Source organism: Triticum urartu, chromosome 4A (genome assembly GCF_056163025.1).
Source record: "Triticum urartu cultivar PI428250 chromosome 4A, HENAU_Tu73, whole genome shotgun sequence".
Classification (NCBI taxonomy): Eukaryota; Viridiplantae; Streptophyta; class Magnoliopsida; order Poales; family Poaceae; genus Triticum; species Triticum urartu.
The window spans coordinates 608109628-608160318 of NC_141876.1; the positions used below are offsets into that span (position 1 = coordinate 608109628).

Sequence of the window (50691 nt, forward strand, 5' to 3'; positions counted from 1 at the left end):
AAGATATACTACTTCCTTACAACTTTGAGTGAGTCACACTGTCTTGTACTATAAATTCTGTTTTTGCCTACTAGCTAGCTACATGTTTTTGCTTATATATGCCCGCTTAATTAAGACATGCAAACGTGTGTGCATGCAGATTTCACTGAATCTTGTTGATCATTAAAATTGATGAAGGAACGGTTGAAATACTGGACTCACTACTTAAAAAAGCAAGTGACTACACCATCTTGTTTGGGATAGTCAACAGGTAATTTCAATAATTATTAACTATATCTCGGCCTATTTAGTTCGTCATTTCCTGATATGAACTATTTAATAACCCTTTTATTCATTTTCTTTGTCGGCGGGTAAGGCTTGGGCAAAGTTCATCAGCGTCACTCCAGGCCAATGGAAAAAAAGCTGAAATGGGATCGACCCAAGGTAAGTAATTAAGTAGTACTAGCTAGCTAGCTGCCATCTCTTTAATTATCATGCTTGATTAATTATTATCTGATCAAATTCCATTCTCGTAAAGGCCCTGAAGCAGGTGCCGAGGAATAATCCGTGTGCATACTACGTTTGCGAGGACATTTGCATGATGGCATCCGAAAGGAGAAGATCTCAAAGACAGGAGTGGGTACGTTTGTCAGAACACTATTCACAATTTTTACACCATTATCGATATCTAGTCACACAACTAATACACATGCATATTGATCTCCTTCTTAACAGTTTAAAGAGGTGCGGGAGCAGCTCCTAGCAGAGGACCGCATAGAAGCAATTCAAAAGGAAATAGCGGGATTCTTGCTCGACCAGGTCATAGATCCCAAAGAAGAATACTATTACCCGCTACCGCCCCATGAACCACTTCCAATTGTCATCGTGCTCCGAAGGCACCAATTAGGCTAATGCCACTGGCTCCGAAGGTACCAATTAGGAGAAATTGTATATAGCTAGCTAATTGTATATATATACATGTGTGTATATATGTGTGAATTAATTAATGATGGTTGTGAGACATTCGATAATATATATATATATATATATATAACCGGTTCTACTAGAAATTCTATTTATATATATGCATAACGTGTACAATATATAGTATCGTAAAATTGGAGGGGAGGGAGGCTTTAATGCCCACACTTTAGTGCCGGTGCTATTGCCCGGTTCTGCACTAGTGTTCGCCTTCCCTTCCGCCACCGGGTACCTCGCACGCGACACCTTCCACTTGCGTCATAGCAGGCGAAGTGCTGTGAAGTGTTACTTCCGGTGTGGCGTTTGGTTGCGCGCACACCACCACTGGGTTCTACAATGAGGACATCCGCGGCGGGGTGCTCTCCCTCAGCACCTCGCCACTCTCGTTCCTGACGCAGTTTGGTTCGCGCGCCGGCGGGAGGTTCTCCTATTGCCTCCTCGGACGGTGATCGGCGCCGCGCAGCAGGTGAACGCACGGTTCATCTTCAACGTCGCTGCGGGGAGGCTGACCTTCGCGGAGGAGCTGTGCAGTAGGGATGCAGCGTAGGTCTGTTCATGTTGTATTCTGGAAAATAATTGCCAATTCACATTCATAGAGTCAATGAAAACAGCATCTATCGAAAAAAAATCAGAACTTCCAAAATTGGATGAGAAGGGATGGATCTTCCAAAATGCTCCCCACACCCTGTCTGCAGTAATTTTCAAGGTAGTTGAGGTGACAGGGCCAGCTTCTTGCATCCTGCCATACAAACAAAAGTGTTGCACTGGACCTGAGACCTGGCTAAGTTGCGTTCAATGACGAATGCTACCTGTTGTCTTTCAGCGTATAGATCTTAACTTGCATATTATTTGCTCTTGCACTCCTCACACTACGAAGGCATTAACCTCCATGGAAATCTGTTTTCATCTCTTCCACTGGAGATCTGTATGTAGTACAGTAGCTTTTACTGGAACAATTGTCTTCTGAAACCTGAAATGAAATCCATGATAATGTTTGCTGTCATTGAACCTCGATTGGGATACAGTAACCACTTCTTGCATTAGTTTTCCTATTATCAAATATGTACTATTGATTTCGTCTGGTGTGTGGCCGTCTGATACCGGCGTGCTGTCCTATTTAGGCATGCTTATGTTTTCTTACTTTTGGTTCGTCTTAGTTGATCTGGTCTTTCCTTATTTGTCTGTTGAGATGGTGTGTGAGAAATCGCATGAAGTGTCTTCTTGTTTGGTGATCTTACTGGTCTTTGTAGTTCTTTTGGCATCGGTTTTTACCTGCTTTACTTTGCTGTTTATCGTGCTCAGATTATTTTTCATGTTAGATCTGAGGGTGCCGAGGGTTTAGTGTTGTAGAGATTCCTGATATGTCTAGAGGCTATCCATATTGATAATCTGTATATGTAATTTGCAAGTGATGTATAATGTATGCTGCATATAAAATTTTCACAAGTAACTGCAATTTCAGGGCAATGCCAAAATTTGTTTTCTCAGAAGAGCATATATTTCTATGATGCATGCACGCTTGTATATGATGTGCTATATGCCGAATTTTCTCCTGTTGCTTGCATACAAACGAAATATGATCCTGTTACTTGCATACAAACGAAATATGATCCTGTTGCTTGCATACAAATGAAATATGATCCTGTTGCCTGGATATATATGATCTCTTTTGACAACATGATCTGCAACTTTGACCACCACGCATTGCAGATTTTGAAACAGTACACCATTGGCCTGATACCATTGCTGGTTACTCCCTCTGTTCATTTTTATAAGACGTTTCAGACAGCAGACATTGTACTGTTTTGACTGCTGTCTGAAATGGCTACAGCGTCTTATAAAAGTGAACAAGAGGGAGTAGATGACAACTAGTATGTGAGATATGCAAAGTATAGAAAATAAAGCCCCAAGTTGTCAGTTTTTTATGTGTTATTTTACATGCAAATGAATTGATTATTGCTGGTTTCACTGGCACATATCTGAGCTGACCTACCGCTGTCGCAACCAGCACAGCCGATTGATTGATTGCTGATGCCTTTTGTTGTTGAATTGCTCATGTTTCCTGGTCTGCTTATGTGTGTTAGAATCCTTTCTTTCACCGTCTCACACTAGGATAGCCCTTCCTGTCATAATTGATAGGGCTTGTGTGCTACGCAATACATGGCAATTAGGTGCTTCACCTCTTAATTATAGTGAATGCTCTGTTTCCTGTGAGGCTGAGATGTGCACATGAAACTGCACATAGACCACCCTATACTCTATTGCTGGACAATCACTCTTTATACGGCCATTTCGCCTGCTGTTGATATTCTCCTTCTAAATGCTGTTTTTTCTTTTGCGAGGGCCTTTGAAATGTTCTTTACATGCGTTTGAAATGCTCTGTTGTCTACTAGCAGAGATGAAGACTTTATAAGATCGACATGATAGCTATCATATTGCCATTTAGTATTAAATTACAACCTGACTGGGGAATTGTTATTGCAGTTCAGTAATGTGGTTAGAAAGATCATGCATCAGTATTAAGCAAGTGTGAAGGAGAACTTGTGAGGGAGATGTTTATGCAAATCGTAAGTTCAAGTATCATAAATCTATTAAGCAACATGTTTATCTCCAGAGCATGTGGAGGAGATCACAGTTTTACAACGGAAATGCATGATGTGTGACCAGCAAGCTATTATGCATGTATTGTATGCTGCCTGTAGAATTTGTGCTCTCACCTGAGCATCTTGGTTGCACTTGCATCTAATATAACGATCTGCATCAAGGGTGCCACTTGTTAGCACAATAGATCTGAACCTGCATATTGTTTGGTCCTGCACTCCTCAAATTGCAAAGTTAGTTTCCTCCACACAGATCTTTCTTCATCTCTTCTGGAATTATTATTGTCTGCTGAAACCTGGAGTGAAATCCATGAGTACACTCTGCTGTCAGTACTGAACCTTGCATTACTTTTCTTATCTGTATGTACTATGATCTTGTCTGGTGCGCGGACGTCTGCTACCGGCGTCCCCCACCGGGCATATCTGCTATCATGTCCTATTTATTTAGGCATGTTCGAGTTTGGCGGAAGACATACTTGTTTGGTGATCTTACTGCTGTTCATATTTGCTTGGTATTGGTTTTCCCCCTTGCCTTGCTTTGCTGTCTATCGTGTTCAGATTGTTTTTCTGTTCTTTTTTCCCCTTTTGTGCTAGGTCTTAGGTGCCGAGGGTTTAATGTCGGAGAGGTTCCTGATGTGTCTAGAGGCTATCCGTATCGATAATCTGTATATGCAATTTGCAAGTGATATAAGATGTATGCTGCATATAAGTTTTGCTTAAGTAACTATGCGAATCGTCCCGGGCTTAACAAACAAAGCGAAGGTGTCGGTGAAGTCGATGCCAGCATGTTACTGGAAACCACAGACAACCCAGTGCGCTTTATAGCGGTCAAGGGAACCATCAGGACGGAGCTTGTGTTTGAAGACCCACTCCTCGGTAATCACGTTAGCGTGGCGGGGACTGACCGCTCTCTGACTATAGCGCCAGAAACGCTCCTGTCTGCTAGGACTACGTCGGTATTTCTCCAAAAAAGAAGGGATGATGTAGCACAGAGACGATAGATATTTTCCCCAGTGAAGAAACCAAGGTTATCGAACCAGTAGCAGAACCAAGCAACACAATGTAAACAACACTTGCACACAAATAACAACACCTCACAACCCGACGTGTTATAGAGGTTGTCAATCCCCTTCGGGCAATGATGCAAGAAAATTGTAGTAAATTGAAATAATAGATCGCAAATAAAATAAATTGCAGCAAAGTATTTTTGTATTTTTGGTTTAATAGATCTGAATAAAAATGCAAAGGAAAAGTAGATCGCAAGCAAATATATGAGGAAGAAGACCTGCGGGCCGTAGGTTTCACTAGTGGCTTCTCTCGAGAAAATAGCAAACGGCGGGTAAACAAATTACTGTTGGGGAATTGATAGAACCTCAAATAATTATGACGATATCCAGACAATGATCATTACATAGGCATCACGTTCAAGATTAGTAGACCGACTCCTGCCTGCATCTACTACTATTACTCCACACATCGATCGCTATCCAGCATGCATCTAGTGTAAAACGGAGTAATGCAATAAGAACGATGACATGATGTAAACAAGATCCGTTTATCTATTGCGTAGATATAGATCCCGTCTTTTTATCCTTAGTAGCAACGATATATACGTGTCGGTTACCTTTTCTGTCGCTGGGATCAAGCACCGTATAATCGAACCCATTACCGGGCACCTCTTCTCATTGCAAGATAAATAGATCAAGTTGGCCAAACAAAACCCAAATATCGGAGAAAAAATACGAGGCTATAAGAGATCATGCATATAAGAGATCAAAAAAACTTAAAATAACTTTAATGGATATAAAAAGATATGACTGATCATAAACTCAAAGTTCATTAGATCCCAACACCGCAAAAAGAGTTACATCATATGGATCTTCAAGAGACCATTGTATTGAGAATCAAGAGAGAGAGAGATGAAGTCATCTAGCTACTAACTACGGACCCGAAGGTCTACAAAGAACTACTCACGCATCATCAGAGAGGCACCAATGGAGGTGGTGAACCCCATCCGAGATGGTGTCTAGATTGAATCTGGTGGTTCTGAATTCTGTGGCGGCTGGATGAATATTTCGTCGACTCCCCTAGGGTTTCTGAAACATTTGGGTATTTATAGAGCAAAGAGGCGGTCCGGGGGGGACCCGAGGTGGGCACCAGGGCGCGCCTGGCCTCCTGGCGCGCCCTGGTGGGTTGTGCCCCCCTCGGGGCACCCCCCAGGCGCAGCCAGGGCCCGTTGTGTTCCTTCTGGCCCATAAAAAATCTTTGTAAAATTTCGTGGCATTAGGACTCCGTCTGATATTGATTTTCTGCGATGTAAAAAACACGAAAAAAACAGGAACCGACACTTGGCGCTATGTCAATAGGTTAGTACCAAAAAATAATATAAAATGACTATAAAATAATTATAAAACATTCAAGATTGATAATATAACAACATGGAACAATAAAAAATTACAGATACGTTGGAGACGTATCAGGGACAGGGAACAAGCTGCCACGTCCGGTTGCGCAGCAAGGTATCAAACTCCTCTTGCATCTCAGCCATCTAGAACGGGTCACAAAGAGCGGCTCAAATGGAGGACGACAACGACGGCGGCGTAGAGGTGGATGCCGCATGGACGTACTCGTCTGAAGCATAGCGTGAGCTCGGGCGAAAAACGCTCGTACGAGCGCGAATGACCGAACCGACCGCGGGTGGTGAGTCCGCATCCACCTATGAAGAGGCACCAGGGGGCGTCGAGGCCGCGGCCGAAGACGAGGCCGCAGAAGCCTAGTGCGCGGGCGGGGCCGACCCGCCGGCCGTCGAAGCCGCGATCGAGGAGGGCGCCGCAGGCCAGGAGCCGGCGGCAATGGAGCGGCGGAGGGCGGCTCAGACATCGCGCCGGCAGAAGAGGCCGCGGGGGCCGCCGCGGCGGAGGGCGGCGGCGAGGTGAACATCGAGGCAGCCGCCGAGCCGAAAGACGGCGCCAAGGCAGGGCTGGCGCTGGACCCGGAGGCAGCGAGAGACGCGTGACGCGCCTCGAAGCTAGGGGGCATGCCAAGGGCGGCGCGCGAGCACCCCGGGTGAGACGTCAATGGTCCCACATCTGCAGCGGTGGGAGGGACAACCGGAGGAACCTGCTGAAACGGAAACATATGCTCATCAAAGTAAACGTGTCGGGAGGTGAACACTTGGTGGGAGATGGGATCGTAGCACCTATAGCCCTTGGAGTTGGAAGGATAGCCGATGAAGATGCACACAACGGAACTTGGTGCAAGTTTGTGAGGAGAAGTGTCGGCAGTGTTAGGATAACAAAGACACTCAAAAATACGCAAACCATCATAAGAAGGTGGCGTACTAAAGAGAAGGTGGTGAGGTGCGTAGTTCCACCGCGGGTGACAGGGACGAAGGTTAAGAAGCAGTGATGGAGTAGCAAGTGCGTCCGGCCAGAAGCGAGGCGGCACATTAGCATGAAACAGGAGTGTGCGAACACAGTCATTCAGAGTGCGAAGGACGCGTTTGGCTCGACCGTTCTGCTGTGAAGTATACGGACAAGTGAGACGAAAAATAGTGCCATGGTGCGACAGAAAAGTGCCGAAAGGAAGGTTGTCAAACTCTTTTCCATTGTCAATCTGAAAAGCAAGAATGAGACGTCCAAATTGTGTGCTGACATAGGAGTAAAAAGTCGTCAAAGTGGAAAGTGCATCCGACTTGTGTCGCAAAGGAAAAGTCCACACATAATGAGAATGATCATCAAGAATAACCAGATAATGTAAATAGCCTGAATTACTAGGAACTGGAGAGGTCCACACATCGCTATGAATTAACTGAAAGGGAAAAGAAGCAATGCTAGTGGAGTTATTAAATGGAAAACGAACGTGTTTGCCGACATGACATGCATGAAAAGTGTGATCCTCGATCTTATTACAACTGAAACTGAAACTCCTAAGAATATGACGAAGAGTGACGGGGTTGGGATGACCCAAACGAGCGTGCCAGAGATCAACGCCAGCGGAGAGAGCGACCAGTGCAGTGGTGGTGGAGGAAGGCAGATGCACCAGATAGAGCTCGTCGGGGCTGTAACATCGGTGAAGTATCATCCGGGTTCGAGCGTCCTTAACACAAAAACCAAGCTCGTCAAATTCAATCGTAACAGAATTTTCACGAGTGAAACAACAAACATAAATAAGATTCTTAAGAAGATAAGGTGACACAAGTATGTTAGACAAAGATAAAGGCATGGAATTAGAAGAAAAAGAAGTGTGCCCGACATGTGTAATGGGAAGGTTGGAACTGTCGCCGACAATGATGCGGCGGTCGATGGTGACGGGAGTGAAGGAGGCAAGATTACCAGGATGAGCAAACATGCAGGCCGTGACCCCGGTGTCCATGTACCAATCACCGCCTCCAGTATAGTTGTTCGGCGTAGGGGCGGTGTGCAGCGCGGTGAGAAGCACCGGATCCCAAGATGCCGGTGGCAGCGCTGGCGAAGGTGACGAGGACGCCATCGGGAAGCTGTAACCACCACTTAGCTGCGGCGGTGGGTACCCTCCACAGGGCTGCAGAGCCACGTAGTATGCCTGATGTGCCAGCGGACGCGACACGGGAAGAGTCGGCGCAGGGGGCCCATGGGACCGGCATGGTGTACGCATGAATGACACCGGTCCACGGGTTGTACCCGGTGGCCCACGGAGATGGCACCTGGAGCTGCTCCTGCTGACGAGGCGCGTCCGCGGCTTGCGGCTGCTGCTGGCCGCCGCGCCCTCGGCGGCGCCTTTCGGGAGCAGCTGGTGTTGTTCCCGAGCTTGAACTCCGTCGGCACCGCGACGAAGTGCTTGGTGAAGTCTAGGGGCATGGGGATGCACTCAAGCTTCGGTGCAAGGATGACCTTGTAGAAGTGAGTTGGGCCATCCTCTTGATGCTAGTGGCCGTAGTTGCGGCGCTTGTTGCTTGGGGGCTCCTCCATGCCCTCGTCGTCTCCACCCTCGGGCGTCTTAGGGTCTTCCTCGGCGGTGGGCGGCAGCACAACCTTGTCGGGCATTGGGTGAAGGGGCTGCTTGCCCTTGTTGTCAACGGCCGGGAGCACCTCCGTGCCCATCTCATTGCTGTCCTCGATCTGCACACAATTCATGGAGTCACGCACAACACATAGTTCATGGCTAATTGAAGAGCTTGTCGTTAAAATGGCATGACTGTCACTCTTCTCCTCCTCTCCATCCTCCCCTATATTTACTCACCCTGCCCACCACTACTTACCCACCCCCTCTCTTCTCTCACTGTCAACCTTCCTCCTCCCCATCGCCATGAGCTCTAGCTCCAGCTCCAACGCCAATCTCTTCCCTTGGGGTATTGGCTGGAGGGCCTTCTTCCTCGGGTGGACGGCTGGTGACCGGACCAAGTTCGAGAACACTATGGAGGTGTGCTCGAACTTCGGCTCCATGCTGGACATGCAGAAGGAATCTAATGCAGTGCTCATGAAGGCCAGTAAAGAAGAGTTGAAGACGCTGATTCCTGACCCAGCAAAGGGCGCGATGGCAGTTGACATCATTCGCTGGGCCATGAATCAGGCCGTCTTCGTCGACGGTAAACAAAGGAAGAAGTGGTGCAAGTACAAGACCTACTGGGCTCCTAATGGCCGTCGTGCCGCAGTGTACTGGGAGACGACTATCGCGCCGCCGGCGGTCCTCATCGGCGGGGAGCCTAAGGAGGAGGAAGAAGAAGCGCTGCAGATGCCAGCGAGGGCGCCGAAGCCAGGCCGTCGTTCCTGGCAGATCGACCTCGACTCCGTCGAGGATGATGACGACGACCCGCCGGCCCGCACGACGATGAAGAAGAAGATGAAGGCCAGCGGCTCGACCAGCCGCTCCGCACGCCGGCGACGGCTGCCGCGGTCAGCCGGTGTCCGTTGTCCACCCCCTATCCCCCAATCCCCCAATCCCCCTTCTGCATTCCGATCTTGCATGTATGAACTCGTATGAACTGCTATGAACTAGTATGAACTACCCCTATGCTTATCTACATATTCCCCATTCCCCTCCGCCGTGGATCGAATATATCGCCGTGGATCGAATCTAGCGTGCATGTCCAAGAGAGAGAAGTCCTTACCGCCATTGATGGAGTCCGGTGGTCTTCTTCCTCTGCTCCGATCCGTCGCCGGCGGTGAGAGTTGGGAGAGTGGGGAAGAGTGGGGAGATGGAGCGATGAGGGGCGGTGAGGCTAATAACTGTCGGCGCTTCGGGAAGCAACGCGACTTCTCGAGCGTGGCCGCGCACGTGCAGCCGCCGCCGCCCACATGCACCGCTCGGGCTTGGCCCTGAAAAAACTGCCGATTCGTGCGTTTCCAGTGAGCCAGGCACAAAGGTGCTTTAAGAAACGTGCGATACAGGTCCAATAGTGTATGCGGGCTACCAAACAGACTGATCACTTTCCGCGTGGGCTTGATCGAGGCCTATGCAGGCAACCAAACACGTCCAAGCTGCCTCGCCGCACTGCCGCTCGCAGGTGCCTGCAAACTATTTGATAAAATATCACATCAGAGGGTGGAGATGAGTGAAGTGAATGGAGCAGGAAAAGACTACAGACATGTGCGGCCCTCCTGTCATAACGGTCAGGTCTGACAGTAGGGCCACCCTCTCATAATCATACTTATCTCGTCTAAAACAACAATTAACCAAAAGTAATAGTTTTCAGCACAAAAATTAGCTTAAAGTGGTAGTTTTTTTTGTTGATGTTTTGAAAGTGGTTGTTCAGTGGGACCGAAACCCCAATGTGACAGCATCGACTCTGCCTAAACAGATATTTTTGTCATCAAGTTTTCTAAAAATGTTTCTTTCATTTCTGTCCAAACTTAAACAAACGCAACATCACGCACCAACATGTTTCTAGTTCACTTTAAGAGCAAGAGCATGATTAATAGTGTAGCCAAGGGATGGCTATATGCAGCTGCCATGTTATTTAGAGTCATCGTATATAGTCACTCGTGGTAACTGGACTATAACATTGACTCACAAAGTAATACTTTTATCAACCTTTTTTTTTGCATTCATTACATTTGCATCGGGCATGTATAGAGCTAGGCTCTCGCACGAAAGTCCACTTTCCTTATTTTTTACATGTCTCTTATCTCCATATAGACAAAAATATCATATAAAACAGGCTATAAACTCTTTTTATACTTGCTCTAAACGAGCAACACCAGTTGTCTCCTCATGCATGCATGTGCCAACCATCGATCATTAGGTGAGGCAAAGAAAAGCTTGCAAGTACCACTCAGCACGCACCACCCTGCAGTTTCCTGGCTCTTTCCGCCCGGCCGGCTGCAAAGTCTGTTCCTTAATTTACTCGCTTAAGACCGTGTCTTACTTTGCTTAGTGGACATGCAACTAACAACCACTACCACTCGTAAAATATCATTATAGACTCACAACTAACGAGAATAAAGACAATGATACAGACGCTCCCTGCAGGCTGCAGTTAACATCTCCCTGTCTCCATCTGACACGAGCTAGCTGTTCTTAGTTCGTCTAGACCCAACACTGTCTAGCTATTCGTTAGCTGAGCCAAAGAAAATCTCTTGCCTGCTTCGGTCCTCTTCCATTTTCCTGCACTTGTCCGAGCTATTCTCTCCACTACCACAAAACACACAAACAACACCCACGAGCTATTCTCTCCACTACACACCATCAATGGCACCTGCGGTGAGCGCTGCACTTGGCGTCTTGGGTCCCCTGCTGGTGAAGCTTGCCGACTTGCTTGCCGGCAAGTTCGGCCGGGTGCGAGGTGTCCGCCGCGAGATCCTCTCCCTCCAGTCCGAGCTCACCAGCATGCACGCCGCGCTCCAAGAATACACGATGCTGGAAGACCCAGGCGTCCAGGTGAAGGCCTGGATATCACTTCTCAGGGAGGTGACCTATGATACCGAGGATTGCGTCGATAATTTCATCCGCCGTGTCGGCAACCACGGGCGTCGCGGCGGCTTCAAGAAACTCTTCCGTGACACCACTCGCTTCCTTAGGACGCTCAATTCTCGATGTGGGATTGCCGACCAGATCCATGAGCTCAATGCCCGCATCAACCATGTGAAAGAGCTCAAGGATAGTTACAAGCTGAGTGAGACTCCCTGTAGCAAGACTGGGCATGTGTCCGTGGATCCTCGGCTGCACGCTCTTTTTGCTGAGGATGCACACCTTGTGGGTGTGAACGGTCCAAGAGATGATCTTGTCAAGTGGATGGTGAATGAAGAAATCTCCTCGAGTAAGCATCGCAGGGTGCTGTCTATTGTTGGTTTTGGCGGATTAGGAAAGACAACGCTGGCAAACGAGGTGTATCGCAAGATTCAAGGGCATTTTCAATGTCGGGCTTTCATCTCGGTCTCACAGAAGCCTGATATAAAGAAGATTGTCAGAGATGTGATCTACAAAGTGTCTTATCCTCATGGATTCATAAAAGATATCGATACCTGGGACGAAATGACATCTATTGCAAAGCTGAGAGAGCTGCTACAATATAAGAGGTAATTTCAGCTCATCTTCCATTGTCACAAAACATATCTCACGGTTGTTGTTGTTGTTATTTTCGGAAATTAATTGTATATGGATTTATCACGTACATAAAATAGTACTGCAGTACTATTGGTTAAATAATTTCAAGCAACCTTATAACATGTACAATAAATACTACTGTTAGAGTAATTCGTACTTATTAATTTGCATCAATACGTGTGTTAGTAGAAATAGGGAAGTACAGCACGAGTCAGTTTGATTTTCATATACTATACTAGTAGTTTAAGTTAGGATGTCAACCGGGTCCCGTTTAAACCCACTAATTATCTAACAGTTCGAAAATTTCTTTTTCTTTCTTTTCGGGAAAATCAACTATGGAGCTAGCTAAAGCTAACTAAACAGGACTTGCGGACGCCCCTTATTTGCCATTTACGTCCCTAGTTTAAGTAGAAGTACTATAGCATGAGTATATTTAAGTTTTTGGTTGAATATTTGATGTATGATGTTTGCTACTACTATTAGGTATCTTATTGTCATTGATGATATATGGTCTACGCCAGCATGGGAAGCTCTCAAATGTGCTTTTCCAGAGAACAATTATTCAAGCAGAATTATAGTTACCACACGCATTGTTGATGTAGCAAGGTCGTGTTGTCCCGGTGGTGACGACCGCATGTATGGAATGGAAACCCTCAATGGTATTCACTCTAAAATATTGTTTTTTAAAAGAATATTTGGCTTCGGGGATCGGTGCCCTGATATGTTGAAAGAAGTTTCAAATGAAATCCTGAAAAAATGTGGAGGCTTGCCACTGGCAATTATTAGTATATCTAGTTTGTTAGCAAACATACCTATTGTCAAGGCAGAGTGGGAGAAGATTAAAAGGTCAATCAGTTCGGCACTGGAGAAAAATCAAAGTCTAGAGGGAATGAGTAGCATACTATCCCTTAGCTACAATTACCTTCCACCTAATCTCAAGACATGTTTGTTGTATTTAAGTGCCTTCCCCGAGGATCATGTGATTAACAGAAACATGTTGGTGAGGAGATGGATAGCAGAAGGCTTTATATCTGAAGAACGTGGACAGAGCCAACAAGATTTTTGCCAACCACTACTTCTATGAGCTTATCAACCAAAGCATGGTCCAACCAGTGGGCATTGAGCATGATGGTAAAGTAAATGCTTGTCGGGTCCATGACATGATGCTTGAAATTCTTATTTCAAAATCGGTGGAAGATAATTTCATCACCGTGGTTGGCAGTGGCCAAGCAAGTTTGGCTAATCGTCATGGTGTCATTCGACGATTGTCAATCCAACACATTGACCAAGAGCTTGCATCTAGATTGGCAAATGAAGACCTAACTCATGTTCGATCTCTGACAATAACAACATCATCAGGTTGTCTCCAACACTTGCCTAGTCTTGTTAAATTTGAAGCTTTACGTGTACTGGATATTGCATCTGGTCACGATTTGGGGGACTATATTATGAAAGGTTTGGACAAGCTGCTCAAGCTAAGATACCTCAAACTTAGGGACAAGGGTATATTGAAGCTACCACCAGGGATTGTGAAGCTACGTGATCTAGAGACTCTAGACTTACAAGGTACGGCTGTGAAAGAGCTGCCAGCAGGATTTGTTCAGCTGACTAAATTACAACACCTAATCACTGAAAATGATATAAAGGTACCAAATGGGATAGAAGTTATGATGAACCTACGGGTGATCTCAAGATTTGATATCAGCCAGAGTCCAACAAATGTAGTGCAGTATCTGGGCAACCTGACCAATTTAAATAGACTCGATGTACGATTGGAAGGAGGAGAATCTGAAGAGCACAAGAGGCATGAAAAGATGTTCCTTTCCTCGTTGTGCAAGCTTGGCAACAACAAACTCCAGTATTTAACGATAACTAGAGAGGGTGGTTCCTTGGAGTTCTTAGATTCTTGGTCCCCTCTGCCGACATCTCTTCATACATTTAATATATCCAGCAACTCTTGTTTCACAAACTTTCCAAAGTGGATTTCACCTGCTCTCACCAACCTTTCTTTTCTGCGCATCAATTTAACTGAATTGACAGTGGAAGGTCTGCACACTCTTGGGGAGCTCCCGGCATTACTTTATCTGCATTTGAAGTTGGACACAGGACCAAAAGATGGCCTTACAGTCCAAGGTTTTGGCTTCCCAAGCCTGAATGTGTTTATCACCTCTGCACCGAATGGGGCAAACATTATGTTCGTGAAAGGGGCCATGCCCAAGCTTCAGGTCCTTCATGTGGTAATCAGTGCGCCACTGGCAAATACTTATGGTTTCTATTCAGGCATTGAGAATCTTCAGTGTCTCAAACGGGTACAGGTGTGTATACCAAGCGAGGGTGCGACACCTTCCGACGACACACCTGCAGCTGCTGCGATCAGGAAGCATGTAATGGCTGCATTCCTTCGTGAAGCAGATGCTAATCCAAACCATCCCCCAGTTATGTTTTTGGACGAGATGGACTCGATGAAGTTTTTTGCGTTGATGGAGAAATCAAGGAAAAGGAGAATGGCGATACCTGCAACAGGTATTAAAAGTAGCAAGTTGTATCATTCTTCTTTGGTAGTAGATCACATCCCTTTGACTGTTCTGGCTTCTGAAACTCACTCGTGCTTTTTGTTTTGTACGGTTAGGAGATGATGACAGCGGCTGACTGGCTTAGCTTGCTGGGAGTATGGCGTACGGGAGGACCGAAGCTACTGTTGCTTTTAAAAGCAGATGAGAATACAAATTAGTAGAAGCTCAAACACTGCAGGACTACCTCCAAAAGGAGTGATCTCAGTTGCTACTTGCTAGTTGCTACATACATCATGTTTTGTTTTTCAGTAGATTGATTGCTTTCGGTAATACAAAGACTTAAGTATGTTTGCATTCTGGATAGTTGATGATGATCTCTGTTGAACACTTGTATTGTACAAGATGTTGCCCCAAGTAGCTTATTAAGTACCGAATTCAAATATTTGATCCTCAGAGATGAAGATTTCATAAAACATACTCTCTACATGGTAGAGCTATCATATTACCATTGAAAATTACAAACTACGAGTGCTCTATCTATTGTTCTATTCCTGGTCTCTGCACTCTATATCTCGTTTGTTGTAACACTTCTGCTTTGTTACGATCCCCAACATATCAACGGAGAGTATCTACATACCACTTCGTCATAAAAGGTAGGATGGTCTGTTTGACACGAAAAATAATAACAAACGACAATGGTTGTCGTGTTACTATCTCTCTACGCGCCAGGGGAAATGAAAAATTGCGAGCGCGCCAGTGTACTGAGTACACAATGAAAAGGATGCGGGAAACAAGGATTTCATTAATCTCATTGGAGAAACAAAAGTACAAGATCCCGTAAAGAAAAAGTGCGCTCTGTGGCCTACTAGCGCGGCCAGCCTGACTATGGCGATTGCGGTCTCCTGGTTCCCGGTGCCTCGGAAGGCTCCCGGTTAATTACTCCTGCGGGTTGCTCCGCGAGATACCTCCGATTAAGCTGTGTGGTCGTCTTCGTCGTCTTCGCTTCTCGTCCTCCATGCATGATGATGGTGATGTGTGTGTGGGTAGCGGCAGAGCCCGTGTCCTTGTCGGTACACGCGCCGCAAGTGGCGTGGCCTTAGCGGTGGCCGCGCCCGCCCTCGCCGTCGTGCCTCGTCGGTCTTGGCGGCGTTGGAGTAGTTGGTGTTGGGGTAGCATGGGTCGCGGTCAGCTCAGACTTCTTGATGAACTGTTGCTTCATCGGGGTGTTCAAGGGGCTACGCCTTGCGGGAGTAACGGTTTGGGGAGACCGGCGTCAGTGTAAAAATAAACTGACACGCGCTCACATTGGCGTGGCCGGGGTGGTTGGCGCCTCATCTTGGCTAGACGCCAAGTATTTGGCGGTCTGCCAAGGCAAAGGCGCCGCCTCACAGGGCCGTGGAAAGTGGTGTCGCAAAGGCCGCATCGCCTTGGGCTGGTACTGCGCGAAAGAGTGACCTGTGCGCCGGCGATGCCATGGACCTGTACACTAAGGACCTGTCCGCCATGGTGGGTGCGCCTCTCGAAGGAGGGACCGGTCTTGGACAGCGTCGTTGCAATCTTTGGTTCAGTGATGGATCTGTACGCCATTGACCTGTTCGTCGGGGACGCGGGCCCCCTAAAGGAAGAACCGGTCTTAGACCCGTCGTTGCGGATATTGGTTCCACCAAGGATCTATACGTCGTGATGGGAAAGGCGGGGGCTGCGTTGTCGGCGAGCTCCGGTTCCGCCGCACAGTCCCCTCCAAGAGTGTGACACAAAACCTGTCCACCGTGGCCTTGTTCATCGCAATCTATGCGTCATGAAGGGAAAAGCGAGACTCGGGCTGCGTCGTCAGCGAGCTCCGGTTCCGCCATGCTGTCTCCTCCAAGAACGTGATGCAAAACCTGTACGCCTGTGTATCCTTTGTCGTGAACCTGTTCACAGTGGCCCTGTTCGTCGCAATCTGTGCGTCGCGACCTGTACACCGTGGGCTATTCGCCGAGCGCCATGAAGGCCGCCATGGTAGAGCGCCGGGGCTAGCGGTTGAGCCGCGTAGTTGGCGAGCTCCGGCAGCTCCTGAGTCATCTCCAGCTAAGAACATGACACCTGAAAATAAAAGGCTTGGCGTAGACAATCTCCGGCGGTGTCGGTGCAGTTTGCTGTTTCGGAGCCGTCATCTCCGGCGGCGGCGATGGGATCACACGAGGGTCATCTCCGGTGACCGGCACATATTTTCCTCGTAGCGCATGCATGCTAGAGAGGAGACAGAAGGAAATAGATGTATTAGATCAAAATCTCACCCTTCGGGAACGTGAGCTTGGTGTTCATGTCGCCGAAGTCCTTGCCGCCCTTGTACGGATGGCCGGTGGTCTCCGTTGCGGCTGTGGTTCCTGCAAGATGCGTTTTGCGTTTGGTGTTTTGTGAAGGGTTTGCCGTGTGTTAGATGGATGGGCGTGATGGCTGGCTGATGAGTTGGATGGATGCGTGCTTGGTGGCTGGTGAGTGCGCCGGCGACGGATGGATGTAGCACCGGCGACGAATGGATGAATCTCCTGATGGATGGGTGTGTGCGTTGTGAAGGGCGGCGGCCTTGTGCCGTCTCTCCGTCTCTCCCTGCGTGAAGGATCTGTGCCTTTATATAGGCAGGCGGCTAGGGTTGCTTGCGATCCCTGCGGCAAGGTAGCACGCCGCCGATTTTCAGTTGGGCGAGCGCCTCGTTAGCGAGAAGCGTGGAGCGGTGCTTATCTCTTCCCACGGTGGCAGCTCGTGCATGCTTATCCCAACCATTGACCAGTCCACTAATCTGTGCCTAATCAGCCTATGACTATACGGTGGACCAGCTGAGACACGTACAAATTATATCTATGCGGTGAGCTAGAGCGTGGCTTTTGAACTAGTATCGTGTCAGGTTGAAACATTGGCCGTAATATTTAATTATATATCCATGATTAAGCCTGCTAGTTAACATGCAATGTATGCATGCATCCGTTTCTGATTCTTTAGTCCACACTAGAAAAAAAAAGTTAGTGAAACAGTAATGGCCATCTTGTGAGCTTTAGCTAGATACACGTAGGCACGGAGAAGCTTTCCCATTTACGTGCACATGCAAAACACCATCAAATTTGTTCCTCCTGTGATTCTAAGAGAATAGTTAGAAAAAACATTATAAAAACTTTCCGCGCTCATAGATACTTCGCGCGACAAAATCTCGTCGAACATGGTCTTTTTTCAAAATATGCCGCCCGTTCCGACAGGCGGCCTGTGTACGTACCATATATACATGGCCCGGTGTACATGGCATACCAGAACCCTATTTGGCGTCCTCAGCTTTTTTCCCCTTTGCTTTTAATCTTCAAAATCAACTTTTTTTCCTTTTCCTTTTAACCTTCAGAAAATATGCACCTTGGGAGGAGATTCGAACTCCAACCCTGAAGGTTCACTTCAGATTCTAGTAACCAACCGGGTAAAAGGTTACTTGCTATGGCAACTAGCTTTATTTTTCTTTTGTTATCTGGCAAATGTAACTTCGTGAACTTTTAGGCCAATTTTTTTTCATCTTTTTTTAAACTGGGTGTTGTTCTGTTTTATTCTGGATTTTTTACTTTATTTTTTTTTCTGTTTTTTCACATGCCTGAACTTTTTTTAAAAAATTCATGACCTTTTTCTCAATTTTGTGAATCCTTTTCAATTTCTCAAACTTTTTTTTGCAATTTTTTTAGTGAACCTTTTCTGGAAATCTGCGAATTTTTTAAATCCGTGAACAGTTTATCAAAATCGATGAACTTTTTCCAAATCCATAAACGCGTGGGCTGGCCCAAAAGGCGCCCAACAGGAGCAATGCCGTTTCCTAGTTGGGCCAAGGCCTAAGATTGGTTTCCATTTTTTGTCTCTCTTTCCATTAATTCATCTTTCTATTTTGAACTTTATTAGTCTTTTGTTTGCTGATGCCTCTTGTTGTTGAATTGCTCATGTTCCTGGGCTGCTTATACGTGTTAGAATCCTTCCTTTACCATCTCACACTTGGATAGCCCTTCTCATAATTGATAGGGTTTGTGTGCTAAGCAATACATGGCAATTAGGTGCTTCACCTCTTAGTTATAATGGATGCTCTGTTTCCTGTGAGGCTGAGATGTGCACATGAAACTGCACATAGACCACCCGATACTCTACTGCTGGACAATCACTCTTTATACGTCCATTTTGCCTGTTGTTGATATACGCATGTATTATATGCTGCCTGAAGAATTTGTGCTCTAACCCGAGCATCTTGGTTGCACTTGCATGTAATCTGACAATCTGCATCAGAAGAGTAGTACAGCACTAGTGTGCACTTGACTTGATCCCTGGCTAAGTTGCATTTTTAGCACATAGATCTGAACCTGCATATTGTTTGCTCCTGCACTCCTCAAATTGCAAAGCTACTTTCCTCCACACAGATCTTTTTTCATCTCTTCCGCTAGATGGACTGTATGTAGCAACTCTTACTGGAATTGTTATTGTCTGCTGAAACCTGGAGTGAAATCCATGGGAACACTCTGCTGTCACCTGTCAGTACTGAACCTCAATTGGGATACTGTAACATCTGGTGCGCGGCCGTTTGCTACTGGCACCCCCCACCGGGCATATCTGCTATGATGTCCTATTTATTTAGGCATTCTCGAGTTTGGCGGAAGACATACTTGTTTGGTCATCTTGCTGCTGTTCATATTTGCTTGGTATTGGTTTTCCCCACTTGCTTTGCTTTGCTGTCTATTGTGTTCAGATTATTTTTCTGTTCTTTTTTCCTTTTGTGGTAGGTCTTAGGTGCCGAGGGTTTAATGCCCGAGAGGTTGCTGATGTGTCTAGAGGCTATCCATATTGATAATCTGTACTTGTATATGATCTGCAATATGCTGAATTTGCTCCCTTTTGACGACATGATCTGCTAGATGTGAACCACCACCAGTCCACCATTCGATGCGGATATTGAAACAGCACACCGTTAACCTGATACCGCTGCTGGTTAGATGACAAGTAGATAGAAATTAAAGCTCCAAGTTGTCAGTTTCTTATGTAGTGTTATTCTACAGGGAAATAACTTGGTCATTGCTGGTTTCACTAGCTCATATCTGAGCTGACAATCACAACCAGTACAGGCGGTTAATTAACCGATGTTGCCTTTTGTTGTTGAATTGCTCATGTTCCTGATCTGCTTATGTGTGTTAGAAATTAGAATCCTTCCCTTCACCGTCTCACTCTTTCATATCCCTTCCTGTCATAATTTATGGGTTTGTGTGCTAAGCAGTGCATGGCAATTATTTGCTTCACTTATTGGTTATAGTGGAAGTGGATGCTTTGTTTCCTGTGAGGCTGATATGTGCACATGAATCTACACATAGACCACTATATACTCTACTGCTGGACAACCTCTCTTTATAGGGTCATTTCGCCTATTGTTGATATTGTCCTTTCAAATGCATTTATTGCGAGTGCCTTTGAGGTGCTGTATACATGCATCACTCCCCCCCACACCAGTGTCTACTACCTTGTAGGCATAAATAATTTAAGACACACGATAGCCATCACATTGTCATTCAGGCCTCATTTGGTTTGGAGGATTTTCATAGGAAAAACATAGGAACAAGGATTCCGAAGGAAATTTCCTATATATGGATTCGGTTTGTAGGAAATGCGTACAGGAATTTCTAGGAATACTACTCATTTCCTATGTTTTTGAAGGAAACTACACATCCACTCAAAACTCATTTTGCGCGTAGGAACGAGGCAAGTCAATTCCTCTCCTAATTCATACGTTTTAATTTCCTCCAAACCGAATGAGCCCTCAGTATGAAATTACAACCTTATAAGACAGACACGAGGTGCTGTATAAATTATTTATAAGAGAGACACTTGGTTATCTAAGTTGATTACAGACTGTACGAGAAACTTTTTTGACCGCATGAGAAACTTGGTAACTACTCCCTCCGTTCCATATTACCCGTCGCTGATTTAGTACAACTTGTATTAAATCAGCGACGGGTAATATGGAACGGAGGGAGTATAAACATCGCGATCGTCACCACAAGGATCATTATATCTTCCAGGCGTGAATAGCTCTGCCCTAAATAGCTAAAGGTAAAAATACAACCATGATCAGTGTCTCAGTGATGAGATGAAGTGCATTGACAACCGTAGCACAAGGCCATATTTCAGGAGAATTACAACTTACATATTTTGCAAACCAAAATTAAGTTTCTAAAAATTATGTGGTCTAATAATCTGAACTTGTCATCTCATCATGAATTTTCATTTCTCACGAAATGCACACCAACAATCCCAATAATATAGGTACTAGACCTACTTATTTCCAGCCTGTTTTAACATCTAGTATTAAATAATTTGCCACAAAACACGTCTATTAAATAGCATGTTTGGTGTTTATCTCTAGAGCATGTTTTCTTTTTTTGTGAACTATCTCTAGAGCATGTGAAATAAATGTTTGTGTAAGATCATGGGCTATCTCGGCCCAATTTGTCAACCCTGTTTTCCATTGTTCATGGGAGGTAACCCAAAAATAATCTTAGTTTCACGCTGAAAAACATAATCTCAGTTCAACGGTGGAACCCTAATCTCAAATCAATCACTAAAAAAATCAGAATAAGAGTCGCTCTGTACATTTTAAGACTGCAACAACCATATACAGAGAACTGGATATCCTTGACCAATGCCTTTATTTGTTTTTGGAGATGATAGATGTATTTTTTGAATTGAAGTCACTAGTTCCTTCTTCGATATCACTCCATTAATGCGAAGATCACTTTAAATTTATAGACAACAAAAGGCATTCTAGCCTCTAAATGAAATGAATCCATATTCAAGAATGTGAAGATCACATTAAATTTGTATATAGATCAACGAAAGGCATTCTAGCCTATAAATGAAATGAATCCATGTTCCGAGATGCGAAGATCACATTAAATTTATAGACCAACAAAAGGCATTCTAGCCCCATAAATGAAACGCATCCATGTTGAGGATACTAGCAAAATCCTTGAGAACAACTTCGTCCCATTTAATGGAGTGGCATCCAAGAAGAAAATCTATACAAGAACATCCAATATAAAAGGGTGCCAGTCCATCGAGGAATAAGAAGCACAAAAATAAGCAGCCATGTTCAAATTACTTTCAAGACTTCTTCTCCGAGTTTTCTTCCTGAGCTTTGCGCTCGCATGGGCGAACCCGAGCAACACGACCGGCCTAAGCTTCCAGCTAGTCGCCCTTGGTCGGGCAGTCCCTGACGAGCATGCCAGCAATGGCTCGGCCTACACCACCGAGGACCTGCGTCTGCCGATTTCAACATCGGCCCGGTATGCTTACGGCGTGTTTGTGTCGCTCGGCACCGGGGAAGGCACTAGGCTGAAGGTCCTCGGCCTCGACACCGAAATCAGCACATCGTGGGTGATGTGCGAGCCGTGCCACCCGTCGCCGCCGCAGGTCGGCAACCTCTTCTCACCAAGCGCGTCGCCCACATTCCACGGCGTCCACAACAACGATCCTGTTTGCACCACACCCTACAGGAAGACGGCTCACGGCTGCTCCTTCCACTTCTCTTCGGTCACCGGGTACCTCTCGCGCGACACCTTCCACCTCCGCACCGGCCGATCGGGCGCGATCAGGGAGTCTGTTCCTCGTGTTGTGTTTGGTTGCGCACACTCGTCCACCGGGTTCCACAACGACAACACCCTTGGCGGGGTGAGCCACCTGCCGCTCTCGCTCCTGACACAACTTGGTGGGCACGCCAGCGGGAGGTTCTCCTACTGCCTCCCCATGCCCACCGTGCACAATCCCCATGGCTCCCTCTTGCTTGGCGCGGACGTCCCAAGCCCTCCACCGCATGCCCATACGACCAACCTCGTCATACATCCCGGCGTCTCAGGCTACCACCTCAACCTTGTCGGCATCACCCTAGGGTACAAGCGTCTCAAGATCGACAAGCGTGTCTTCGTCGGCCACAGCTGCAGCATCAACCCAGCAGAGACCATCACACATTTCGCAGAGCCGATATACCTTGTCGTGGAAAAAGCATTGGTGGCGCGTATGAAGGAGCTAGGGTCGGACCCGGTGAAGGGGCCACCGGGCGGCCCGCTTTGGTTTGACTGGATGTACAAATCGGTGAAAGAGCAACTCCCCAACATGGCGTTTCACTTTGAGGGCGGCGCCGAGCTGTGGTTCACATCCAATCGGCTGTTTGAGGTGCACGGCATGAATGCTCGGTTCATGGTCGCGGGCCGTGGGTACCGCCGGACGGTGATTGGCGCCGCACAGCAGGTCAATACGCGGTTCACGTTCGATGTCTCCCGCGGGAAGCTGTCCTTCGTGTCGGAGGTGTGCGACTGAGATGCATGTGGCAGCGCAGCCTAGCTTTGTTCTTGTTGTATTTCAGAAAATAATTGCGAATTTGCATTCCTATATCATATTGCCGAATGAGTAGTGTTATTTCCAACTTGAAGTACGTTCGTATGGACGTTTTGTTAAATTTAAAAGATATGCAAGAATATGCAGCTATGTAGCGGAAATCCAACTCGGTGTCCAGGCTCATCTGCTCCCACTCAGAAAAAATATCAAAATAAATACTAGAAAAATTCAAAAAATCCAATATTTTGTGGGTGGTAGATAATTTGATGCGTGAGGTTCGCTCTAAATTTCAACTCATTCGGACATCTGAGCAACTCTCGGCAAAAAACACAAATCAGGTCAGAACAGTGCGTGAACAGTAAACATTTTTACCGACCCCGATTTTGTCTTTTTTGCCGAGAGCTGCTCAGATGTTCAAATGCGTTGAAATTTGGAGCGGACCTCACGCATCAAATTATCTACCACCCAAAAAATTAGAATATTTTAAATTTTTCTAGTATTTTTTTTGATTTTTTTTTTGAGAGGAGGTGCAGATGAGACCGGGAGCAGAAACTCTGCGTCCGCTATGTAGGCACTATTGTGGAATGTCTCCCCGAGGTCACTGTTCGCTACCTGCGCAGTACTGCCATATAATGCTCTCGATGCCTTGATCATTAATTATTAGTTGATCCACGCAAAAACAAAAGAAGCTATTTCTTGATCTTTTTTTTTTGCGGGAGCTATTATTGATCATGATCGACAAGTTTAACTATATACTAAATTTTGTGTGAGGGTTGGCCTAGTCGAGTCGCTGGGTTGTGCAAATCTTTACCTGCTTGCCCCGAGCACTATACTTGTCGTGCAGGAAAAGTACTGGCTGCACTCTGCACCCAACTTGGGTGCACCCACACAACAAACAGTAAATTTGAAAAAAAAATTGAAACAGTGGTGATTATGAGCAAATGTTTTAGAAGCTGGCAAAGTTTGGTCACCAAAAACGTCAAAGTTTGCTCTGCACCGAAGTCACTGTTCACATGTTTTCAGCATAATTTTTTTTACAAAGCTCCCCTGATCTCATTTCCCCACCAAATTTTGCAAGCACCGAAAACATTTGGTCATAGTCACATACAGAAAGTTTCAGATTTTTTGTAAATGTTTTGCTAAGTTTTGATCATGGGTGCACCGGGGGTGCAATGTCCCTAGGTGCACAAAAAACAAACTCTGTCGTCCTTAAATACACCGCTGATCTCGCTGTTCACAGCACACAAGTAATCAGTCCAGCTTCAATCAATGGCCGCTCTAAAACAGCAATAGCTACAAATACAATTCTCAATAAAAAGGGCAAAGTTTAATATGTGCTTATGTAGGTATTGTCAAAAGATTATGCGTCGCGTGTGAAAAAGACAAAATCCGGCGCTAAAATATGCTTTTCACAAGACATTCTTTTGTCTTTTTTACACAAGCCACAAAAGATGCAGGTCTTCTCTGAAACTTGACTAGCACACATATAATGTCGAGATGTATACGCCAATTTTTTGTTAGGAATTTTTTCATACTTTAAAATATATCGCGTGCAGGAGTGCGTGCTCCCGGGAGCATCAACGGATTTCCGGTGGGTTCAGCTACTACATTACAATATCACTCCTTATACAGGAGTAGCCCTGGTTGAGTAATTTATGTACCACGAACCATGTACTTTAATAATTTATGATGATCTCTCCAAAGAGGCACAACCTTATCGGCAAATGTCCCTTTTAAGAAGACCTTCCGGTCGTGAGGCTTATCCAGAGAATGTTTTTTTATTTGCATTCACATCTTTTAAAAGGAGCCGCTAAATTAAATTCTCTCTTAGACGAAGGAAGTATCACCGCTTTACTAATAGTTGAGACTCAATCTGCAAACATATCTGTCTATATTCGTACTAATGTAATCTCCACTATAGATGAACAAATATTCTTATCTGCGGATCTCTTCGTCGCTGGAATTCGACCCGCTATTAATGTGGGTATTTTTGTTTCAACTATAGGGTCCGCGGCTCAGATTAAAGCCATGACACAAGCAGCTGACAAATCTTAATTGGAACTAGCTCAATTCGTAGAGTTACAAGCCTTTGCACAATTCGCCTCTGCTCTTGATAAAACAAGATATAATCAATTGGCAGGGGCTCGATGATTAAGGGAATTGCTTAAATAGTCTCGGGCAAATCCTCTCTCGGTGGAAGAGAAAATAGCTACTATTTATACTGGAACAAGAGGATTTCTTGATTCGTTAGAAATTGTACAGATAAATAAATTTATGGATGAGTTTCGTAAACACCTAAAAGATATTAAAACTCAATTTCAGAAAATTATATCTTCTAGCAAGACATTCACATAGCAAACAAAAACCCTTTTGAAGGGGCGTTAAGCTGAGGAACAAGGCCCACGTGCTTGCATGATCCAATATCTTATCACCTTTGGGTGTGTAGGTATATGCTGCCCGTACGTTGGGTGGTTCAGTTCGGTCACGGAAAAATATTGGGTGGTCGAATTGCTTATTATAATAATATATTTTACAACTCTAACTGAATAGTAGCCCCCCATCCATATTCGTACCAAAACCAGCATGACTCATATATTCAGTACAAATGAGGCCAAAATTTGCACATTCATACGTACTTTGTCCCGTGAAATGTGCCAAGGTGTCCACAATGATGCCACTTATTAGTTGGCATAATTTACTTAGTTTTTATTTATTTTTGCTCCACTCTCCTATGGATGTATTTTCCAAGTAATCAAGAGCTTATAAAGCGGTCCAGTCCTGATTCGGGGGAATTGATAGTTAAGAACTAATAGTTCGACCACCATCGATGCAAATGACTTGGCCGGTGATAAAAGAAGCTGCCAGCATGCATAGGAATGACACTGCTGTGGCGATCTCCACCGGCTTGCCGCTCCGTCCCAGCGGGGTCTTCAAGTGCTCTTTCTTCATAAACTCGGTATCAATCTATGAATCGACAATAACCAATTGTTATCCACATTTAATTTTAAAAGGATGTAAAAATTGCTAGCAGTTTGAAAAAAAGGCTTCTAATTTCTTGGTTGGAGAGATTACAGAACAAGCTATGCTATACAGTTTTTTTGTCTGTGAATTAGCGATTTGCAATATAAATCTGACAAGCTCTTACTCTTGTATCATAGTGAAAATAGCGCTAGCACTTGTTTCGGTCTATTAAGAGATGGCTATTTTGGTGCAAATAATACATCGTTTGGAATATTTTAATTTTTCCCTCCCAATATAAAGCGACTTATTATCTCATAAAATATCTATGAAATATGGTTTAAATTTCATATATTGCTGTTTAAACAAGGAAAATGCATGCTAGGGGCTACTTACATCTTTAATCATATCGGTTGTGATAAAACCTGGGGCGATGGCATTCACACGAATCTTGTCGGGGCCCCACTCGGTGGCCAAACTCCTCGTAAGCTGGTGTATTGCACCTAAATAATAAAGGAGAAATACAACCATCCAAAAAGAAGATTCAATTAATTTTAGGTACCAAGTAATATTTTAAAATTCATAAAACGATGGACGCACTTTGTTCGGATGATTGTATAAAAACAAATGTCATTATTGTATATTTGGCAATTCAGTACACATGTAGATACCTTTTGTGGTAGCATAAATTGTGTAGCCTGCAAAGCCGATTGAGCCTCCTATAGAGGACATGTTTAAGATGCTGCCTCCTCCGGCAATGGAAGCGTGTAGGAGAAGAGGGTGTGTGAGTTGGCTGAGATGGAAGGTTGACTCCAAGTTGGAGTTCATCAGATTCGAGTATTCCTCTCCTGTACATCCAACAGTGGGCTTGTAGAACAATTGTGCCGCATTGTTCACCTATATTAATTGGATGAAGGGAGATTTTACTAACTCATCATAACGTCGCGTCGAGGCGTCAAATATAGAACTTACTCCCCCAATCCCACAATATAAGATCGTTTTGCGAGCTGTTTTAGCTTGCACAACAATCTTATATCATGGGACGGAGTGAGTACATGGCATGTTTAACTTCCATACATAGAATGTAACTTACTAGTATGTCGAGCTTGGAGTCGAAGGTTTGTCGGACCGTTTCCATAAGCCTCTCCCTGTCGGCACCTATGGACACATCACAGACAGAGACGGTGACCTGGAGGTTCTTCTCCTCCCACTGCCGGTGGCACTCCTCCAGCTCCGCCGCGTTCCGGGAGCAGGTGTGCACCCTAGCCCCAAACCTAGCAAGCTCCTCCACGATGGCATGTCTATTCGAGGACAACTTAAGATGAGGGCCGGAGTAACATGTAAAGAAGACTACTAACTGCGTTTGTAGAATGAAGAGCAGAAGAGAGGCATTCGTGCATGTGTGAACTGTGAACATATGATATACCCTATTCCTTTGCTGCCGCCGGTGACGAGCGCGGTGGCGCTGGCCAGGCTCCACATCTCCTCCCTGCTCCCGCAGTCAGCAGCCATCTCGTCCGACCCCTAACTCTGTCGCTCCCTCAAATGAGTGAATTGTCTGTTGGTTGTTGCCACGGACAGCTTGCTAGATCCATTTTATAGCTAGGACAGGAACCCATTAAGATGTCACGCAAAAGAACTCAACAGATTAAGCTGTCAACGTCTCCACAAGCTGGAGAAGGCAGGCACACATGACATGGTCACATGGCCGCTTCGTGCATTCCGACGATGTATGTATTTCACCGCTTCTGACCAAAGATACGGCCGGCCGCCGTTAATGTGACATGCCGCTACGCTTACTTAATTTGCAGGTGATAACATTGTATATATGCCAAATGACGAACTAGCTTTGCAGGCGATACCATTAACTATATATACGGCCAGTGACGAACCAACAGTGAAAGATGGAGACCATTATCATAGTGACTTGGTCGGTTTGGAATTTTCAAGGGCATCAAGCCTAACCTATTCTTAGGGCCGGCAACGAGGAAGGCATCAAATAATCGCATGCTCCACGTGCTCGATGTTGTCATGGGCAATGTTTCCGAGCTTTATTGAGGTCCCAAAGGAGCTCATGACATCATCGCTCTCGATCGTGATCAACAACCACACCCCCCTGCCCCCGCCTTCGCGACATGGAAGTGTGTGTGGTCGCCTATTCCAATGACTGTGGCTTTCATTTACATCATGGGCATTGCTTCTCTTGGAGGCGTAGACAGATAATTTGCAATACGATCTATTGATTGGGGTGCTGGTGCATGCATATATAAAATATATACTCAACACCCCCCGCAGTCGAAGCGTCACCGGAGACACAGTGACTGGACCGAAACTCCTTGAAGATGGGAGTAGGCAATCCCTTAGTCATCACATCAGCAAACTGTTGCGTCGTCGGCACATGGAGAACCCGAACACGGCCAAGGGCAACCTGCTCGCGCACGAAGTGAATATCGAGCTCAATATGCTTCGTCCGTTGATGGTGTACCGGGTTGGCGGAGAGGTAGACCGCGCTGACGTTATCGCAGTAGACAAGAGTGGCCTTGTGAACATCACAAAGCAACTCCTGGAGCAGCTGACGTATCCAAGAGCACTCGGCCACAGCATTAGCCATGGCGTGATACTCTGCCTCGGCGCTGGAGCGGGACACCAGAGTAGACGCAGTAGCCTGACGTAGAGCGTCGCGTGTCAGGGCAGCCAGCCCAGTCAGCATCCGAGTAGGCCACAAGGTCGATGGAGGCGGAGGCCGTCAGGGTGAGTCACAAGGACATGGTGCCGCGTATCTAATGGAGAATACGCTTCACCAGAGTCCAGTGAGAGTCACGCGGGGCGTGCATATGGAGGCACACCTGCTAAACAACGTACTGCAGGTCGGGGCGAGTCAGCGTCAAGTACTGTAAAGCACCGACGATAGAGCGATAAAATGCTCCATCGGACGCGAGAGACCCCTCCAGAGCAGAGACATTCGCCTTTGTGTCGACGGGGGTGGGCGCCGGCTTGCAGTTAAGCATACCGGCACGCTCAAGGAGCTCGTGGGCATACTTCTGCTGATGCAGAAAGAAACCGTCAGCCCGGCAGATCACCTCGATGCCGAGAAAGTAGTGCAGGGGCCCCAAGTCCTTGAGGGCGAACTCATCACGAAGACGAGCAGTCAGCTGCTGAAGGAGATCGGGGCCGGACGACGTGAGGATGATGTCGTCGACGTAGAGCAGCAGATATGCAGTGTCAGCTCCCTGATGATACACAAAGGGTGAGGCATCAGAGCGAGTGGACCGAAAGCCCAGAGACTGCAGGAAGGTTGCGATACGCTAGTACCAAGCCCGAGGCGCCTGCTTCAACCCGTAAAGAGAGCGGGAGAGCAAGCACACGAAGTCGGGGTGCTCGGCATCGACGAAACAAGTGGGCTGCTCACAGAACACCTGCTCGGTGAGATGATCGTGCAAGAAGGCGTTGGAAATGTCCAACTGATGCACAGGCCAGGCGCGCTAGACCGCCAGCTGAAGGACGGCGCGGATCGTGCCCGGTTTCACAACCGGGGCGAAGGTGTCGGTGAAGTCCACGCCCGCGCGTTGCCGAAAACCACGAACCACCCGTCGAGCCTTGTAGCGCTCGAGAGAATCGTCCGGGCGAGTCTTGTGGCGAAACACCCACTTGCCAAAGATGATGTTGCCTGGTAAGCTGCCATGTGCGGTTGCGCTGTAGGGCGTCGAACTCCTCCTGCATTGCAGCCAGCCAATGGGGATCCCGAAGGGCAGCACGAGCGGAGGTGGGGATGGGTGATGGTGTCGAAGTCAAGGCAGCGCACGCATACCCGTCGGAGGAGTAGCGTGTGCTCGGCCGATGCACTCCTGCACGGGCACGGGTGACCGGGCCGGCGAGGGCGGCGGGCGCCGCGGCAGCGGGCGCCGCGACAGCGGGTGCCAGAGCGGCAGCGGGGCCGCGACCACAACAGGGGCGCCCGCGGCGGGGGCCGCGGCGTCAGGAGCTGCGACGGCGCCAGCCGAGCCAGCAGCGGAGGAGGCGATGGGCGAGGTCGAGGTCAAGCCCGTCGCAGGAGTGGCGGCGCCGGCCGGGGTGACGGGCGGGGTGCTCACTGGCTCGACCTCGTGGGAGGGAGCTGGGGACCCGAGGGCCCGGTCGGACTCGACCTCGGGTGAGGGAGTCGAGAACCCGAGAGGGGGCGGCAGAAGGCGCCGAGCCGGGGGGTGCCACCGCGCATCGTGCCAGTTAGGGGGCGCGTGGGCCGGAGCCGAAGGAGCCGCGGCCGGAGGAACCTGAAAAAAAGGGAACACCGTCTCGACGAAGTACACGTGCCTCGAGGTGTACACACGATGAGTGATAGGATCATAGCACCGGTAACCTTTGGTGTTGGGAGGTTAGCCAAAGAAGATGCATGGGATGAAACAGGGTGCAAGTTTGTGTGGCGTGATGGACGCAGTGCTAGGACAACAGAGACATCCAAAGATGCGAAGACCATCATAGGACGATGGTGTATCGAAAAGAAGGTGGTGAGGAGCGTAGTTCCACCGAGGACGACACGGACGGATGTTGACTAAGAGAGAGGCGGTGGCGAGGGCATCGGGACAGAACCGAGCGGACACGTTAGCGTGAAAAAGCAAACTGCGAATGCAGTCATTAAGAGTGCAGAGAATGCGCTCGGGGCGGCCGTTCTGCTGTGAAGTGTAGGGGCAAGTCAGACGAAAGGTGGTGCCGTGAGAGGCGAGAAGTGTGCGAAGAGCGACGTTGTCAAACTCTTTTCTGTTATCAGTTTGGAGTGCAAGTATGGGGCGACCGAACTGAGTGGTGACATAGAAATAAAAGGCAATGAGTGTGCCTAATGCATCGGATTTACGACGAAGAGGAAAAGTCAACACATAATGAGAATAATCATCTAAAATCACCAAATAGTATAGATAACCCGTGTTACTCACAACATGAGACGTCCAAACATCACTATGAATCAACTGAAACAGAAAAGTGGAAAATGAAGTAGATGCACTAAAGGGAAGACGAACGTGCTTGCCCAAACAACAAGCCTCACAAGTATGCTCGTCGAGCTTATTATATGAGAAAGAAAAACTCCTAAGAATCTAACGCAAAATGGCGGGGTTGGGGTGGCCCAAGCGAGCATGCCAAAGATCGACGCAGGCGGAGAGGGCGACGAGTGTGGAAGTGGAGGCGCCGGGGTGCACGGGGTAAAGCTCGTCAGGGCTATCACATCGGTGAAGCACCATCTGGGTACGGGCGTCCTTCACAGAAAAACCAACACCGTCAAATTCCACAGTAAGAGGATTCTCACGAGTAAGACGACGAACGGAGACTAAGTTAGTGACTAAATCAGGTGAAACGAGAACATTAGACATAGTGATAGGTGTGGAATTAGAAGGAAAACTAGTGCTACCGACATGGGTGATGGGTAAAGAGGAACCGTTGCCAAGGGTGATACGAGTAGGGGTGTGAACTGGAGTGGAAGAGGAAAGGTTACCGAGATGAGCTGTCATGTGCGTAGTAGCACACGAGTCCATGTACCAGTCGCCTCCGCCACCATAGTTGCTTGGTGATGGCGCCGAGTGTAGGGCGGCCAGGAGGCCAGGGTCCCACGGTGCAGGTGCCGGCGGCGGCAGCTGGTCTCCATAGGGCGGCGCCGGGGCGGGCGCGCCGGAGCCACCGAGGGGTGGCGGCGCGAGCGGGGCACCGTAGGGCTGGTAGGGGGCGGAGACAAACGCCTGGTGGCCCGTTGGACGGGGGCCAAGGAGACCCGGTGCAGGAGCCCGTGGGACGGGCATGTGATAGGCGTGGACGACGCCCATCCACGGGTTCTGCTCGGCGGCCCACAGTGGAGGCGGCTGCTGGAAGTGGGGCGCCCCCCTACGCCGTGCGCCTGCTGCTGCTGGCAGCGGCCCCCGCCACCCTGCCGGTTGCGCCGGCCCCCGCCACCTTGCGGCTGCTGGGGAGGCGCTGGGGGCGCGGGCGGAGCGGGCGGCAGAGGGTAGTAGCCGACGGGTGCTGGCGGCGCGGACTGGCGGGGGGTGGCCGGAGGAGCAGGGCCGCCACGGGTGGTACCGGCGGTGAGAGCTGTGTGCTGGACCCACTGCTTCAGCTTTGTGATCCGGCGCTCCTCAAGTTTGAGGTACGCGACGACGTGCTGGAAAGTGGGTTGCGGCAGCAGGGTGAGGTTGGACACCGCGTTGCCGAAGTCCTCATTGAGCCCGGCGATGAGGGTGCTCAGCATGAGGTCGTTAGAGACCTTAGCGCCGATGTCGCGAAGCTCGTCGGGAGCATCTTGAGCCTCATGCAGTACTCGTCAATGGTGGAGTTGTCCTGGTGACAACCGAAAAACTCCTGCTGCAAGAAAACAAGGCACTGGAGTTTGTTGTCGGTGAAGAGCGCGTTTCAAAGGATCGAGAAGAGGTGTCTAGAGGGGGGGGATGAATAGACTCTAATCAAGAAAAGCTGCAGTTTTTAATTTCTCTTAAGTTGATGTGGAGTTTTAGCACAAGTTTAAACATGCACAATACATATCAAGCAAGTATGCAAGCATACAAGAGTATATGAGCAGCGGAAAGTAAAGCATGCAAGTTGCAAGAATGTAAAGAGAAGGGATTGGAGTGTGCAAACGCAATTTGGAGACACAGAGATTTTTTATCCGTGGTTCCGATAGGTGCTGCTATCATACATCCACGTTGATGGAGACTTCAACCCACGAAGGGTAACGGTTGCGCGAGTCCACGGAGGGCTCCACCCACAAAGGGTCCACGAAGAAGCAACCTTGTCTATCCCACCATGGTCGTCGCCCACGAAGGACTTGCCTCACTAGGGTAGATATTCACGAAGTAGGCGATTTCCTTGCCCTTACAAACTCCTTGGTTCAACTCCACAATCTTGACGAAGGCTCCCAAGTAACACTTAGCCAATCTAGAGACACCACTCTCCAAGAAGTAACAAATGGTGTGTTGATGCATGATAAACTCATTGCTCTTGTGCTTCAAATGATAGTCTCCCCAACACTCAACTCTCCCTCATAGGATTGGATTTGGTGGAAAGAAGACTTGAGTGGAAAGCAACTTGGGGAAGGCTAGAGATCAATATTTATGTGGTTGGAATGGGATATCTTGACCTCAACACAAGTGTAGGTGGTTCTCTCTAAGAAAATATGTGTTGGAAGTGTAGGCATGTTCTGATGGCTCTCTCCACGAATGAAGAGTGGGTGGAGGGGTATTTATAGCCTCCACACAAAATCTAACCGTTACACACAAATCACCTAACTTGGTGGGACTGATTCAAAGAACTCGGTTACACCGGTTTGGTTCATAATGTGACCATTAGGTGTTTCGGTGGGACCGACTGGATCAACTCGATGGGACCGATGTGCTAGGGTTAGGGTAAATCCAAAACTCGGTTTGACCGATTACTCAAACTCGATGGGTCCGATTTGGGTAATAAGCGAAACAGAGAGTTGACCAAGCAAACTTGGTGGGGCCGATTGCATATCTCGGTAGGACCGAAATTATTGCAATAGGCAACAGAGAGTTTGTAAGCCCATCTCGGTGAGACCGAGATCCCATCGGTGAGATCGAACTGATTAGGGTTTCTAGCAGTGGCTATGTTATGTGAACTCGGTGGCGTCGGATAGATCAAATTGGTGGGGCCGAGTTTGACTTTTGGTTTGGGACATATTTGGAAGTGAGGAAGTGGTTGAGGGCTTTGGAGCATATCACTAAGCACTTTGAGCAAGCAAGCCATTAAGCAACACCTCATCCCCTCTTAATAGTATTGGCTTTCCTATGGACTCAATGTGATCTTGGATCACTAAAATAGAAAAAGTAGAGTCATGAGCTTTGAGCATGAGCCAATCCTTTGTCCTTAGCATATTGAAGAGGTTCCACATCCTCTAGTCCATGCCACTCCATTGTTGAACTTATCTGAAACATACTAGGTAGAAACATTAGTCCAACAAGAGATATGTTGACATTAATTACCAAAAACACCCAGGGAGCACTTGTGCTTTGAATCTGCCCCTTTTTGGTAATTGATGACAACATACATCAAAGCTTTAGATAAAGATATAGAGATCAACAAGTAAAGCTTTGGAAAGACATGTAACATGTATAGGCTCCCCCTACATGTATGCAATCATATAAATATGGAACATAGGAGCATGTGAATGCATAAACATGACAGAGTAATCCATGTGTTACGTGTATCTTGGCTATATGCATCAGAGCAAATGATGTGAATATAGGAAATGTACCTTCATGCTCATGAGTCCTTCTTGCAAACAGTATGTACAAGAGCAAGAGATCCTCATACACATGATTGTGATGCATATACTTACCTTGTGGTCTTGAGTTGGCTTAGAAGGGAATGAACCTAAGTAAATAAGGTTAGATAACACAGATACATGTACTAGCCAGAGCAAACAAAAGAACCACAAAAGTACCAAGACTGGGATGACATGTAAAGAATGAGTACTGAGTACTCTGTTTGATATAGACATGTCCCTGAAAGTAAAGATGTGCAATGAATTCAAGGATTTTCTTCCCTTAGATGTCTTGCTCCCCCTGAATCTAACATGGGATATTGGGAGAAGATAGGGAACAGAAAATCAGAGCAAAAGAAAAGACAACAGAGCTAATGCAAGCAATCAAATATGATCAAATATGAACATGTCTTTCCCCTCTTAAATACATGTAACTTCTCTCCTCTTGAACACCAATCATCTGGGGTTTCTTACACACTCCCCCTGAGTATCCTCTCCCCCTATAGAAATGATTAAGCATAGAGCTTTGATGTGATCCCTCTCTCCCCCTTTGACATCAATTTCCAAGAAGGGCTCTTCTGGATTTTTGTTTTATTGTAGAAGGGTTTGGTCCTTGAGTCACAAAGCAAGTCGAATGCGATGCTGGTAGAGGACAAGAGTCATTGAGTGGAGCTAGAGCAGAAAGACTGCAGAATAAGTGGCAAGTTGTCTTTCCTGTAGTGAAATCGGTAGCACCGAGTTGTGTTCTTCGGTGGCACCGAGAGAATTCGGTTGGACCAAAAGAAACAAACCGGTGTGTCCGAGTCCATCATAGAGAAAACACTTGTCACCTCAGCTCACTAGGCACTTAAGATCTCACAAGGATTTGCAAGGAATTTGCTGAAAGAATTGCAAAGAATTGGATGCAGAAAATGCAGAACAAGAAGAAATGAAAAGATCTAGATGAAGTTTTTTTTTGTTTTTTTAAAGGGGAAACACATATGCATGAGAAAAATGCAAGAGGAAACACAAGAGAACTTCATCTAGAAATGGGCGGTGACAAAGTCACCTATGTTAGAGTATATTGACTTAGGGGTCAAGTGAGAACACTTGATCATAGGTCATACTCATCGTTTAAGCTCAAAATGGGGTTACCATTTTTCGTTTAAGCATCTTGATGTATTCACATCTTGTTGAGTTGCTTTGACCCATGTCTTGGAGTAAAGCTTCTCTAAGATGGAATAACATACCTTGGGTGGTGGTGTTGATCTTGATCATGTAGTTGAACTTGTGTGGGTTGCTCAAGGTTGATGTAGCTCATCAAGAGTTGGGAGCACCACTTGGAATTTGAGTTCATCTTCCTACATGGGTTAGCTTTGCAAGGAAGAGCACTTGTGTATCCAAAATGACAATCATAAATCTTAATGTAGAATTTGTCAAAGGATATGTTTGAAGAGTTTTGTGCTTCCTTGTCTTCAACCACCATTGTGTAGAGACTTGATGATGTAGAGATTTCTCAAGATGTGAGTGAGTTGCAATCTCATGGATTTAGATTCATCCAAGTACCTACAAGAGTTAAATAGCATGCAAGGGTGCAAAAATATCCAAGACATATAGATAGCATCATGAAAGAAATATCAAGGATTAGTCAAAGGCTCGTGCCTTGCATGTATCCAAATGGAGTTCCTACTCCAAGTTTGAAGCATCAATGATGTTCAATTCACCTCTCAAACGGCAAAAAACTTTCTCATCAAGCGGTTTGGTAAATATATCCGCTAATTGCTTATCGGTACGAACATGCTTAAGATCAATGTCCCCTTTGGCAACATGATCTCGAATGAAATGATGACGAACTTCAATATGCTTAGTTCGAGAATGTTGCACGGGTGAGAAATCTTGATAGCACTTCCATTGTCACAAAGCAATGGAACATGTTTCACATATATCCCATAATCTTTAAGAGTTTGGGTCATCCAAAGTAATTGAGCACAACATGATCCAGCGGCAATGTATTCCGCTTCGGCGGTGGATAAGGATACCGAGTTTTGTTTCTTGGAAGACCAAGACACAAGAGATCTACCAAGAAATTGACAAGTACCCGAAGTGGAATTTCTATCAACCTTGTCTCCGGCATAGTCCGAATTGGAGTAACCGACAAGATCGAAAGAAGATCTCTTAGGATACCAAATGCCAAAATTTGGTGTGTATATTAAGTATCTCACTATCCTTTTCACAGCCTTAAGATGACACTCTTTAGGGGCCGCTTGATATCGTGCACACATGCACACACTTAGCATAATGTCAGGACGGGAGGCACATAGATATAACAATGAACCAATCATAGAGCGGTAAACTTTTTGATCAACCGGTTCACCATCCTTAGTCAAGTCAAGATGTCCACTAGTAGGCATGGGTGTAGACATACCTTTGCATTCTTGCATATTGAACTTCTTGAATAAGTCCTTGGTGTACTTTGTTTGAGAAACAAAGGTACCTTCCTTAGTTTGCTTGATTTGCAAACCAAGAAAGAATTTGAGTTCACTCATCATAGACATCTCAAACTTCTCCGACATTAGATTTCCAAACTTCTCACTAAAATGAGGGTTAGTTGAACCAAATATAATATCATCAACATAAATTTGGCACAAAAATAGTTCTCCATTAACCCTTTTAGTAAAAAGAGTAGAATCAATTTTACCAATTTCAAAGCCTTTTTCAATAAGGAACTTGGTCAAGCATTTATACCACGCTCTGGGGGCTTGTTTAAGACCATAAAGGGCTTTGTGAAGTTTGTAAACATGATTAGGTTTCTTAGGATTGACAAAGCCGAGGGGTTGCTTAACATAAACTTCCTCCTCAATTTCACCATTTAGGAAAGAACTTTTAATGTCCATTTGGTACAAGGTGATATCATGGTGATTAGCATAAGAAAGTAAGATGCGAATGGACTCAAGTCTAGCAACGGGAGCATATGTCTCACCATAGTCCATACCTTCGACTTGAGTGTAGCCTTGGGTGACTAGGCGAGCTTTGTTGCGGACGACTTGACCATCTTCATCTTGCTTGCTGCGAAACACCCATTTGGTACCAATGATGTTGTGGTTGTTGTCGGGCTTCTCGACCAATGTCCACACTTGATTTCTCTCAAAGTTGTGTAGCTCTTCATGCATAGCGTTTATCCAATCCGGATCTTCCAATGCTTCTTCAACCTTCATAGGTTCAATGCTAGAGATGAATGAGTAATGTTCACAAAAGTTAGCCAAACGAGTTTTAGAGCGAGTGGTTCTCCCGGTTTGGATATCATTGTAGATTTGCTCGACGGGATGGTCTTTGGCAATTCTTGCTCAAACTCGTGGGAGCTTTGGCTTGGCTCGGGGTGGAACATCTTCTTCATCTTGTTCTTCTTCTTGGCCTTCTTCATTGTTGACGTTGTCATTCTCTTGTCGTGGTGGAGAAGGAGGTTGTTGATGTTCATCTTGGTGTACTTCCTTGTTTTCTTCGTCTTGGTGTGTCCCACTTGTGGATGCTTCCGTATCAATTCTTGGTCCACCTTGTCGTGAGGTAGAAGCTTCCACTTGGACGGACGAGGTACTCTCCTTCACCTCCGTTTGACGAATCTTGCCAGACAAGTCTTGGATAGCTTCCGAAGGGTCTTTGTCTCCTATACCAATTGGCAATTTCTCTACTTGAGAGCCGTTAGATTCATCAAACTTCACATCTACCGTCTCTTCAAACTTTCGGGTGAAATTGTTGTAGACACGGTAAGTGTGAGAGTTTGAGCCATAACCAAGTAGGAAACCTTCATGAGATTTAGGAGCAAATTTAGAAAGACGATGCTTATCAAGAATGTAGCACTCTGAGCCAAATACTCGAAAGTATCCAACTTGGGGTTTGTTATCGATGAGTAGCTTGTGAAGATGCAAGCAATTTGTCGCATGACAAGCTGTCTCAACCGCTTCCGCCCAAAAGTGTTTTGGAGTCTTGTACTCATCAAACATCGTTCTTCCATCTCAATAAGAGTCCGGTTCTTTCTCTCAACAACTCCATTTTGTTCAGGTGTGTACGTAGCTGAGAACTCGTGTGAAATCCCCTCTTCGTCAAGAAAGGTATCCACATTTGCGTTCTTGAACTCCGTTCCATTGTCGCTCCGAACCTTTTTGATCTTCACGTCAAATTGATTTTGGGCCTTCCTAGCGAAGTTTTTGAAGATCTTTTGGACCTGCGATTTGTCATCAAGAAAGAACATCCACGTAAATCTTGAAAAATCATCAACTATGACTAGACCAACTGAGTTACCACCGAGACTCTTGTAGGCATTTGGACCAAAGAGATCCATGTGAAGTAGCTCGAGTGGTCTTCTCGTGGTCATGATGTGTTGGGTTTCGTAGTAATTTCAAAAAAAATTCCTACGCACACGCAAGATCATGTGATGTATAGCAACGAGGGGGGAGTGTGATCTACATACCTAGTAGATCGACAACGGAAGCGTTTGGTTGATGTAGTCGTACGTCTTCACGATCCGACCGATCAAGCACCGAAACTACGGCACCTCCGAGCTCGAGCACACGTTCAGCTCGATGACGATCCCCGGACTCTGATCCAGCAAAGTGTCGGGGAAGAGTTCCGTCAGCACGACGGCGTGGTGACGATCTTGATGCACTACAGCAGCAGGGCTTCGCCTAAACTCTGCTACAGCATTATCGAGGACTATGGTGGCTGGGGGCGCCGCACACGGCTAAGGAATAGATCACGTGGATCAACTTGTGTGTTCTAGGGTGCCTCTGCCTCGGTATATAAAGGACCAAAGGGGGGAGGCTGGCCAGCCACATAGGGCGCGCCAGGAGAGTCCTACTCCCTCTGGGAGTAGGATTCCCCCCCCCCCCCAATCCTAGTTGGAATAGGACTTGTGGAGGGGGGGGGAAGAGAGAGAGGGGCCGGCCCCCTCTCCTTGTCCAATTCGGACCAAGGGAGGGGAGGGGCGCGCGGCCCATGTAGGGCTGCCTCTTCTCTTTTCCACTAAGTCCCATCATGGCCCATTTAGCTCCCGCGGGGTTCCGGTAACCTCCCGGTACTCCGGTAAAATCCCGATTTCACCCGGAACACTTCCGATATCCAAACATAGGCTTCCAATATATCAATCTTTATGTCTCGACCATTTCGAGACTCCTCATCATGTCCGTGATCACATCCGGGACTCCGAACAACCTTCGGTACATCAAAATGCATAAACTCATAATATAACTGTCATCGTAACCTTAAGCGTGCGGACCCTACGGGTTCGAGAACAATGTAGACATGACCGAGACATGTCTCCAGTAAATAACCAATAGCGGGACCTGGATGCCCATATTGGCTCCTACATATTCTACGAAGATCTTTATCGGTCAGACCGCATAACAACATACGTCGTTCCCTTTGTCATCGGTATGTTACTTGCCCGAGATTCGATCGTCGGTATTCCAATACCTAGTTCAATCTCGTTGCTGGCAAGTCTCTTTACTCGTTCTGTAATACATCATCCCGCAACTAACTCATTTAGTTGCAATGCTTGCAAGGCTTAAGTGATGTGCATTACCGAGAGGGCCCAGAGATACTTCTCCAACAATCAGAGTGACAAAACCTAATCTTGAAATACGCCAACCCAACATGTACCTTTGGAGACACCTGTAGTACTCCTTTACAATCACCCAGTTACGTTGTGACGTTTGGTAGTACCCAAAGTGTTCCTCCGGTAAACGGGAGTTGCATAATCTCATAGTTATAGGAACATGTATAAGTCATGAAGAAAGCAATAGCAACATACTAAACGATCGGGTGCTAAGCTAATGGAATGGGTCATGTCAATCAGATCATTCACCTAATGATGTGATCCCGTTAATCAAATAACAACTCTTTGTTCATGGTTAGGAAACATAACCATCTTTGATTAACGAGCTAGTCAAGTAGAGGCATACTAGTGACACTTTGTTTGTCTATGTATTCACACATGTATTATGTTTCCGGTTAATACAATTCTAGCATGAATAATAAACATTTATCATGATTATAAGGAAATAAATAATAACTTTATTATTGCCTCTAGGGCATATTTCCTTCAGTCTCCCACTTGCACAAGAGTCAATAATCTAGATTACACAGTAATGATTCTAACACCCATGGAGCCTTGGTGCTGATCATGTTTTGCTCGTGGAAGAGGCTTAGTCAACGGGTCTGCAATATTCAGATCCGTATGTATCTTGCAAATCTCTATGTCTCCCACCTGGACTAGATCCCGGATGGAATTGAAGCGTCTCTTGATGTGCTTGGTTCTCTTGTGAAATCTGGATTCCTTTGCCAAGGCAATTGCACCAGTATTGTCACAACAGATTTTCATTGGACCCGATGCACTAGGTATGACACCCAGATCGGATATGAACTCCTTCATCCAGACTCCTTCATTTGCTGCTTCCGAAGCAGCTATGTACTCCGCTTCACATGTAGATCCCGCTACAACGCTTTGTTTAGAACTGCACCAACTGACAGCTCCACCGTTTAATGTAAACACGTATCCGGTTTGCGATTTAGAATCGTCCGGATCAGTGTCAAAGCTTGCATCAATGTAACCTTTTACGATGAGCTCTTTGTCACCTCCATATACGAGAAGCATATCCTTAGTCCTTTTCAGGTATTTCAGGATGTTCTTGACCGCTGTCCAGTGATCCACTCCTGGATTACTTTGGTACCTCCCTGCTAGACTTATAGCAAGGCACACATCAGGTCTGGTACACAGCATTGCATACATGATAGATCCTATGGCTGATGCATAGGGAACATCTTTCATATTCTCTCTATCTTCTGTAGTGGTCGGGCATTGAGTCTTACTCAACTTCACACCTTGTAACACAGGCAAGAACCCTTTCTTTGCTTGATCCATTTTGAACTTCTTCAAAATTTTGTCAAGGTATGTGGTTTGTGAAAGTCCAATTAAGCGTTTTGATCTATCTCTATAGATCTTAATGCCTAATATGTAAGAAGCTTCACCGAGATCTTTCATTGAAAAACTTTTATTCAAGTATCCCTTTATGCTATCCAGAAATCTACATCATTTCCAATTAGTAATATGTCATCCACATATAATATCAGAAATGCTATAGAGCTCCCACTCACTTTCTTGTAAATACAGGCTTCTCCAAAAGTCTGTATAAAACCAAATGCTTTGATCACACTATCAAAACGTTTATTCCAACTCCGAGAGGCTTGCACCAGTCCATAAATGGATCGCTGGAGCTTGCACACTTTGTTAGCTCCCTTTGGATCGACCAAACCTTCTGGTTGCATCATATACAACTCTTCTTCCAGAAATCCATTCAGGAATGCAGTTTTGACATCCATCTGCCAAATTTCATAATCATAAAATGCGGCAATTGCTAACATGATTCGGACAGACTTAAGCATCGCTACGGGTGAGAAGGTCTCATCGTAGTCAATCCCTTGAACTTGCCGAAAACCTTTTGCGACAAGTCGAGCTTTGTAGACAGTAATATTACCGTCAGCGTCAGTCTTCTTCTTGAAGATCCATTTATTCTCAATTGCTTGCCGATCATCGGGCAAGTCAACCAAAGTCCATACTTTGTTCTCATACATGGATCCCATCTCAGATTTCATGGCTTCAAGCCACTTTGCGGAATCTGGGCTCACCATTGCTTCTTCATAGTTCATAGGTTCATCATGATCTAGTAGCATGACTTCCAGAACAGGATTACCGTACCACTCTGGTGCGGATCTTACTCTGGTTGATCTACGAGGTTTAGTAGTATCTTGTTCTGAAGTTTCATGATCATTATCATTAGCTTCCTCACTAATCGGTGTAGGTGTCGCAGAAACAGGTTTCTGTGATGTACTACTTTCCAATAAGGGAGCAGGTACAGTTACCTCGTCAAGTTCTACTTTCCTCCCACTCACTTCTTTCGAGAGAAACTCCTTCTCCAGAAAGTTTCCGAATTTAGCAACAAAAGTCTTGCCTTCGGATCTGTGATAGAAGGTGTATCCAATAGTTTCCTTTGGATTCCTATGAAGACACATTTCTCCGATTTGGGTTCGAGCTTATCAGGTTGAAGCTTTTTCACATAAGCATCGCAGCCCCAAACTTTCAGAAACGACAACTTTGGTTTCTTGCCAAACCACAGTTCATAAGGCGTCGTCTCAACGGATTTTGATGGTGCCCTATTTAACGTGAATGCGGCTGTCTCTAGAGCGTATCCCCAAAACGATAGCGGTAAATCAGTAAGAGACATCATAGATCTCACCATATCCAGTAAAGTACGATTACGACGTTCGGACACACCATTACGCTGAGGTGTTTCGGGTGGCGTGAGTTGCGAAACTATTCCACAATTTTTCAAATGTACACCAAACTCGTAACTCAAATATTCTCCTCCACGATCAGATCATAGAAACTTTATTTTCTTGTTACGATGATTTTCAACTTCACTCTGAAATTCTTTGAACTTTTCAAATGTTTCAGACTTATGTTTCATTAATTAGATATACCCATATCTGCTTAAATCATCTGTGAAGGTGAGAAAATAACGATATCCGCCACGAGCCTCAATATTCATCGGACCACATACATCTGTATGTATGATTTCCAACAAATCTGTTGCTCTCTCCATAGTACCGGAGAACGACATTTTAGTCATCTTGCCCATGAGGCACGGTTCGCAAGTACCAAGTGATTCATAATCAAGTGGTTCCAAAAGTCCATCAGTATGGAGTTTCTTCATGCGCTTTACACCGATATGACCTAAACGGCAGTGCCACAAATAAGTTGCACTCTCATTATCAACTCTGCATATTTTGGCTTCAACATTATGAATATGTGTGTTACTACTATCGAGATTCAACAAGAATAGACCACTCTTCAAGGGTGCATGACCATAAAAGATATTACTCATATAAATAGAACAACCATTATTCTCTGATTTAAATGAATAACCGTCTCGCATCAAACAAGATCCAGATATAATGTTCATGCTTAACGCTGGCACCAAATAACAATTATTTAGGTCTAATACTAATCCCGAAGGTAGATGTAGAGGTAGCGTGCCGACTGCGATCACATCGACTTTGGAACCGTTTCCCACGCGCATCGTCACCTCGTCCTTAACCATTCTTCGCTTGATCCGTAGTCCCTGTTTCGAGTTGCAAATATTAGCAACAGAACCAGTATCAAATACCCAGGTGCTACTGCGAGCATTAGTAAGGTACACATCAATAACATGTATATCACATATACCTTTGTTCACCTTGCCATCCTTCTTATCCGCCAAATACTTGGGGCAGTTCCGCTTCCAGTGACCAGTCTGCTTGCAATAGAAGCACTCAGTTTCAGGCTTAGGTCCAGGTTTGGGTTTCTTCTCTTGAGTAGCAACTTGCTTGCCGTTCTTTTTGAAGTTCCCCTTCTTCTTCCCTTTGCCCTTTTTCTTGAAACTAGTGGTCTTGTTGACCATCAACACTTGATGCTCCTTCTTGATTTCTACCTCCGCAGCTTTCAGCATCGGAAGAGCTCGGGAATAGTCTTATTCATCCCTTACATATTATAGTTCATCACGAAGCTCTTGTAGCTTGGTGGCAGTGATTGGAGAATTCTGTCGATGACGCAATCATCTGGAAGATTAACTCCCAATTGAATCAAGTGATTATTATACCCAGACATTTTGAGTATATGCTCATTAACAGAACTGTTCTCTTCCATCTTGCAGCTATAGAACTTATTGGAGACTTCATATCTCTCAATCCGGGCATTTGCTTGAAATATTAACTTCAACTCCTGGAACATCTCATATGCTCCATGACGTTCAAAACGTCGTTGAAGTCCCGATTCTAAGCCGTAAAGCATGGCACACTGAACTATCGAGTAGTCATCAGCTTTGCTCTGCCAGACGTTCATAACATCCGGCGTTGCTCTGCAGCAGGCCTGGCACCCCGCGGTGTTTCCAGGACGTAATTCTTCTGTGCAGCAATGAGGATAATCCTCAAGTTACGGACCCAGTCCGTGTAATTGCTACCATCATCTTTCAACTTTGCTTTCTCAAGGAACGCATTAAAATTCAACGGAACAACAGCACGAGCCATCTATCTACAATCAAACATAAACAAGCAAGATACTAATCAGGTACTAAGTTTCGTGATAAATTTAAGTTCAGTTAATTTACTTAAAGAACTCCCACTTAGATAGACATCCCTCTAATCCTCTAAGTGATTACGTGATCCAAATCAACTAAACCATGTCCGATCATCACGTGAGATGGAGTAGTTTTCATTGGTGAACATCATTATGTTGATCATATCTACTATATGATTCACGCTCGATCTTTCGGTCTCCGTGTTCCGAGGCCATATTTGTATATGCTTGGCTCGTCAAGTATAACCTGAGTATTCCGCGTGTGCAACTGTTTTGCACCCGTTGTATTTGAACGTAGAACCTATCACACCCGATCATCACGTGGTGTCTCATCACGAAGAACTTTCGCAACGGTGCATACTCAGGGAGAACACTTCTTGATAATTTAGTGAGAGATCATCTTATAATGCTACCGTCAATCAAAGCAAGATAATATGCATAAAAGATAAACATCACATGCAATCAATATAAGTGATATGATATGGCCATCATCATCTTGTGCTTGTGATCTCCATCTCCGAAGCACCGTCGTGATCACCATCGTCATCGGCGTGACACCTTGATCTCCATCGTAGCATCGTTGTCGTCTCGCCAAGCTTGTGCTTCTACGACTATCGCTACCGTTTAGTGATAAAGTAAAGCATTACATCGCGATTGCATTGCATACAATAAAGCGACAACCATATGGCTCCTGCCGGTTGCCGATAACTCGGTTACAAAACATGATCATCTCATACAATAAAAATTCAGCATCATGTCTTGACCATATCACATCACAACATGCCCTGCAAAAACAAGTTAGACGTCCTCTACTTTGTTGTTGCAAGTTTTACGTGGCTGCTACGGGCTTAAGTAAGAACCAATCTCACCTACGCATCAAAACCACAACGATAGTTTGTCAATTTGACTCCGTTTTAACCTTCGCAAGGACCGGGCGTAGCCACACTCGGTTCAACTAAAGTTGGAGAAACTGTCGCCCACAAGCCACCTCTGTGCAAAGCACGTCGGGAGAACCGGTCTCGCGTAAGCGTACGCGTAATGTCGGTCTGGGCCGCTTCATCCAACAATACCGCCGAACCAAAGTATGACAAGCTGGTAGGCAGTATGACTTATATCGCCCACAACTCACTTGTGTTCTACTCGTGCATATAACATCAACATATAAAACCTAGGCTCGGATGCCACTGTTGGGTTTCGTAGTAATTTCAAAAAAATTCCTACGCACACGCAAGATCATGTGATGTATAGCAACGAGGGGGGAGTGTGATCTACATACCTAGTAGATCGACAACGGAAGCGTTTGGTTGATGTAGTCGTACGTCTTCACGATCCGACCGATCAAGCACCGAAACTACGGCACCTCCGAGTTCGAGCACACGTTCAGCTCGATGACGATCCCCGGACTCCGATCCAGCAAAGTGTCGGGGAAGAGTTCCGTCAGCACGACGGCATGGTGACGATCTTGATACACTACAGCAGCAGGGCTTCGCCTAAACTCTGCTACAGTATTATCGAGGACTATGGTGGCTGGGGGCGCCGCACACGGCTAAGGAATAGATCACGTGGATCAACTTGTGTGTTCTAGGGTGCCTCTGCCTCGGTATATAAAGGACCAAAGGGGGGGAGGCTGGCCGGCCACATAGGGCGCGCCAGGAGAGTCCTACTCCCTCTGGGAGTAGGATTCCCCCCCCCCCCAATCCTAGTTGGAATAGGACTTGTGGAGGGGGGGGAAAGAGAGAGAGGGGCCGGCCCCCTCTCCTTGTCCAATTCGGACCAAGGGAGGGGAGGGGCGCGTGGCCCATGTAGGGCTGCCTCTTCTCTTTTCCACTAAGGCCCATCATGGCCCATTTAGCTCCCGCGGGGTTCCGGTAACCTCCCGGTACTCCGGTAAAATCCCGATTTCACCCGGAACACTTCCGATATCCAAACATAGGCTTCCAATATATCAATCTTTATGTCTCGACAATTTCGAGACTCCTCTTCATGTCCGTGATCACATCCGGGACTCCAAACAACCTTCGGTACATCAAAATGCATAAACTCATAATATAATTGTCATCGTAACCTTAAGCGTGCGGACCCTACGGGTTCGAGAACAATGTAGACATGACCGAGACATGTCTCCAGTCAATAACCAATAGCGGGACCTGGATGCCCATATTGGCTCCTACATATTCTACGAAGATCTTTATCAGTCAGACCGCATAACAACATACATCGTTCCCTTTGTCATCGGTATGTTACTTGCCCGAGATTCGATCGTCGGTATTCCAATACCTAGTTCAATCTCGTTGCTGGCAAGTCTCTTTACTCATTCTGTAATACATCATCCCGCAACTAACTCATTTAGTTGCAATGCTTGCAAGGCTTAAGTGATGTGCATTACCGAGAGGGCCCAGAGATACCTCTCCGACAATCGGAGTGACAAAACCTAATCTTGAAATACGCCAACCCAACATGTACCTTTGGAGACACCTGTAGTACTCCTTTATAATCACCAAGTTACATTGTGACGTCTGGTAGTACCGAAAGTGTTCCTCCGGTAAACGGGAGTTGCATAATCTCATAGTTATAGGAACATGTATAAGTCATGAAGAAAGCAATAGCAACATACTAAACGATCGGGTGCTAAGCTAATGGAATGGGTCATGTCAATCAGATCATTCTCTTAATGATGTGATCCCGTTAATCAAATAACAACTCATTGTTCATGGTTAGGAAACATAACCATCTTTGATTAACGAGCTAGTCAAGTAGAGGCATACTAGTGACACTTTGTTTGTCTATGTATTCACACATGTATTATGTTTCCGGTTAATACAATTCTAGCATGAATAATAAACATTTATCATGATTATAAGGAAATAAATAATAACTTTATTATTGCCTCTAGGGCATATTTCCTTCATGATGTTCTTCGCGCGATGACTTCCTCCAACCTGTTTTCCTGCCTGACAAGCACTACAAAGTCTATCCTTGTCAAATATGACATCTTTTATTCCAAGGATATGATCACCTTTAATAAGCTTATCAAGATTTCGCATGCCCACATGACCTAGCCTTCTATGCCACAACCAGCCTTTAGAAGACTTAGCAATTAAGCAAGTGCTAGGTTGAGCCTTTTTAGTGAAATCAACAATGTAAAGATCACCTCTACGTATACCGGTAAAGACCATTTTACGATTGTCTATACGAAACACTTGGTAATCTACCTCAGTAAATAGGACATTGAAACCGAAATCAGCAAGTCTAGATACTGAAAGTAAATTGTACCCAAGAGATTCAACGAGCATGACATTTTGTATGGAGCTATCATGTGAGATGGCCACCTTACCTAGGCCAACCACCTTACCCTTTGAGTTATCACCAAAAGTGACATACTTTCGAGGGCCGTCGTTTTCAGCAAGCTCACGGAACATATCTTTATCTCCGGTCATATGATCAGTACATCCACTATCAAGAACCCATTCCTTTCCTCCAGCCACGTAGCCGCGAAGATTTGTCATAAGACCAAAGTGTCTCATTGCATCATCAAGATCATAGTCACTATCATCATGCTCATCATAGTATCCAACATCATCTTGTGATTGATCAACTCCTAGAGAGGGTAATTCAATAGACACATGATCATTCCTATGGTTATATTTATGAATTCTAATAGCTTCGGAAATGATATTGCTAATGATTCTAACATCTCCTTTGGCATGCATGAGATTGGTAAGCTCAAATAGACAATCACCAAAGCTAGGACCACTAGAATTCATCTTACTCAAGGCAATAGACTTATGGAGAATTTCGTCTAAATTTTTCAAGGAATAATTTGGAAATCGTTCCTCAAGAAATCTCCACATAGTATAGGCACAATCAAGAGTAGGCAAACTAGCAATCAAATTTTTGGGCTATCCTCTAATGATAAGATTGATAGTTCTAAGATTACGAATCATGTCAAGATCCTCTTCGGGTGTAGGATGCAAAGGATCAATATGAGGTGCACAAGGGCTAGTAATGTACTTGTTCAAATGATATTCATTCAAAATCTCAAGCATTTCATTTTTCCACTCATAGAAAAACTCTCCACCAAGAATAGGCACTCTACGTCTAAGACTCCCCAAAGTAGACCATCCATCTTCCTCCAAAGGTGTTTAAACCAAGGCAATGGAGACCAAAGCTCTGATACCAATTGAAAGGATCGAGAAGAGGTGTCTAGAAGGGGGGTGAATAGACTCTAATCAAGAAAAGTTGCAGTTTTTAATTTCCTTTAAGTTGATGTGGAGTTTTAGCACAAGTTTAAACGTTCACAATACATATCAAGCAAGCATGCAAGCATACAAGAGTATATGAGCAGCGGAAAGTAAAGCATGCAAGTTGCAAGAATGTAAAGAGAAGGGATTGGAGTGTGCAAACACAATTTGGAGACACGGAGATTTTTTATCTGTGGTTCCGATAGGTGCTGCTATCGTACATCCACGTTGATGGAGACTTCAACCCACGAAGGGTAACAGTTGCACGAGTCCACGGAGGGCTCCACCCACGAAGGGTCCACAAAGAAGCAACCTTGTCTATCCCACCATGGCCGTCGCCCACGAAGGACTTGCCTCATTAGGGTAGATCTTCACGAAGTAGGCGATCTCCTTGCCCTTACAAACTCCTTGGTTCAACTCCACAATCTTGACGGAGGCTCCCAAGTAACACCTAGCCAATCTAGGAGACACCACTCTCCAAGAAGTAACAAATGGTGTGTTGATGATGAACTCCTTGCTCTTGTGCTTCAAATGATAGTCTCCCCAACACTCAACTCTCTCTCGTAGGATTGGATTTGGTGGAAAGAAGATTTGAGTGGAAAGCAACTTGGGGAAGGCTAGAGATCAAGATTTATGTGGTTGGAATGGGATATCTTGACCTCAACACAAGTGTAGGTGGTTCTCTCAGAAAATATGTGTTGGAAGTGTAGGCATGTTCTGATGGCTCTCTCCACGAATGAAGAGTGGGTGGAGGGGTATTTATAGCCTCCACACAAAATCTAACCGTTACACACAAATCACCAAACTCGGTGGGACCGATTCAAAGAACTCGGTCAGACCGATTTGGTTCATAATGTGACCGTTAGGTGTTTCGCTGGGACCTATGTGCTAGGGTTAGGGTAAATCCAAAACACGGTTTGACCGATTACTCAAACTCGGTGGGACCGATTTGGGTAATAAACGAAACAGAGAGTTGGCCAAGCAAACTCTGTGGGGCCGATTGCATATCTCGGTAGGACCAAAATTATTGCAATAGGCAACAGAGAGTTTGCAAGCCCATCTCGGTGAGACCGAGATCCCATCGGTGAGACCGAACTGATTAGGGTTTCTGGCAGTGGCTATATCAAGTGAACTCGGTGCTTCCGGATAGATCAAATCGGTGGGGCCGAGTTTGACTTCTGGTTTGGGACATATTTGGAAGTGAGGAAGTGGTTGAGGGCTTTGGAGCATATCACTAAGCACTTTGAGCAAGCAAGCCATTAAGCAACACCTCATCCCCTCTTAATAGTATTGGCTTTCCTATGGACTCAATGTGATCTTGGATCACTAAAATAGAAAAAGTAGAGTCCTGAGCTTTGAGCTTGAGCCAATCCTTTGTCCTTAGCATATTGAAGAGGTTCCACATCCTCTAGTCCATGCCACTCCATTGTTGAACTTATCTGAAATATACTAGGTAGAAATATTAGTCCAACAAGAGATATGTTGACATTGATTACCAAAAACACCCAGGGAGCACTTGTGCTTTCAGCGTTGATCTTGGCCCACACGGTGCAGGCGTCGTCGTCCTCGGCGACGACCGTGTGGAAGATGTCCTTTGAGACCGTCTGGTAGAACCAACAGATGATCGTGGCCTCGATGGCGGACCACTCCGGGTCGCCGCGCATGTACGCGCTGTGCACGAAACCGTCGATATGCTCGATGAGATAGTACTCGCAGAAGACGAGGTTGAAATAGGTCTTCCACGCGTAGTACGACGTGCTGGAGCTGTCGAGACGGATGGGGACACGGGCCTGAATATTGAGGTCACGGATGGCGGTGGCGGAGGGCTCGGGACCAGCGAACGGGTTGGACGATTGGGTGGTGGAGGAGCCGGGGGAGGAGGGCCATGACATGGCGGCGGCGTGCGGGGTGGCGGCTAGGGTTAGGTTTGGGAGGGGGAGGTGGCAGCAGCAGCAGATGCGGCTGCAACGAGAGGCGGACGCGGCGGCTGAAGGGAGCGGCATGCGGAAGACGCAGCGGCTGGCGTGGCGCGCGTGGGGCAGAGAGCAGCGGCACGAGGCGCGAAGACAGCAGCGGCTGCGCGGCACGGGACGCGGGGAGCGGCTGCGCTGCATGGGACGCACGC

At 46.1% G+C, this 50691-nt stretch overlaps 3 protein-coding genes and 1 pseudogene across 4 annotated transcripts; 2 read left to right on the forward strand and 2 right to left on the reverse strand.

Annotated features, from left to right (window-relative positions):
* The first annotated feature begins 11021 nt into the window (after positions 1–11021).
* On the forward strand, positions 11022–15069 carry LOC147977269 (disease resistance protein RGA5-like; annotated as a pseudogene). The gene is made up of 4 exons (XR_015601824.1): positions 11022–12055; positions 12567–14320; positions 14399–14606; positions 14713–15069. The product of XR_015601824.1 is annotated as a disease resistance protein RGA5-like (transcript).
* A 6617-nt stretch (positions 15070–21686) lies between these two features.
* LOC147977270 (aspartic proteinase nepenthesin-2-like) lies at positions 21687–23119 on the forward strand. The gene has a single exon (XM_087519232.1). The coding sequence runs from the start codon at positions 21725–21727 to the stop codon at positions 22949–22951; it is 1227 nt and encodes a 408-aa protein (XP_087375358.1). The 5' UTR covers positions 21687–21724; the 3' UTR covers positions 22952–23119.
* A 2649-nt stretch (positions 23120–25768) lies between these two features.
* Positions 25769–27439, reverse strand: LOC147977271 (noroxomaritidine/norcraugsodine reductase-like). The gene is made up of 5 exons (XM_087519233.1): positions 27354–27439; positions 27021–27228; positions 26599–26824; positions 26324–26430; positions 25769–25933 (listed from the first exon to the last, which is right to left on the reverse strand). Exons 1-5 carry the CDS (start codon positions 27437–27439, stop codon positions 25769–25771), a joined length of 792 nt encoding a protein of 263 aa, XP_087375359.1.
* A 3575-nt stretch (positions 27440–31014) lies between these two features.
* Positions 31015–50458, reverse strand: LOC147977272 (uncharacterized). Its single transcript, XM_087521115.1, has 3 exons — positions 50063–50458; positions 31454–32213; positions 31015–31256 (listed from the first exon to the last, which is right to left on the reverse strand). Exons 1-3 carry the CDS (start codon positions 50456–50458, stop codon positions 31015–31017), a joined length of 1398 nt encoding a protein of 465 aa, XP_087377241.1.
* Positions 50459–50691: the final 233 nt, after the last annotated feature.

Excerpts from the sequence above, each read along its gene's own strand:
- LOC147977270 (XM_087519232.1), top strand. The coding sequence starts at position 21,725 with ATGTTCAAATTACTTTCAAGACTTCTTCTCCGAGTTTTCTTCCTGAGC.
- LOC147977272 (XM_087521115.1), bottom strand. The coding sequence starts at position 50,458 with ATGTCATGGCCCTCCTCCCCCGGCTCCTCCACCACCCAATCGTCCAAC. Across the intron at positions 32,214-50,062 it reads GTGCTCCCTGGGTGTTTTTG|GCTCAAGATGCTCCCGACGA; the intron begins GTAATCAATGTC and ends GTACTGCATGAG. Across the intron at positions 31,257-31,453 it reads TATGGTGGCGGAGGCGACTG|TCACTAACTTAGTCTCCGTT; the intron begins GTACATGGACTC and ends CACCTGATTTAG.
- LOC147977271 (XM_087519233.1), bottom strand. The coding sequence starts at position 27,439 with ATGGCTGCTGACTGCGGGAGCAGGGAGGAGATGTGGAGCCTGGCCAGC. Across the intron at positions 27,229-27,353 it reads GGCGGCAGCAAAGGAATAGG|ACATGCCATCGTGGAGGAGC; the intron begins GTATATCATATG and ends GTCCTCGAATAG. Across the intron at positions 25,934-26,323 it reads CAACCGATATGATTAAAGAT|ATTGATACCGAGTTTATGAA; the intron begins GTAAGTAGCCCC and ends GTCGATTCATAG.